This window comes from Tiliqua scincoides, chromosome 11 (assembly GCF_035046505.1).
Source record: "Tiliqua scincoides isolate rTilSci1 chromosome 11, rTilSci1.hap2, whole genome shotgun sequence".
Taxonomy (NCBI): Eukaryota; Metazoa; Chordata; class Lepidosauria; order Squamata; family Scincidae; genus Tiliqua; species Tiliqua scincoides.
The window spans coordinates 9,716,201-9,788,289 of NC_089831.1; the positions used below are offsets into that span (position 1 = coordinate 9,716,201).

At 47.2% G+C, this 72,089-nt stretch overlaps 6 pseudogenes; all 6 read left to right on the forward strand.

The window, feature by feature from the left end:
• Positions 1-2,077: 2,077 nt before the first annotated feature.
• LOC136662805 (5S ribosomal RNA) lies at positions 2,078-2,197 on the forward strand (annotated as a pseudogene).
• A 29-nt stretch (positions 2,198-2,226) lies between these two features.
• On the forward strand, positions 2,227-2,349 carry LOC136662746 (5S ribosomal RNA; annotated as a pseudogene).
• A 45,714-nt stretch (positions 2,350-48,063) lies between these two features.
• LOC136662886 (5S ribosomal RNA) lies at positions 48,064-48,183 on the forward strand (annotated as a pseudogene).
• A 29-nt stretch (positions 48,184-48,212) lies between these two features.
• Positions 48,213-48,335, forward strand: LOC136662590 (5S ribosomal RNA; annotated as a pseudogene).
• Positions 48,336-48,364: 29 nt separating this feature from the next.
• Positions 48,365-48,487, forward strand: LOC136662591 (5S ribosomal RNA; annotated as a pseudogene).
• A 25-nt stretch (positions 48,488-48,512) lies between these two features.
• LOC136662902 (5S ribosomal RNA) lies at positions 48,513-48,638 on the forward strand (annotated as a pseudogene).
• The last annotated feature ends 23,451 nt before the right edge of the window (positions 48,639-72,089 follow it).

Sequence of the window (72,089 nt, forward strand, 5' to 3'; positions counted from 1 at the left end):
CAGCCCAAACACTTCTTAATTGTTCCTGCTATCACATCTAAAAGCAATAGGATCGTGAGCGATGAGTCAGCTCCGCTATGACTTGGAGAGCGTGATGCGCTAACGAAGTTGTGCCTTAATGGAAGTATAAGCTTCCCTGAGCCCAGATTCCACAGGATAAAGCATTTTCAGATGCATCAATGCATTCAGAGGTAGATTACCAAACACAGCATTATTCCCTTCTCTGCGACTGATCGAATGGCAACCACCACACACACACACACACGTTTGAGCCAGCAGCCCTCACGCAGCAGGCAAAAGATGAGAATGACAGGGACTAGCGACATCATATATCATGGCTGGCACTCTTTTACTCTGGTCCAGTGTCATCTGGGAATTGTTTTAAAGCCTTGCAGATACACTGAAACCTCTTTCAGGCGTCATGAAGAACACGACGCCTGCCTAAAAGGTTCAAGCAGACATCTATCACGCTGTCCTTAGTAAGGCAACGAAGCTCCCAGCCAAGGATTTTTCAGCCACTGCTCATCTTTCTCATGCAAAATGCAGACACAGAGAGTTGGGACAAGCCAGTCATGCGTGGGAGCAGACGTACCACTCCTACTCCCTAGATAAGGAAGAAGGGAATGGAGTAGGGGAAGGAAGTGTGGAGAGGCTAGGGTTGATGGGCTAGAGAGGCCTATACGCTAGCCCATGGGTGTCAAATGTGTAGCCAGCAGGCCAAATGCAGCCGTCCTTTCCCCATTCGAATCCAGGGAGTAGCCCAGGCTGGTGCACCTCCAGGCAACTGCGGGTGGCATTTGGCACTGCCTTGGAGAGGCCAGGAAATCTCGGGCTGGCCTTGGAAACACTGGCCCCGTTGCATCAGCAAGAAAGATCAAGGGCACAATCCAAAGGCGCCCATGGGCCAATGCAAATCCCTTGCGCCTCCGTGCGTCGGCACACAGAGGTAACGGCTTGCTCTGAGAGCCTTGCATTGGCTTGGATGTGCTGATGCAAGGCTGTGGGGTAGGCGGGGGGAAGGCGGGGAGGTAGGTGGAAGGTGGGAAATGGGCGGCCCGGGGGGGCGGGCTGGGAGTGGGAGGCGGAGCTGGGATTCGGCAGTTATGCTGATCCCAACCCCTGTTCCCAGGGAGAATGAAGCAGCTTCAAGCTCGAGAGGTGGCTCAAGAGGTGACGCAAGTCAGAGGAGAGCCATAGGAGCCAGCAACCCTTACACAGAAGTAAGGGGAAATGTTTCCCCTTGCCTCTGGCTGAGCCGCTTATGGCCACTATCCAGCGCTGGATACAGCGCAAGCCTCCTGGCTTGCCTGTTCCAGCACAGGATAGGATTGCTCCCTAACTCTGTCTTCTCCCAATATCTGCTTCCCTTGCAAACCATCTCCCGACCTTTCAGCAAGATGTGTGAATTGCCAAAGAAAGGGGGGTTCGTTTCACAGGACCCCCGAAACATTATTTCAGCACAACACTGAACCCTTGTGGGGAGTTAATCAGCAGAAAAGCTGGTGTTGAAAGGCTTGGCTTCTTGTAAGTAGCAAGCTGGGGGAGGGGGAGAAGAGTTAAGAAAAGGCATACTGCCACCAGTATGCCTTTTTCACTGCTATGGAAGCAATGAAAGCTGGAGAAAATGTGCTTAAATTCCCTTGAGACGTGAAATGAATAAAATAAATAAATAAAAATAAAAATTGGGGGGGAAAGATAAAATGGAACATAATATTTGTTTATTTGCCAATAAATGTAAAGCACACCATGGAAGTTAACGGACAACATTATTTAGTTTAAAGGCTTTCAAACTGAAATGTGGGTTCAAAAAAAGGGGCTAGCGGACGTTTCAAAGACTGCTAGGACAGGGGAAGCGTCGGGGTTCAGGGCATTGATCCTACACAATGTGGATGCTACACTCTCACCTTGGATTTTGGAGGAAAAGTGGCTTTTAAAAGGTTCTGGAATGTGACAGCCTCCGTTGAAAGAATGAGAACTTGTTTTAAGAAGGGGGCGATTGTAGGTGATTGTCTGTGGCTTATTCTTGGTGTACAAAATGCCCTCAGTTGATCTGTGGCATCCCCAGATTGGGCAAATAATAAGCAGCAACTGTTACCCTGCACGTGCCAGATCTCGTCTGATCTCGGAAGCTAAGCAGGGTCAGGCCTGGTTAGTACTTGGATGGGAGACCACTTGGGAATACCAGGTGCTATAGGCTTGTACCATAGTCTTTCGAGACTGAAGGTTGCCAACCATCTCCCTATACTGAACACTATCTCCCGATCTCGTCTGATCTCGGAAGCTAAGCAGGGTCAGGCCTGGTTAGTACTTGGATGGGAGACCACTTGGGAATACCAGGTGCTATAGGCTTGTACCATAGTCTTTCGAGACTGAAGGTTGCCAACATTTAAAATATTTTAGGAAACCCTGGAAAGCCACTACCAGTCTGTCTTGATAATACAATGGGCCCCCAGTATCCACAGGGGATGCATTCCAGGACCCCCTGCAGATAACAATATCCACAGATACTGGAATCTGGGGGTGGGGGGTGTGGCACAGCACTGCAGTTACTCATCTGGAGGCCATGTCCGACCCTCAGGAGGTCTCACCAAGCTGCCAACCTCCTCAGAAGGCCGCCCTGACGCAGCCAGAAGCTACTTCTGGTTTCTACCGGTGACTTTGAGTCATGCGCAGGAGTTGCTCGAGGCATGGGGAAGCCACACGCAGCATCCCCAAGCCTCAGAACACTCCAGACATTACCAGAAGTCACCAATGCAAACCAGAAGTGGCCTCCAGTTGTGTCCAAGAGGTTCTCTGAGGCCCTCTGTGGTGTGGATAAAGAGGATCCACTGTACTGACTTAGAAGGACAAATGGATTGATTCAGGATGAGGGTGGGATTTTTTTTTTTTTTAAGTCTACAGTAGCTGGTGCTCTACCCAGAAGGGCTTGCAAACTCCACCTACCTAGCCTGCACTGTTTAATCCAATCAAGATTTCCCAACTCAAGGTTGATTTTTCACGATCATCGTTGCCTTTAGTCATACATTAGTGATCCTGAAACACCCTCCCCCTTCCACCTGCTCTGTTAGCCATTCTGCTGGTGAGTAGAGCAAGATGCTTCTAAACTGATGGTATAACAATTACTGTTAATAGGAACCTCATGTAGCTCTCCATCTAGATCAGTGGTTCTCACACATTTAGCACCAGGACCCACTTTTTAGAATGAAAATCTGTCAGGACCCACCAGAAGTGACATCATCAAGCAGGAGCATTTTTTTTTTAAATCCTAGGCTGCAATCCTACCCACACTTACCTAGAAGTAAGTCCCACTGACTATCAATGTTAAAAGCATAAACATAGTAGCTTGTTAAAAGCACAGGTTTGTAACATTTCCCCAGATGCAGTCACGTACCATGGTAGCATCAAGTCTAATATATTAAAAATAAAATAATGAAATGAATGGGAACCCACCTGAAATTGGCTCGCAACCCACCTAGTGGGTCCCAACCCACAGCTTGAGAAATACTGATCTAGATCAAATTCTCTGTAAGAATCAGTGGCCCTGGATGTGAATAGGCGACTTCCTCAATCATTGAATCCATGCTGTCCACTGACGCCAAAGTGAGCCCTGCTATGGGAATATTGCTGTTCACCTAGGCCAGGGGTGTCCAAAGTTTTTGGCAGGAGGGCCACACTGTCTCTCTGACACTGTGTCGGGGGCCGGGGGGGAAAGAATTAATTTACATTTAAAATTTGAATAAATTTGCATTAGTTTACATAAATAAATATATTAAAGATGAACTTATATGAATGGTCAAACAGTCGCCCTCAAGCTGAGAGCAGTTGCGTCGGGCCAGTATGGGCTCCAACAAATCTCCGGAGGGCCAGAGGCTCATTGGAGACTGGGGGCTCCCTGAGGGCCGCACTGAGAGGCCTTGAGGGCTGCAAGTGGCCCCAGGGCCGGGGTTCGGGCACCCCTTACCTAGGTGAACATGGGTGAATATGCCCCCTGCATATGAGCAGACCTATTGTACATTTTACCTCTTTGCTTAATGGTTTTTGCTTGCTTGCCTGCTTGTTTGTTTTTCTAATCCCCTTGACCAGGGCTGGCATCAGCGGCCAGCCCAGTGGGACACTGGTCAAGGGCTCAGGGCCAGAAGAAGCACAGCTAACCCCTGCAGCAAAGTTGGCGGAAAATGGCAGCTGCCAGAATTGCTTTCAGCTGATGCCACAACCACCTTGTTGATAGACACCCTGGGACACTCTTCAGGAGCCAGATGATGTCTGACCCTTTTACACGACCTCCCCCTCCATCCATATCCTTGCAACTAATGATACAACAGCAAGAGTACTGCATTATTTCAGGGCTGGGACTTGGGCAGCTGCCATAGAACAAGCCAAGAATCAGGATGGAAGAGTCAGGAATAAAGCCATGACTCAGAAGGAAGCCAGGAGTCAAAGTCAAGCTACGTATCCCAGAAGGGCAAGCAGAAAACACCTAACCCAAACACACTAAGTCCTTCATAGCTCTGTCTGCTCAGAGAGATCCAATTGCCAGCCTGGGTAGGTGGGGATGATCCAGAACGTCAGAACCTTCTACTCTTGTGATAGGCCTATAAGTCACCACATGGGGAAGCCACTCACAGACTTCTCGGCCCTAACCAGGCAGCTCCTGACATAATGAACAAAGACAGTAGACGCCATTTGGCTGGTTGCTCCATGCACCACTAAGTAGGGGCCTCCAGTGACTCTTGGCCAAGGATCCACCCGCACTAGACGTGTCCATGACTAACCACTGCTCCACAGCTAATGCATACCTTTGTTTGAGCACAGTTTCCTCATTTTTTTTTAAACCAACCTGCTACATAAGCATGACACATCTTCCCACTGTAGTTCGCAATGAGTCATTCTCCTAAAAGAAATTCGCACAGCCTGTGAACTATCAAAGGCTTAGAACTTGTTCCACAAGGGAGTCCTCCTGCATGACTTCCGATAGAGTAAATGGGAGTTTCACAAGAGGACTTCCTGCTTTTAAGATGTGCCTTCTGCCTTAAGATGGGAAGGTAGCCAGCTACCACTCTCTAAGACAAAGGAAGCTGTCTTCTTCTGAACTGGACCATTGGTCCACCTAGTGCAACATGTCTGCAAGAGGCTCAGAGCAGGCGGGAGGGCTTTTTCAGGTGCGCAAAAATTGCACACCGGAGCTCTGCCTGCTGAGCCAAAGCTCTTACTGTTGTTTGCAGCATCACTACCAGGCAGTAGGTGTCTGAGTGTAGCACATGTACCACCTCACATACCACAGGTGGTACATATACCTGGTGGTACCACTAGGGTTTGTGTCACCCAGTGCTGGAGGCCAGTGTGTTACCCCTATGACGGGCCTTCTCCCATGAAATGGGAGGGGCAATGCCGCACGTGGTGGGCATGGTGATGTACCATTGCCCCAACCTTGCTGATTTTTTGGCTACAACTCTTGACAGAATAGAGTTATTTCAACGCAGTTTGTTTCATTGCATTCTACATGAAATTACACATCAATTGATATATAGCATGGTGCTATTATTTGAAAATACCAAGATTTTAAAATTTTTGGCCAGTAATCGTGTCACCCCCCCCCATGTACATCACCTGGTGCAGCACGCATCCCTGAACCCCATAGTGACAGCACTGTGCACATCATTGTTGGCAACCTTCAGTCTCGAAAGACTGTGGTATCGCGCTCTGAAAGGTGGTTCTGGAACAGCCTCTAGTGTGGCTGAAAAGGCCGATTCAGGAGTGACAATCCCTTCCACACTGGGAGCAAGTGCAGTCTGCCCCTGGTCTGTCTCCCTGGCTATGGGCCTTCCTTCTTTGCCTCTTTGCCTCAGACTGTTGGCCAAGTGTCTCTTCAAACTGGGAAAGGCCATGCTGCACAGCCTGCCTCCTAGCGGGCCGCTCAGAGGCCAGGATTTCCCACCTGTTGAGGTCCACTCCTAAGGCCTTCAGATCCCTCTTGCAGATGTCCTTGTATTGCAGCTGTGGTCTACCTGTAGGGCGCTTTCCTTGCACGAGTTCTCCATAGAGGAGATCCTTTGGGATCCGGCCATCATCCATTCTCACGACATGACCGAGCCAACACAGGCGTCTCTGTTTCAGCAGTGCATACATGCTAGGGATTCCAGCTCGTTCCAGGACTGTGTTGTTTGGAACTTTGTCCTGCCAGGTGATGCCAAGGATGCATCAGAGGCAGCGCATGTGGAAAGCGTTCAGTTTCCTCTCCTGTTGTGAGCGAAGAGTCCATGACTCGCTGCAGTACAGAAGTGTACTCAGGACGCAAGCTCTGTAGACCTGGATCTTGGTATGTTCCGTCAGCTTCTTGTGCACACCACTTATTGAGAAACAGTTATAGCACATTCTCTCTCTCTCTCTCTCTCTCTCTCTCTCTCTCTCTCTCTCTATCCCTTCTTTCCTTCCTTCCTATCCCTCCCTCCCTCCCTCTCGTCCGTCCGTCCTATCTATCTATCTATCTATCTATCTATCTATCTATCTATCTATCTATCTATCTATCTATCTATCTATCTATCTATCTATCTATCGGGGGTTGCTCTCTAGGGTTTCAGGCAGATGGGGATGCCAAGGACTGAACTGAAGACCGCCTGCACACAGAGCCTGTGCTCCCTTATTGAGCTGTAGCCTTTCCACCACCCCTTGAGGCCTTTCTGAAATGGCCATCAGTACTAAATAATCTACTAACCAAATCTGAACATCACCTAACCACATTCACAAAAGGCAGGAGAAGCTGCACTTATTAAATTATATGACAACCCTAAGCACATTAGGTGGATGGAAGTAAGTCCCTATTGATGTCAACAGAATTTATCTCCCAAGTTAAATACATTGTGGATCTCAGCCTTGGACGGTCAGAGCATATGCTCTCTTGTCCTTCCTACATATTAGATGTTAAAAACACTCAGGGAAACAGAGTGCTGGGTTTCCATCCCTGTCTTAATTCACTTTTGTGTGTGTTTTTGAGCACAAGTTCCAACTGAAAGGGCAAGGATGGCAATCAGAGAACCTTCTGAAGGGCTTATTCCTCTTCTGTAGCCCCGGAACAGCAATTTCTTGCATTTGCAACCAATCTCAGTGAATCATGGGCTCTTCTTCTAAGAGACAACCCAAGAGCACACGGTTACTAGACAGGATTCTGGACTAGATGGACTCTCGGCAATGCTATTTGAAGTAAATTCCAGGGTTCCTTCGAAGAAGAGACATTTGAGAATTTTCAGGGGAAACCATATGAGTTTATGTAAGAAAAGGAACATTCTGTTTTGGGGAGTTGCTCTATGCATCCCTAAAGCTATTATAGCTCAGACTTTGTCATCCATGAATTTTGTGTCCACAACACCTGTGCCCCTACTCACATTGTGGCCTAACTTGTACCATCTGAATATATCCAGAGGGTGTTCTGAGGCTTCTGGAAGGCCTTAGAACAGTGGTTTCCAAACTGTGAGTTGGGAACCACTGGTGGGTCGGGACCTGGTTTTTGGTCGTTTGCCAAAAAGTGATGGAAAGATTAATTAATTGCCTCAAGCTCTTGAGGCGATTCAAAAATCAGATACCGTAGTGCTAATTAAGGTACAAAGAGCTCACCTCCTTCAGTTTGCAAGCATGTGCAAATATAGGGAGAGAAATGTTAGAGGGTATTTTTAAACATCTCCTTTTTTAAACATCTGATAAATCTAGGTGGGTCATGATAGACTGTCGTTTTAAAAAGTGGGTCCTGATGCTAAAAAGTTTGGGAACCACTGCCTTAGAACATCACGTCTGGGTTTTTTTGGGGGGGAGGGGGGAATGGAAGTGACATTTTAAGGTCATCTGGAGGACTTAGAAGGCTTTCTGAGGGGCTGAGAGTCTCGTGGATTTCATTATCCGTGGGTTTCGGCATCCGTGGGGTTTCTGGGAATGAACCCCCTCAGGTGTCAAAACACAGCTGAACTGCTTGTTCTATTATGTCACTTGGATTCAAAATAATCAAGACAGGATGAAACCAGTGTGTGCTTATCACAGCACTGTGTAGAAATACAGTACTGGAGGTGATGCAAACAGCTGGAATGAGCACTAGACAAGTTCTCACTGAGCCAAGAACCTGTAGTTGCCAACCACAGATCCTGTTGGATTCAGGGCCAGGGGTGTAGTCAAGGGAAAGTTGGTGGGAAAGTAGAGCTTCTATAACCAAAGCAATGATGTCAGTCATCAGCAAGAGAGTTCAGGTGCTACCTTTGAAACCTTTTTTTGCTACCTTTTTTTTTTTTTCAAAAGCACTCTGGTTAAGAAGAAACATCTGGCTGAACAGGAGGCAAACTGAGACCCTGCCTAGGGTACATATTAAAGTACATGAGGACGTAAGTCTCAGCTTCCAGAACCACCTTTCAGAGCGCGATACCATAGTCTTTCGAGACTGAAGGTTGCCAACATGAAGTCTCAGCTATTGATCTTTCCCAAGGGCCACCTGACAGATATTGCAAAGTTTTCCCTAGGAGTAATTTACCAATTTATCAAATTTACCTAGGAGTGAGTCCTACAGAACGCAGTAGATAAGTAGATAACATGCAGAGATAAGTAGATAACACACAGTAGATAACATACAGAGGCTCGCACTCTAATATCCCTTATATATTTAATTGGGATGTTTTCAAAAACTCAATTGTTCCATTTTTATACATTTTTTAAATGACTTGAAATCAGTTAGCTCATAAGAACATAAGAACAGCCCCACTGGATCAGGCCATAGGCCCATCTAGTCCAGCTTCCTGTATCTCACAGCGGCCCACCAAATGCCCCAGGGAGCACACCAGATAACAAGAGACCTCATTCTGGTGCCCTGCCTTGCATCTGGCATTCTGACATAGCCCATTTCTAAAATCAGGAGGTTGCACATGCATATCGTGGTTTGTAACCCATTATGGAATTTTCCTCCAGAAACAGCTCAGCTGTTCCAGAACAGTAGCTTGCAAACCACTGGTGAGTTGTGACCCAAATTTTGGTGGGTAAGTTGACTGAAATCAATTGGACCGACAGCCCAGTTCTAACCAGTCTCCTGGTGCAGCGGAGCCGAAATGGCTTCCATTGTATCCAGTGCAGAAGGAGAGGCTGCTGTAGGGCTTCCCAAAGGAAGGGGGGTTCATCCCTTCCCCCCAAGGTAAGCTGTGACTGCTGTTATGTTGTACTCTGGCTTGTGCCAGCAAAATCACTCACACAAGTCGGAGCAGCCCCATGTCGAGAAATTGGCCCAGGAAGGGGGGATAGGATATAGTAGTAGCCACTGTTGCCATTCCTGCTCCCCTACCAGGACCAACCTATCCCCTCCCCACCCGCCCTCACCCCGCTCCATTACACCATTCCCAGCCTCTGTTCCATCCTCTCCCCATCCCTGAGGCCTGAGGTTAACCTATCTGCTCCAGTGGACCCTGGTCTCCGACTGGAGCTGGCAGGCCAACGCAGGCCTGTCCGCCAGCATCACAATCCTCCACACTGCCGCAATGTTCCTTACAGCACACTTGTGATGGTGCACACGTGCATTCCGCCAGCGGTAGCCGCACTTAAGATTAGCCTGCTAATTGGTTCAAGTGCCTGTACCATCACATCACCGGTTTGAGGAACGCAGCTTCTGCGTGTGCAGTCCAAGAGGTCAAAATCAAGAGCGGTAAATGTATTTGCTAAAGCAGCAACCCGTTGACCTTAAAACAATGAAATGCTAATTAAAGACAGGAAAGCAGCTGGAGGATGCATAACGAGCTGGAAAACAAATCAATAAGAAGGTATAAAAATCAGACCACGTGACCACATGTACTTATTGCATGTGCTCGGAGCAGGGTGGAAAACTCTCCCCCCCCCATCTTCACCTTGAACAGAACGATGGAGTGATTTGTTGCTTTGATTGTCCATGACAATGTTCCTAAAGGGAGCAGATCCTTTGAAAACCTTCTTCAAAGGTTTTATTTCCATAGCGCACACTAGCTCTGCCGCTAACCAACTTCAGTTGCTCAAGCTATATTTCCCCAGGTGTGCCCAGGGAGTTTGGTGGAGGGTGGTTTATTAACAGGACCATTGAGAATATGAACCCCCTATCAATAGCAAAGTGAGCCTTGTCAATTGTCCAAAAACTGATGGTGTGCCTTGGCAATTTTAGTACCTTGTCAGTGTGCCATGAGACAAAAAAGATTGAAAATCACTGCCTTAGGGGAAAGATACTAATATCTGTTTCACACCAAGAGAAATCCTCCATGGGAAAACACACAACGCAAGTGCCTAGTGAGGTTAAGGGGAAGCACACACCCAAACACACACAGAGGAAAACTGAATTGTTGCGAAACCACTCAGAATGATAGCATGACCTCATTTGAAGGTACAGTGTCAGATTGCTGGTCTGTTTAGTGTAACAGTGATTGTCAAACTTTTAGCACCAGGACCCACTTTTTGACTGAAAATCTGTCAGGACCCACCGGAAGTGATGCCGTGACCAGAAGTGACATCAAGCAGGAAATTTTTTTAACAATCGTAGGCTGCAATCCTATCCACATGCACCCAGGAATAAGTCCTATTGGCTACCATTGTTAAAAGAATATACTGTATATAGTAGCCTGTTAAAAGCACAGATCTGTCACATTTCCCCAAATGCAGCCCCATACCAGGGTAACCTCAAGTCTAATATATTAAAAATAAAATATTGAAATGAATGGGGACCCACTTGAAATTCCCTTGCGACCCACCAAGTGTGTCCTGACCCACAGTTTGAGAAACACTGGTGTAAGGCTATCTAAACTGACCTGTAATCACTCATGAGAGCTAGAGACTTACATCATGAGGCCATGCTTGTGTGAAGATGTTATGTGCTCTGCACGAACAGTTATGTGCTCTCCCACAGAGCTGTGACTCCCTAACTTGGATATCCATGTGTTCCTCCAATTTATGCACAGAATCCTGGACAACAAGTGTAGAACACTCCTACATATGCACAGGTGTATATCTGCAGGGCTTTTACCACACTGTCTTCCACAAGTGGGTCAGAACTCAGAAGTGTGTTGGGATCAGACCACAGATGGGTCATGGCAAAGCTGCTGTCCACATTTGTTCTGAGGCTCAGGCCCATTCAGATTGGATAGGAGCCAAGGGCCCAGATGAAATAAAGCTCTTCCAATTACTTTGGCACTGTAAGGGTTCCTTAGGTCAAGTTCCCAAACCTGCAACAGGCCCTCTTGGTATCTTACTCACCCACCTGCTTTCTTCCTTTTAGGTCATCCCATTTTCTGGTTCTCTCCTTCCACCTTTCAAAGTATGCCCACTCTGTTGCCATGCCAGTCTCTGCCCCTCCTCTCCTTTCAATTGGTCTGGAAGGAGAGTGGGGACCAAATGACACTGTAGCAGCGCATGTCAGTTGGCCACCATGAGGTGGGAACAGAGGAGAAAAACAAGGGACCATGGCATTGTAGCATCTCATTCCTCTAGCACACACTTCATGATGAGATCCTCTGTTGAAATGTAGAGTTTGAGAGCATTCTAACTCTTGACAAGCTGAAGACCAATGAACGTATGTGTACAGCCATGGGGGGGGGGGGGGAAACATACCTAGTCAAAATGTCAAGCATTGGGACATGGCCAGTACTACATTCCCCATTCTCCCCCCGTATTTAGTGAATCACTGAGCTGGGACACCTTGTTGGCTTTTGTCCTCTGTGGCTGTGTTACGCTACATTGGGGACTCTGTGCCTTTGAGAGGTGTGTGTGTGTTTGTCAGAAGACTTACGGGATTTGTTTTTCTTCTTCCTCTTGTCAGAATGATTTTCCAGTCCTTTCAAATTCTGTGATTCTAGACATGAGTCCCTTGACTCATCCATTAATGAATATTAATATCCATTAATATTCCAGTTTCACTCCACAGGAGAACCTTAAACTACTAAAACATCATTACACTCATACCAACATTATAGAGGCAGAATTTCTGTAAAGTTAAGGTACATGAACTTCTTTTTCTGTCCTTTATTTCTACCTTCCTGAATGCTCAAGTTGGGGTCACTTTTCCACAAAATTAAACTACCCCCTCTTCATTGCAAGCAAGTTCAAGATATGACCGTCCGTCCGTCCATGCATCCATCTCTTGCTTTTCTACCTTTATAAGGGGATTGAGCAGATTTACGGAGGAAAAGTCCATTACAGGTTACAAGCCATGGTTGGGTATATGCAACCTCTGGGTTTGAGAGGCCTCTGGCCTTGTGTGCTCCTCTGGCCATCTGGTGAGCCATTGTAAGATGCAGGAAGCTGGACTAAAAGGATCGTTGAACAGATCCAGCAGCACTTATGTTCTTAAGTACCTCCAAAGAGGCCACCAAGGTGGCTTACAATATCTTAAATTTGGAATGCAACATTGTAAGTAGTACTCCTCTCAGGTAAGTGCTGGTCTCTGCAAGACATGAAGCTTCCTCTGCCCTCGGGGCCCCCCCCTCCTTCCCCTTGGAGCATGAAGATCTTAAGTAATCCCCAGTTCAGTCCCCAGTAGGTAGTCCCCAGTGCATACCCCCTGTAGAGTATGTGGATGTTGCTCTTGGGAATGGAACCTACTGACCAGGGTTGGACCACCCATGGGGTGAACTGAGGTGGTTGCTTTAGGCAACAATGGTTGGCAACCTTCAGTCTCGAAAGACTATGGTATAAGCCTACAGCACCTGGTATTCCCAAGCGGTCTCCCATCCAAGTACTAACCAGGCCTGACCCTGCTTAGCTTCCGCGATCAGACAAGATCAGGCATGTGCAGGGTAACAGATGGTTGGGGAACACTCACCTCTCCTGCTCAGTTGCCCCCCATCTTCTCCTCCTCTTCCCATTCACTGTATTGCAAAAGGAATAGGGAGACGGAGTGAAAGAGGAAGTGGTAGAGTTGGAAGTGGAAAGAAGAAGAGGAAGTGGAAAGAAGAGTTGTAGGTTAGACACTCTAGCCCACCACTCTCCTCTCCTCCACATTCTCTTATCCACAACATCCCCCTCTTTCTTTTTCTGAAACAAGGAGGGAAGCAGCAGATCCTGCCACATCTCTAGGTAAGGGAGGCAGCATTTGGCATGCTGCATCAATCCAGAGATTTTGAGCCAACCCTGCCTCTGTCATTTATGATGCTCCTATTTGCTTCCCCTACCCCATACCAGGCAGCTCAGCATTTCTCCTCTGAATGACACTGGTTCTCCAGAATCCCCAGCAGAGATCTTATTATCTCCAGTCTTTTAACTGGAGATAGCAGGGGCTGATCCTCTAACCTTCTGATACTCTACCACTGATCCTTTCCCATATAACCACATGAAACTGCTATGCTGAGAACGCACGGGTACTATGGACCCATCTAACTCCACGTGGACTCCATACAAGGCAATGTCATGCCTAACGATTAAACTGAGTTACTTGAGCAGGCATGGCTGTCCCTATGCTGGCTCAGAGTGTGGCAGACATGCTGTAAGGCACATTTGGCCTACCTGACAGTTGTCTGCGCCAGTGCAAAGGCCCACACCAGCTTGGCAGACCCTCATCTGAACCCTGGCACGGGTAGGTTTGCACCACACAGCCCGGGGGTGTGGGAGGGTGGTAGGAGGGCATTTTAGAGGAGGGGAGAGGTGTTTTGGGCAGGGAGAGGGTAGAACAGGGAGAACACTGGCCAGGGAGGGGTTGGGTTCAGTGGCAATGGCACATGCCCCATCCAAACCCCCTTCTCCAACTGGCAGCCCTATACAGGTGGTGCTTTGGTATCCACAAGAGATCCATTCTCTGACACCTCACAGATACTAAAAACCGTGGATAATTAAATCTGCAGTTTCAGCACCTTTAAACCCTCCAGAGGCGACCAGAGTTCAACTCCAGTCACCTTCGGAGAGTTCCAGTTGGGCCAAGCCTGGCTCAATGTGAGTCCGGGAGACCCACAATGGAGCAGATCAGCGAATGAAAAATCCGTGGATAAAGAGCCTGAACCTGCATAAGCTGGTGTGGATCCAAGAAACCCCATAGGGGTGGCTGGTGCTTCAATTGGGTTAAGGGGAAATATATCCCCTTATCCCAAAGAGACCTCCAGCCTACTCTTCTGCTGTATCAGATGCCCACAGGCTATGTGGCTTGGCTATACCAGCAAACCTTAGGATTGGGCTGTGAGTGTCTGAATCAGGATTCCAAAGTAAGTGTTAAAGGTGCAACTGCTTTTGCTTCAATCAATCAATCAATCAATCAATCAATCAATCAATCAATCAATCAATCAATCAATAAGCCAGCCAGCCAGCCAGCCAGCAAGCAAGCAAGCAAGTGGTTCTCTGTTTGTCTGGTTTTATTTTGCTGGTTTGTCTCCAATGCATTTTTTTGTTTGTTTCCCAGAACTAAAGCGACAAGCATCGTTGTGTCATTTTGGTCACACAGAACCCTGCACAAATGAAGCCATTGTTAATATGATTTACAGGAGAGGGGAAAAGGTGCAGCTCATTAATAAATCCATCCCAGGGGATACAAAAGATGGTCTATGGAAAAAAAAAAAATTCTTTTCATGATATGGCAGAACAAAAGAGAGCCGCACTCATTGGATTCCATCGTCCAGGGCTTGCCTTTCTCAAACCAATAACCCTAACGGTAAACAACTCATTCAAATGCAGAATCCCTTCATTAAAGTGGAGGTGGTGGAAAAAAAAAATGCAGGACAATGCTGAGAAATGTGGTGTGGATAGAAACAGCTATGGAGCAAACCATGAATTTTGCTGTTTAATATTGCATTTCTCCTGCTATCAGGGGATGTAGTGTTAGAGCCATGGCCCTGCAGGTAAGATCAAGGATGGTGGCTCTATGTGATCAGACCCTGATGAAGGAATACACTCCCCCCCCCAAAAAAAAAACAAAAAAAAAACAGTTGTTCTAATCACCTGGAGTACCTGTGGCCTGTCTGAATTGTCCATTGTTGCATAAGAAGAGCCCTGCCTGATCAAGCCAAGGGCACAGCTAGTCCAGCTTCGTTAATTTCACAGCGGCCCACCAGATGCTTCTGGGAGCACTGAAGTCAGCATTATTGATTGATTGCGATACAAGGACATCTGCAAGAGGGATCTGAAGGCCTTAGGAGTGGACCGCAACAGGTGGGAAAGCCTGGCCTCTGAGCGTCCCGCTTGGAGGCAGGCTGTGCAGCATGGCCTTTCCCAGTTTGAAGAGACACTTGGCCAACAGACTGAGGCAAAGAGGCAAAGAAGGAAGGCCCGTAGCCAAGGAGACAGACCAGGGACAGACTGCACTTGCTCCCGGTGTGGAAGGGATTGTCACTCCCGAATCGGCCTTTTCAGCCACACTAGACGCTGTGCCAGAACCACCATTCAGAGCGCGATACCAGAGTCTTTCGAGACTGAAGGTTGCCAACACAGATTGATTGATTGATTGATTGATTGATTTGATTTGATTTGTATTCCGCCTTTCTCCCCGAAGGGCACACAAGGGCACCCAATTTATAATACCTGTATTTGTTGCGACTCCCTTGCAATCTGGCATTCTGAGACAAGTTTCATAGCAGGGGTGGCCACACCACAGCTCAGAAGTCACACGTGGGTCTTTGACATATAACGTGTAACTCACAGAAAGATGTGGGCTGAGCTCCTTTTTGAAGCACAATTAATGTAAAAGGTAAATAAAATAAAAAAAAAACATCTCCAGCTTTCTTACTTAGTGGGTATAAACTGGATTTAAAAAGTTTAATGTTCAGGGTGAGTAAATGCTGAGTGAGTAAGAAGTGGGTGAGTAAGAAATGTGAGTAAGAAGCATTTAAATGCTTCTTCAAGATTGCGGCTCTCAAACATCTCTCTTGCAGATGGCAGACACCTGAAGTTTATCTTATGTGGCTCTTATGTTAAGCCAGTTTGGCCACCCCTGCTATATAGTCATCATGGCTTGTAACCTGTGATGGATGTTGCCTCCATAAATCTGTTCAATCCCTTTTAAAAAACGTCTAGTCCAGGTGCCATCGCCACCTACTCTAGCAAACAGTTCCACAGTGGCTCTCCAAGACCTGTGTCTTGCCACTCCCGTGCATTAGGCATTCAGAGACAGACCCCCTCTAAACCCCAGAGGTTGCATATAGTCATCATACAGGTGTCGCTTTGAGAATAGGAAAGGTGGTATATAAATCTTTTGCAGCACAATCCTAACTTGTGCTGGAACCGGCAGGACAGTGGGCCAGCGCTATATCGGGTACAAGGTTTTGGTGCTTGGTGGCTCAGCCTGGGTCAAAAGGAATCGCTTCCCCTTACCCCGGGGAGAGCCACTGCAGCCCCAATGGAGCTACACAGATTTGCAGCACCTCCGGAAGTAGCGAAAATTTGAGCAGCCCAGGCTTCCCAGGAATGGGGTTAGGATCTGGCATAACCACTGGATCTTGGCCCTGCCTGCCCCCGGGAAAGCCTGCCACCCGCCTTGCCCCGCCTCAGAACGCCTCCCTCCCACCTCCTCCCCTCCTCTTCCCCGCCCTCCCCAGATCCCTGCGCTGGCTGAGCTCGGCCGGTGCAAACTCACGTTCCCTGGCGCCCGTGATGGACCAGGGCCTAACTGTGACGCCCTAACTGCCTCCTGAGTGGCGCAAAAGTGCTTGCACCAGCCTAACGTCATGTTAGGATTGGGTTCTTAAATACATAAATGACATAATTGACTTGTAACCTGTGATGAAGCTTTCCTCCATATTGGAAATGCATTGATGGCACCCAAACCCTGGAAGACCTCCTCCAGCAGTTTCATTCTGATACTCAAATAATTAGGAACGGAACCCTGCAGAGCAACCTAGACCAGTGTTTCTCAAACTGTGGGTCGGGACCCACTAGGTGGGTCATGAGCTGATTTCAGGTGGGTCCCCATTCATTTCAATTTTTAATTTTTAATATATTAGGCTTTATGCTACCATGGCATGTGACTGCATTGGGTAAACATTACAGATCTGCACTTTTAACAAACAAACAAACAAACAAACAAACAAACAAACAAACAAACAAACAAACAAACTACTCTGTATATGCTTTGAACGATGATAGTAAATAGGACTTACTCCTGGGAAAATGTGGGTAGGATTGCAGCCTAGGATTATTAAAAATTTTCCAGCCTGATGATGTCACTTCTGGTCATGACATCACTTCCAGTGGGTCCTGACATATTCTAATTCTAAAGGGGTGCCAGAATCACTGACCTAGACCACAGACCACGTGGCCAAGGAGGAATCTCCCAACACAGCCTTCTGGATCTGCGCCTCCAGGAAGGATACAAGACAAGATTACAAGACAAATCAATGCGCCCAAGCTGCACCATGTTCAACAGCATCAAGAGCTGTTGAGAAGTCCAGCAGAACCAACAGGGATGCACTTCCCAGTCCAGTCCTTTGCACAGACCGCCCTTTAAGATAACCCAACCAGCCTCAGTCTCATACACAAAACACAGCACAACCCTTTGATGTGTGTTAACCGACATAAAGATTGGGCATAAACATTGTACCAGCAAAAAACAGTTGAACAGGAGGTCTGTGGCAGGAGCATCTGGTCTAGAGGGTAGCGACTCCGTTGGCCTGAAGACAACATCCACAGGTCGCCAGTTCGAGGCCGACGGCACCGTGAATAGTGAGACCTTGAAGCAGCTGACAAGCCGAGCCGAGTTATTCCACCTGCTCTTTGGTGTGAGCAAAGAAGCGTCTTGGCTGCCTCCATGTGAGAGATGAAGGAGCTGCTTGTCAGCGTGCGTGGGAGGAAATGGGAGGCCAGAATGTGATACCAGATCTAAAAGATCCATCTGAAATGTTGTGGTTCTTGAAAGATAGAACTTTTCTTTGATTGTAAAAATCCCTACGGGGATTTAGAACTGCCTGCCTATGTAAACCGCCTTGAATAAAGTCTGAGGAGAAATCTGACGACCGAGGAAGGCAGTATATAAATACATGTATTATTATTATTATTATTTTAACAGATGCACTGACTTGCCAGTCTGATCTCGGCCAAGGTCATGAAACGTTATTCAAATTATACTTTGTGTATAAGCGAATTAGGCTGCTGCACGGTACTTGTCCTTGGCCTTATCACACGTTCCCACTATAAGACTTACTAGTGCTTCGATAATATTATGTAAAAAGAGGGAATAAGTGGAGCCTCAGCGGCTCATTTCCGGAAAAGATAAGCATATTGGGTGATCCTTGAGAATCCTTGAGACTGAAGGATCTCTCTCAAAGATTGCCTCTAAGTACCACATTGGGAATTTCCTGCTGGTTATGGCTGCCATATTCTTATTCTGAACAGTTTTTGTGTTGGTGTCTGATAATCATAACTACATGCGGGGCATTTTTTCATCTGGGGAAGAACAGGTGTGAATGCAGCTGCGGCGCAGCCATAAGAACATAAGAACAGCCCCACTGGATCAAACCATAGGCCCATCTAGTCCAACTTCCTGTATCTCACAGCAGCCCACCAAATGCCCCAGGGAGCACAACAGATAACAAGAGACCTCATCCTGGTGCCCTCCCTTGCATCGGGCATTCTGACATAACCCATTTCTAAAATCAGGAGGTTGCGCATACACATCATGGCTTGTACCCCATAATGGATTTTTCCTCCAGAAACTTGCCCAATCCCCTTTTAAAGGTGTCCAGGCTAGACGCCAGCACCTATGGGAAGGGAGCAAATGTTCCCATGCTTCCCCACCATAGGATGCAGTGCACAATCCATTGGCACATTCGCACCTGCACTGGAAAATCGAATAGGATTTGGCCCTAAGTTCCCTGCTACGAGCACTGAATGAGACAGACTGCCAAATAAATGCGCCTAGGTGTTGGCAACCTTCAGTCTCGAAAGACTATGATATCGCGCTCTGAATGGTGGTTCTGGCACAGCGTCTAGTGTGGTTGAAAAGGCCGATTCGGGAGTGACAATCCCTTCCACACTGGGAGCAAGTGCAGACTGTCCCTGGTCTGTCTCCCTGGCTATGGGCCTTCCTTCTTTGCCTCTTTGCCTCAGTCTGTTGGCCAAGTGTCTCTTCAAACTGGAGGAGGCCATGCTGCACAGCCTGCCTCCAAGCGGGATGCTCAGAGGCCAGGGTTTCCCACTTGTTGAGGTCCACTCCTAAGGCCTTCAGATCCCTCTTGCAGATGTCCTTGTATCGCAGCTGTGGTCTACCTGTAGGGCGCTTTCCTTGCACGAATTCTCCATAGGGGAGATCCTTTGGGATCCGGCCATCATCCATTCTCACGACATGACCGAGCCAACGCAGGCGTCTCAGCAGTGCATACATGCCAGGGATTCCAGCATGTTCCAGGACTGTGTTGTTTGGAACCTTGTCCTGCCAGGTGATGCCGAGGATACGTCGGAGGCAGCGCATGTGGAATGCGTTCTCAGGTTGCTAATGGACTTGGGAACATCACAGGCAGTGCTACTTCTGCTTGAGCCCCATGTCGATCCATTACAATGTGATGGAAGGAACTGGCCTTCCTAAGCCCCCGGCAGCAGCATGTGCAACTGCAAAGCCAGCAAAAATTAAAGCTTAACAAAAGACAACATAATTATGCTTTGCCCTTTGGTGCTTTTCCCCCTGCGGATCCCCAAACATTTTGGAGACTTTAATGAACAAAAGCCCCAGACGCTATTGATGTTTCCCCCTGGATGCAACAGCCATTGAAAGTATATATATATAAAAAAACTTCAAAGCCCTGTGAATGAGGGCAGAGGAGAACAGGCTTCCTTTTTGCTTCCGCTGTGCTAAGCTGGAAACGGGAACTTGAGTAAACGTTTTTCTGCGTCCGCATTATCTATCTACATGAAATCCATCTTGTGATTGGGCAGGAGAAGGTACGTTAATGGACACCAGTGAGATACTCTTCTTGTCCTACATATAACAAGGCACCGGTGTGATCTGAATGGTACCCTGGTGTTTGGATTTATATTCTGCTTGGGGGCACTAGTTATTGCGTCGAAGTCACCGAGAGCCAGAATCATGGCAGACATTGTTTATAAATCTTTTCGGAAAATGCTGGCTGCCGCTATGGCAACGGGGAACCCAATATCGAGCTCGGATGCTCAGAGTAATATACAGGGGATTACTTCCGCCCAATTTTGCTGGCGTCTCCGTTGGCTGAAGAGAAAATCAGGGCAATTAAATGGGATGTCACCGACAGGTTTCGTATACCGAAATACCAAGCAACAGAGGTTTGGGACTTGTTTGTGAGGTCTTTTTGCCATAACATAACTGGATATTTGGGGGAAAATACAGAATGATCAGCTCAAACGTCTTCCAGATTCAATTCTTTCCAAACCCCAGGGTGGTCCAAAAATTCATAGTGGGCCATAATGTTGGATTAACAGAGGTCATTTGCATTCATCCTGTGCTTTGCCCTTTAAACAGGTGGTCTATCAGCCCAATCCTATGCATGTCTACTCAGAAGTAAGTCCCATCTGAGTCAAAGGGGCTTACTCCCAGGAAAGTGTGGATAGGATTGGGCTGTGTGTCTCTATGTGTATGGGGAAAGAGCAAATTTGAGGGGCCCCTACCTGAATCATGATTGGGGTGTGAAGGGATTTAATCCTTTGTCTCCACTTCAGTCCCAATCTAGATCTGACCAGCTGCTATTTGGTCCAGGGACTAAAGTACTATCAGGGCCAATGGCAGGTTCTCTCTCGTGGAAATAGCAGTACTCCTGGGGGCCAAATTGAGAACATGATGCAGCCAAACAGCAAAATCCCCCTTGCCCTACACAAGTGGTTCTCACTCATTTAGCACCGGGACCCACTTTTTAGAATGAGAATCTCTCTGGATCCACCGGAAGTGATGTCATGACCAGAAGTGACATCAACAAGCAGGAAAAATTTTTAACAATTCTAGGCTGCAATCCTACCCACACTTAACCAGGAGTAAGTCCCATTTATTATCATTGTTAAAATAATACACATGGTAGCTTGTTAAAAGTACAGGTCTGTAACATTTCCCCAGATGCAGTCACGTACCATGGGAGCATCAAGTCTAATATATTAAAAATAAAATATTGAAATGAATGGGGACCCACCTGAAATTCGCTCGCGACCTACCCAGTGGGTCCCGACCCACAGTTTGAGAAACACTGCCCTACACCATCACTCCAGTTCAGATTGAGGAAGGGTTATGCAACATGTCCCAAACAGTTTGGCCCTAAGACAGGTGGATGGTATGATGCATCCTATTTCAGGGCACAAGGGAGCTGTTGGGATACGGGCATATCTACTGGAGTCTTTGCATTATAAAGGAAGAGTTCACAGTGAACAGGGCTGGTCCAAGACCTCCTAGCACATGAGGTGGCACTGCTCCTTCTCCTCTCACTCCCTGGCTTTGATAAGGAAGAGAAAAAAATGAGTGGAAGAGGAAGTGTGGAGTGGGAGGACCTTAGAGGTGGGCGGTGGGTGACCAATCGATCTGCTTCCTGGGGCAACAGCCTCAAGGGGCCTGAAGAACGTGCTGGTCTTTACAGGGGCAGACAGCCACCACACATTTTCTTTTCGTGCGCGAGTCTGCACACCTCTAAATGGGTAATTCAATTTGCTTTAGCTTCAACGCGGCCCGAAAAGTTGTTTTCTTTAATGGATTATCTTTGACAGTGTGTGCGTAGGTTTCTTTGGGAACATCCTGCAAAATCTCTCTGTGTGTGTGTGTGTGTGTGTGTGTGTGTGTGTGTGTGTGTGTGTGTGTGTGTGTGTGTTTTTCCCCCCCACGGTGAACAATGTACAGGAGTAATTTGAAATCCCTAGTGAGGCTTGCTTGTTGAGTCAAGAACTGAATGTAACAACTGTGAACATGCTCCTGTTGGTAATGACTAAAACACATACCCCAAAACCTACAAAATAAAAACGGAGAGCGCTGTATGAATGTGCCCCCCCACTTATTAATTTTCCAACACAGTACAAAATGAAATGAGGACACTTCTTAACAAGAATTGATCTGTAGTATTTAAATATGACTTTCCTCTGCGTTTATCCAGAATGTCTTGTTTGCAGCTGCCAAGAACATCATGACTAATGGTACAGCAGGCTTAAATTACCAAGAAAACAGAACAACTGGTGTCGACGCAATAATGAAACATTCCCCATACAAGCTCAGAAATCAATTACGCCAGACACTGGGTCCTTCTTTGGACCCCTTTCAAGACTGACTGTTTTATCATAATTTCTCCTTGCATAATAATTCTCCACTGGCTTTGATTAAGCTCTTCAGAGGCTGGGCTCTGAGTAACGAGAGCTTTCCTTCCTTAAAGGAAAAACAAAATGTCAACAACATCAATCACCTTTCGCCTGTTTATCTGGATCAACACCCACGGATTACGTAGTCACTGATCCCACGGCTGGAGGTGCTAGAGATGTAACCAGAAGTGTCCTCCAGTTGCATCCAGGAGGCCTTCCGAGGTGCAGAGAGGTCACAAACAAGTCTCCCCACACCTCAGAAGTCCTCCTGGGGGCTTCTGAAAGGCACGTCTAGTTGGCTGGGAAGCCCCCCATCAAGGATTTCACAATCCACGGGATGCGGTATTCGTGGGGGGATCTGGAAGAAGTTCCCAGGGGATACCAAGCCCACTGTAGCCTCCACCCCCTAGTAGTCTGAGTTGGATTTTTCCTTTGCAGTTACATTTGTAAGAGCAGCTAGTGGAGGTGACAGTCACGACCATGGAGAGGTTTATTTTTTTTTTCCCCATGTTGTTTTGATGTTGAAGTTTTCTCAAATTATCACTTCAAGGGAGCAATTTCCGGCTTCCTTTTCTGGGGTGTGTGTGTGTGTGTGTGTGTACAACAATGGCAGTGTGTAGCCCAATATCTTGAGCTGGCCTTTCAGCAACACACAATTTTTCATGGAAGGTAGAAGCGGGGCTGAGAACAGGCCTGCGCTAAAGCCCTATTCAAGCTTCAAGTCAAAGCACGCCCATTATGAAAGAAGTACCAAAGAGCTGCAGCTAAACCCCGTGCTGAATCTGTCGAAAGGGAGACAAAAGCAGATAGACTCACATCCAGCTCAGGATGCTTCTTTCCTTAAAAGTCGCAGAGAATCAAGGCAGTAACACAATCAAAAAACACAGCAACACAACAACATGCGGTATGGCGGTGATAAAACAATGTACAGCAAGCACAAAGGAAAACAAGTTGCGCAAGTTTCTCAGTTGCGCAAACATTATAGCAGAAAAAGCCTACATAGAAATGCTTTCAGTGTGCTGAAAAGTCAGTAGGGAAGGTGCATCTCATGTGGCAGGGAATTCCACAGGATAGAGGCTGCTGCTAAGAAGGCCCTCTTGTGGCTACCCACCCAACCAAGCTCAGAGGATGTCAGGACCCATCAAAGGTCCTATATGAATGATCTAATCGGATCGGCAGATTTACGAGGAAGAAGGAGGTGATACAGATGCCTCTTCAGCCTAGAAAAGAGGCGCCTGAGGGGGGACATGATTGAGACATACAAAATTATGCATTGGAAAAATAGCATGGATAGAGAGATGCTCTTTACACTCTCACACAACACCAGAACCAGGGGACATCCACTAAAATTGAATGTTGGGAGAGTCAGGACAGACAAAAGAAAATATTTCTTTATTCAGCGTGTGGTTGGTCTATGGGACTCCTTGCCACAGGATGTGGTGATGGGCCTAGATACTTTTAAAAGGGGATTGGACAAATTTCTGGAGGAAAAATCCATTACGAGTTACAAGCCGTGATGTGTATGTGCAACCTCCTGATTTTAGAAATTGGTTATGTTAGAATGCCAGATGGAGGGCACCAGGATGAAGGTCTCTTTTTATCTAGTGTGCTCCCTGGGGCATTTGGTGGGCTGCTGTGAGATACAGGAAGCTGGACTAGATGGGCCTATGGCCTGATCCAGCGGGGCTCTTCTTATGTTCTTAATTTAAACCTTTAGGTTTTAAACCAATACCTTGAATCATGCCTAGAAACAACTTGGCAACCAAGGCAGCTGGAGCCACAGAGATATGAACAGATTACATTACATCATTCCTAGCAACACTCCCACATCTGCTCTCTGTACCAGCTGAAGTTTCTGAATAGGCTTGCAGAGCAGTCCCACAGAGAGCCTGTTACAGCAATCTAATTGGGAAGTCACTGACACATGGGGAACAAGGGCCAGATCTGCTGGAGGCACACCAAGCTGGGCAAAAACATTCCAGGCCACAGGGGCCCCTGGGGTATTCAGGAGCAATGCTGGGCTCAGATGCCCTTCCAAACTGTGTACTTGCTTTAAGGAGAACCCAAATGAGAACAGGCTGACTGACACATGGCTGCCTTATCAGGAGGTCTCTTATTTCTTTCCCCTTCAAGTTAATGTCAGTGGTCAATAAGACTGGGTACTTACAGGATCCAACCAATAGGGCACACCTAAGAACATAAGAACAGCCCCACTGGATCAGGCCATAGACCCATCTAGTCCAGCTTCCTGTATCTCACAGCGGCCCACCAAATGCCCCAGGGAGCACACCAGATAACAAGAGACCTCATCCTGGTGCCCTCCCTTGCATCTGGCATTCTGACATAGCCCATTTCTAAAATCAAGAGGTTGCACATACACATCATGGCTTGTAACCTGTAATGGATTTTTCCTCCAGAAACTTGTCCAGTCCCCTTTTAAAGGCATCCAGGCCAGATGCCGTCACCACATCCTGTGGCAAGGAGTTCCACAGACCAACCACACGCTGAGTAAAGAAATATTTTCTTTTGTCTGTCCTAACTCTCCCAACACTCAATTTGAGTGGATGTCCCCTGGTTCTGGTGTTACTACTGGAGATGCTGCAGTAACTGTTCCCCAATGAGAAAAGTGCCTGGTCACTATGGACAGAAAAGGGGTGGATTTGGAACCAAAAGTAAAATGAGCAAAGGAAAAGAAAGGAAACTAAGCCTCAAAGTGATGTTCAAGGTGGACAATAGATCCAACTCTTTGAGTATTTCCATCTACAGGTGCAATAGACAAAAGTTGCGATATTAAGAACTGTATTCCACTTCAGAGTTGCATTCCACCATCACCCTGGTAGGTACCCCCTTACTAGAAAATGGAAAAGAATTCCAAAGGTAGCATTGCAGGGATCTCTGGGGCAATGCTCCACTTCTTATGGAGGTCATTTTTCCTCGAGCTCTTCTGATCACAAGACAGTTGTGTGCTATCACCAGTGCCTCTTCCACTGGAAAATGAAATTACAGAGCATGCCAGGACGGTGGTGTAGCTAATGATCGTGTAGCCTGGCGCCAAGCTCAAAATGATGCCCTGGAAATGATTCTATACCTGGGCTTTTTAAAAAAAAAAAGAAAATGGGCAGCTCACGGCACTCTTGCTCTGCCACCTCCTCCTCCAAGCTCCCCCCATATTAACACCTTCTTGGTTCCCTGCTGTATTATAACAACACCAAATAAGTTCTCGGAATAATCAGTCACATTGGTCAGTTTTGAGCTAAAGAAATCCAGTTTATGTTACATAATGAAGTTGTGTTTTTATTTTCTGGATATTTGGCTATAACTTTGGACAGAATAGAGATGTTTTGATATGGTTTGTTTCACTGCATTCTGCATTAAATTCGGCGTGGAATGGTATATAGGTTTTCACAATTTTGGCCACTAGTGTCAAGCTCAGGTTGTTGGCCCCCCTAAAGCTTGTTACCCAGTGCAATTGCTACCCTCTGCATCCCCTTAACCACAACACTGTGCCGGGATGCGCAAAAGGGAGTCCCTGAAAGATCTTATTGGGTAGGCAGATTCACGAGGAAGAAGGTGATAGTGCAGGTGCATACCTCTAAGCCAGGGGAGTCAACCACAAAGCCCACAGAAGCTTTTCATCCAGCACTTTGTCTCTGCCACAAACACAATCAGCTTGTCTCAGCGGCTGAGCTGTGCTTAGGTGTCAGTGCTGAAAGCACAGCCTGCATGATAATTGGGCTCTCCCAGTTGGCAACCTTCAGTCTCGAGAGACTCTGGTATCGCGCTCTGAAAGGTGGTTCTGGAACAGCGTCTAGTGTGGCTGAAAAGGTCAATTCGGGAGTGACAATCCCTTCCACACTGGGAGCAAGTGCAGTCTGTCCCTGGTCTGTCTCCCTGGCTATGGGCCTTCCTTCTTTGCCTCTTTGCCTCAGACTGTTGGCCAAGTGTCCCTTCAAACTGGGAAAGGCCATGTTGCACAGCCTGCCTCCAAGCGGACCGCTCAGAGGCCAGGGTTTCCCACTTGTTGAGGTCCACTCCTAAGGCCTTCAGATCCCTCTTGCAGATGTCCTTGTATCGCAGCTGTGGTCTACCTGTAGGGCGCTTTCCTTGCACGAGTTCTCCATAGAGGAGATCCTTTGGGATCCTGCCATCATCCATTCTCACAACATGACCGAGCCAACGCAGGCGTCTCTGTTTCAGCAGTGCATACATGCTAGGGATTCCAGCACGTTCCAGGACTGTGTTGTTTGGAACTTTGTCCTGCCAGGTGTTGCCGAGAATGCGTCAGAGGCAGCGCATGTGGAAAGCATTCAGTTTCCTCTGCTGTTGTGAGCGAAGAGTCCATGACTCGCTGCAGTACAGAAGTGTACTCAGGACGCAAGCTCTGTAGACCTGGATCTTGGTATGTTCCGTCAGCTTCTTGTTGGACCAGACTCTCTTTGTGAGTCTGGAAAACGTGGTAGCTGCTTTACCGATGCGTTTGTTTAGCTCTCCCATACCTTGAAAATAGCGGGCTCAGTCCAGATTCACTTCTCAGTTGGGCCATGAAGCTGAATCCCTTGGAACTATAGTATGCATGGAAAACTGACAATGGAAAGGGTTGGTGTGAACCACATCATGTACATACTAAGCCATCTGCTGTCATATTTGTCGCTACAACCTGCATCAGACACAAACAGGAGACTGAGGTGTGGGGCGCACAAACTTCACTCAGCATTTGCAGAAAAGTGCTCGCAAAATGTCCTCTGCTTAGGACTCAGTTCTCAGAAATGGCTTCCCTCCACACGCCCACTCATAGAAAAATTGGGCTCCTAAAGGCATTGTAGCCATCTCTGTGACTTCGGCTGAACTTGTTCCAGCAGCCGTGATCATAGAAACGGCTGCCAGCTCTCACTTGGGGCATCACCAAAACATTTGCCAGAGCTGGAACTGGAACATCTGACCGTTGATTCTGTTCAATCGATATTCCTCATACCAGCATGTTTTGAACGAAGACACACCTCCTGCCCCACATGGGAAAAGATCAGTCTGTCTTAAGAAAGATCAGGCAATGCCAATTCCAGAGTTTGGGGGCCCAAAGGCAAAATCACTGCAAGGGGTCCAAGAAGGTATGGTCCCTGATTCTTTGGAAAGCGTATGCTCATTCCACCTAACCACTGCACCATGCCCGAGAACACAGTGGTGTCACAAGGGTTTGCATCACCCACTGTGGGAGGCCAGAGCGTCTCCCCCACAATGAACCTCCTCCCATGCAGTGGGCGGGGCAAACTTCGGGGTGGTGGGTGTGGTGATGTACCTTTGCCCCACCCCTGCTGGGTTTTTTTTTTTGCTATAACTTTTGATAGAATAGGAATATTTCATTGCGGTTTGTTTCACTGCACTGTGCACGAAATTATGCAAAGATTGATTGCTTATGGACCAGGGTATGCTTATGGATTGCTTATACTGCTCTGGACCAGGGTATCTTAGAGATCGCCTGCTCCCGTACAATCCGGCTCGCCCTCTCAGGTCATCAGAGAAGGCCTTTTTACAAGTGCCGCCGCCTAGGGAGGTACGTGGGGCGGCTGCAAGAAATAGGGCCTTCTCAGTAGTGGCACCAACGCTATGGAACTCCCTTCCCCTTGACTTAAGAATGGCTCCCTCTCTTGAGACCTTTCGGCGAGGCCTGAAGACCCTTCTGTTTAAACAGGCCTTCTGAGTTCTTGGCCTTTTAACATCTTTTTAACATCTTTTAATATTTTTTACAGGCCTGATTCTTTTATGACTTGCTGCTGCTCTATGCTCTTTTTACCTATTTTTTTTTACTCTGACTGCTGTTTTTAGTATGTGTTAATATGTTTTTTAAAATTGTTTTTAATATGTTGTAAGCTGCCTTGAGTCCCTTCGGGGAGAAAGGCGGGGTAGAAATAAAGTTATTATTATTATTATTATTATTATTATTATTATTATTATTATTATTATTATTATGGGCTCCTGCTTATGGTCTTCCTTCAGGGGCAACTGGACTTGATGATTTGATCCAGCTGGGCTCTTTGTAAGTGCGGATCACACGGTTTCAATGTGTGGATGCTCTTCTGGTGCCATGTGGTTTTGATGTGCTATGGCAGCACTAACAGGCCAATCTTAACCAACTCTCAAGTGCCAATGCAACCATGCCAATGAGGCACACAACACATTTGGGGCGGGGAGTCACGGAGGCCTCCTCGAGGTAAGGGAATGTTTCTTCCCTTATCTTGGGCCTGCATTATGGTTGCATCAGTGCTAAAAACTTGGTTAGGATTGGGCTGTAAGTGGCTCTTTTCATCCATGTTTCCCCCCCCCCCCCGGGAGTTTACACAGGTTCCCGACTCCCTACTCCCTCCCCCCATTACAAATATTTTTACCTGGTTCAAAGGTAAAACTAGATTTGCATGTGAGGTCAGACGGAGCCCTGCATAAATCCACAAGATAAAGGGCACAGATTTCCCATGGGTGAACAATCCATGTTCTGAATGGTGTCTGACTGCATTTTCAAGTGGGGAAGAGACACACACACACAAAATTTCAAGGGAATAAAATTCCCACAACATTGGTGAACATTTGTTCAGGATCTTTGGGCACAATCCTAACCGGGTCTACTCAGAAGTAAGTCCTATTTTACCAAGTGGGGCTTACTCTCAGGAAAGCGTGGTTAGGATTGCAGCCTTAGATATACTGTTTTCAACATTATCCTAGCTTAAGAGCGATGCACAACTACAAATGCCGCTGCACAAACTCACGGCAACTTCAAGAACGTTCGAGAAAATACTGCAGTCAAGCTTCTTCTTTTCTTCCCCTCCACCCCAATACCGAAAAAAGAACCCTGATCATTTTTTTTCCCCAGGGATTTATAAATACCCTATCTTAAAATAGCTCTGCTCATCTTCTGAAGATGCTGTGCTATTCTCATCAGAATCACAGCACAATCACTTTGGTTGCTAATGCACAACCAGGCACATGAGAAATGGTTGGGAACCTGGAATCTTGCATTTATGGTTCTTTAGCAGAGTCCATGAAGTTTTAGTTTTTTTGTTCCCACCCCCCCCCCAAGTTATGCATTTTTTGCTCTCTATCTGGTATAAAAAGTGCCAGCATCTCATATGTGCCAACCTCTCATATCATATGTGTGTGTGCATGTAATAAACATGCACTTTTGCAGGTGATCCAAATGTCTTCCTCTTGAACATCTTGTTTGGAAATCATGTTTTCTCAGCATTGAGTGGCAGTCTTGGCAGGCCTTGCTAAAACAATCCATGAGCTGCTGGAGATCTTTGGCAGAGTGGGTAGTGACAGCTGCATCGTCGGCAAAGAGGAAGTCACGCAGACATTTCAGCTGGACTTTGGATTTTGCTCTCAGTCTGGAGAGGTTGAAGAGCTTTCCGTCTGATCTGGTCCGGAGATAGATGCCTTCTGTTGCAGTTCCAAAGGCCTGCTTCAGCAGGACAGCGAAGAAGATCCCAAACAAGGTTGGTGCAAGAACACAGCCCTGCTTCACTCCACTTCGGATGTCAAAAGGGTCTGATGTGGAGCCATCGAAGACAACAGTGCCCTTCATGTCCTTGTGGAAAGATCTGATGATCTGATGATCATGATGATCTGATGATCTGATGTCCTTGTGGAAAGATCTGATGATGAACCAGGTCATGGTTCAGGATGTGGACTCACCTCCCTGCATTACAATCTCTGAGCATGAACTGGAGGTTGTCCATGACTTTGTGTACCTTGGCTCAACGATCTCCGACACTCATTCTCTCGATACCGAGCTAAACAAGCGCATCGGTAAAGCAGCTACCACGTTTTCCAGACTCACAAAGAGAGTCTGGTCCAACAAGAAGCTGACGGAACATACCAAGATCCAGGTCTACAGAGCTTGCATCCTGAGTACACTTCTGTACTGCAGCGAGTCATGGACTCTTCGCTCACAACAGGAGAGGAAACTGAGCGCTTTCCACATGCGCTGCCTCCGACGCATCCTCGGCATCACCTGGCAGGACAAAGTTCCAAACAACACAGTCCTGGAACGTGCTGGAATCCCTAGCATGTATTCACTGCTGAAACAGAGACGCCTGCGTTGGCTTGGTCATGTCGTGAGAATGGATGATGGCCGGATCCCAAAGGATCTCCTCTATGGAGAACTCGTGCAAGGAAAGCGCCCTACAGGTAGACCACAGCTGTGATACAAGGACATCTGCAAGAGGGATCTGAAGGCCTTAGGGATGGACCTCAACAAGTGGGAAACCCTGGCCTCTGAGCGGCCCGCTTGGAGGCAGGCTGTGCAGCATGGCCTTTCCCAGTTTGAAGAGACACTTTGCCAACAGTCTGAGGCTAAGAGGCAAAGAAGGAAGGCCCATAGCCAGGGAGACAGACCAGGGACAGACTGCACTTGCTCCCGGTGTGGAAGGGATTGTCACTCCCGGATTGGCCTTTTCAGCCACACTAGACGCTGTGCCAGAACCACCTTTCAGAGCGCGATACCATAGTCTTTCGAGACTGAAGGTTGCCAATACACGAGTGGCAGTATTTTGATATGGGCAGGAGATCTGATCTAGAGGGTACAGCCTCCGTTTGCCTGAAGATAACAGCTGAAGGTCGCCAGTTCAAGGCCACCAGCACCGTGAACGGGGGGACCTTGAAGCAGCTGACAAGCCCAGCCGAGTTTTTCCATCTGCTCTTTGGCCGCCCTTCAGGTGAGATATGAAGGATTGTCAGCTTGCGTGGGAGGAAATTGGAAGCCAGAAAGTGATACCAGATCATAAAAGTATCCATCTGAAATGCTGTAGTTCTTGAAAGACAGAACCTTCGTCAATTGTAAAAATCCCTATAGGGATTTAGTATAGCCTGCCTGTGTAAACCACCTTGAAATAAAGTCTGAGGAGAAATCTGAAGACCATGAAAGGCGGTATATAAATGTTGTTGGCATCCTTCAGTCTCGGAAGACTATGGTGTCATGCTCTGAATGGTGGTTCTGGAACAGTGTCCTCTCCAGTGCGCGAAGCCTGGGTAAAGTAGGTATGGAGGATAGGCTGTCACCCATGCAGCAAATCCCCCTCTCCACGTCGCTGAAATGGTCCAATGGAAAGGCAGAGGCCAATACGGTTGGTTCCAGCGGCGTCGCAGGAGTTGCCAGAATGTGACTGTGTTCAGCCATGAACTGCCTCAGGGACTCCGGCTCTGGATTTTGCCTCGAGGTTGAGTCCTGAAGCCTTTTCCATAACTGGAATTATACCATAACATACCTGTATTATTATTATTATTATTATTATTATTATTATTATTATTATTATTATTATTATTATTATTATTATTTTGCCATGGGAAGAAGAGGATCCTCTTTCCATTTGAAAATATATTGCAAAACAGTGTTGTGGCTTGAAGAAAAAAAAGAAAAAGAAAAAGAAAGAAAATGTTTATGTCCATCTTTAGGATCAACTATAGAACTCTCAAGCGCCAGACATGCTCAATGAAAGCTAATGCAGTATAGAGACTGTGTACACAGTCTTAGGGATGTCTCCTCGGAAGTATGCCCTGTTGACTTACATGCGTGTATCAGATTGCATAGTGCTTCTGAGTCTTCCATTCAAAGGGGCTTGAGATTGAGGTATGAATTGGCAAGTGCTCAATCAATCACGCCACTGACATGAGCCCACTAGCCTTCAGCAAGGCATTCCTTCTCTCAGCCCTCAAGTCTTCCATCTGCACTTTGTGGAAAGGCCGCTGGCAGGAGGTCTGGGAGACTTGGCACAGGTGATGGAATTGGGCAGAGGGGCGGAATGGGGAGGAGATGGGGCAGGGTGGGCAGATTTGAACCAGGGAGGGTTTGGCAGTGACCACACCCACCAAATTCAAACCACCTCCCCGAGTCTGATCCATCTGCACGGATCAAGTGGACTTGCACCAGTGATATCTCTGTAATTGATTTCTGAGCTGGACCCCACAGCAGCTGCTAGGGCTTACCCAGGGGCAAGGAAACAATGTTCCCTTACCCCAGGGCAAGGGGACAAATGTCCTCTTACCCCGAGAAGACCTCCAGCAGATGAAACACTTGCATCACTGCATGGAGGTTTAGGTAGAATTGGTCTGTAACTAACTAACGAGCTGACTGACTGACTCTCACTCACTGATCAGTTTTTTTATGGAGGTCATAGTAAGCATCTATTGGCTATATGTAGGCAACCTTCAGTCTCAAAAGACTCTGGTATCGCGCTCTGAATGATGGTTCTGGAACAGCGTCTAGTGTGGCTGAAAAGGCCATTTGGGAGTGACAATCCCTTCCACACTGGGGAGCAAGTGCAGTCTGTCCCTGTTCTGTCTCCCTGGCTATGGCCTTCCTTCTTGGCCTCTTGGCCTCACTCTGTTTGGCCAAGTGTCTCTTCAAAATGGGGAGGCCCATGCTGCACAGCCTGCCTCCAAGCGGGCCGTTCAGAGGCCAGGGTTTCCCCCCCCGTTTGAGGTCTAAGGCCTTCAGATCCCTCTTGCAGATGTCCTTGTATCGCAGCTGTTGTCTACCTGTAAGGCGCTTTCCTTGGACGAGTTCTCCATATAGGAGATCCTTTGGGATCCGGCCATCATCCATTCTCACAACATGACCGAGCCAACGCAGGCGTCTCTGTTTCAGCAGTGCATACATGCTAGGATTCCAGTTCATTCCAGGACTGTGTTGTTTCGAACTTTGTCCTGTCAGGTGATGCCGAGGATGCGCCAGAGGCAGCACATGTGGAAAGTGTTCAGTTTCTCTCCTGTTGCGAAGAGTCCATGACTCGCTGCAGTACAGAATTGTACTCAGGGCGCAAAGCTCTATAGACCTGGATTCCGTCAGCTTCTTGTTGGACCAGACTCTCTTTGTGAGTCTGGAAAAAGTGGTAGCTGCTTTACCTATGTGTTTGTTTAGCTCGGTATCGAGAGAAAGAGTGTCGGAGATCGTTGAGCCAAGGTACACAAAGTCATGGACCTGTACCAGCACTAGTAATGGGCAAACACTCCTCCTACTGTGTCCACAGTATTTTTTTTTCTTTATTTTTATATTATTCTTACAGTATGATAGTGCTCTCCTCCTAAAGAATTCTGGAATTGCTGTTTAATAAGGCTGCTGAGAATGCCCTCTGAAGATTCTTACCTCTCCAGTTTCATAGAGGTATGTTTCTCAAGGCTCACCCCAGAAAGGAAAGGACTGTGGGATTGGTTTAAGACTGCAATGTAGTCTGACACATACAGAAACACACACACACCCTGCATATATACAGTATTTATCTTCAACGGAGTACTGGGACCCATGAAAGGGTCAAACACTGATCTCATGTGGTTTATCACCATAGCACCTGTATCACTGTCTTTGCTGGCTTGTTTCTGTTGTTCTCTTAAGTCAGTGACCTGATGCAGAGGGTAGGTTTCCCATGCCTTTCATAGTTGTGTAAAAAGGGAATGTATGTAGTTGTAGCACCTCCCGACCCTCCTTGACAAGCTGCAACTACTAGAACGACCAGGGACCATGTCATCTGGTCAGAGGGCACTTCGGAAGCTGCCTTCCACTGTCAGATTTTTGGACCATCAAGCTCAGAACTGAGGATAATTACTCGAATTAGCTCTCCAGGGTTTCAGGTGTTTTATTTGTTTGATTGTGCTGTTTTTCTTTTCTCTCCTCAGCTTTTCTTGAAGTTGCCAGGGATGGAACCTGACACCTTTTATATGCAGAACAGGTGCTCTACCATAAACTCTGCCCCCTCTCACTCATCATCCTAGAGAGGGATATGCGTTGAAGATGGATATATGTTGTTCTAACATTTTCATATACCTCTAGTGTTTTTAATGGTATTGACAATGCCATTATTTGCCTTTTGTGTGATTGGCCCTATAATGGCGTAACTGATTTGATTGTTTTATCTGTCCACTTTTCATCTCATTGTTTGTGTGAGCTATTTTATGTGTCTTTTAGTGGGTTTTTCATTGATGGCTATCTCAGGGGTGTCTTCCCATAAAGTCAGGCATAAAACACCTTAAATAAAGGCATTGGGGGGGACTTACTTCATGTTATAGTATAGCTGAATCACAAAATGCCAGGCTACTAACTACACCTGCAAATTGTGACTTTATCATATGAGACTGCAATCCTTTACACACGTGAGTAAGCCCCAGGATGGGCACTCGGGTTGACTCAAATTGAGTAAAGTGAAGCGGCTGCTCTTGATGACTCGGGCTGACTCAAGTTGTGGATGTCACTGACCCCGACTCAACTCGTAACTCAGGGCCAGTGACTCAAAAAAGAATCAGGACTCTAAATGATTCCAGTCCTGACTCTCTTTAATGTGTGTTTGTTCTTGCTTACTTACACACCCATCACCACGTTCTTTTTTCTGTGCATCTTTGCTCAAGGACTTGCATCTCATGACTCAAAATGACTCAGACTTGTGACTCGAAGCACTTGAAATTTTTTTTTCAAATCAAGTTGTGACAGGCCCACACATGACTCATGAGTCGAGCTGAATTGTGGGGTTGGTGATTTTGCAACTCGACTTGCAACTTGAGCTAAGTGAACTGGGCACATCTGTGGTAAGCCCTATTGTACACAGAGGAAATCTGTAAGAATTCTGCTTAGATCCTCCAAGGGAGGAAAGACATGAAGGTGCTCAGGTCAGCTACTATAGAGATCAGCAAAGCCTGAGAAGACTGTTGATGTAGCCTTTTCCAAAAACTGCTTAAACTTCTGTGCCCTAAGGGGGAGGAGAGATGCTTAGGGCAGAGGGGGCTTATAAAGCAATATATAATGCTTATATAATGCTTATAATGCAAAACAATATATCCACCCTTCCCAGGCCACAGAACTCCATGCTTAGGAGTTAGGAGATGCTTAGGGCAGAGGGGCTTATAATGCAATATATAATACTTATGTAATGCTTATAATGCAAAACAATATATCCACTTTCCCAGGCCACAGAACTCCATTCCCCTTATTGTTCAAACAGGGAGCCTTGTCAATTTCACTCACTCCTTTACTCTTATATACAATACAAGTGAAACTGACAAAGCACACTTGGGAATACTCCCTGATGCCTAATTGCTCAGATAAAAGTGGTCTCCTCCACAGAAAGGCATATATTCCCCATTCATACCCCCGTCCAATGAAGACTGGCCATCTCAAGGGATATCTAGAAGGATCATATCAAGGAAACCAACCAACAAACTTATGTCCAAAATGTTTTGGACATTCTTTGCAGGATCATCTTGCTAACCCATGCATTGGTTCTGAAGGAACACCATGCAGGCAAAAAAAAAAAAAAAAAATCACATAAGGACACAATCCAGAGCCACCTATGGGCCGGCACAAGCCTCTGGGGTGGGCGGGGAGGAGGCGGGGAGGAGGCAGGAGGAAGATGTTCCTGGGTGGGAGGAGGGCAGGCAGTGGGCTGCCATAGGGGTGGTAGGAGCAGGAAGCAGGGCTGAGATTCAGCACTTATGCTGGATTCACAACCCTGTTTCTAGCGAGAACAGAGCAGCTTCAAGCCGCTCTGCTCTCCTCTGACTTGGGCCACCTCAAGAGGTGGCACAAGTCTGAGGAGACCATAGGGGAAAGGCGCCTTTCCCACGGGTAAGGGGAAAAGTTTCCCCTTGCCTCTGGCTGAGCTACTTTTGGCCCCTATCCTGCGCTGGATACAGCACAAGCCTCTTGGGTTGCCTGTTCCAGTGCAGGGTAGAATTGTGTCCTAAGAGTGAGATGTCCAAAAAACCTGTATGTATTGAAAAAACAACAAAGAACAGTCCTAAGTCATCTTGTGTTAAAAACATTTTTGCTTAGCGGATAATAGGAAACAAAGATACATATCCTTTAAAACCATCTTGTTGTTTCTGCCTTCTAGGAAATGTATGGGCTACCAACCTTGATCTAACACACGGTGGCAGCTGGCAGGTAGGAAAGTGGAGTCTCGTGAATTCTATTGTTATTAACTGCAAAAATGGCAATACCTTAAACCATCTCATATTAGCAGTGTTGACAGAGTGATGGAATCCTGACAACACCTTGCCAGCGGGCTAAAGGGTATCACAGCCGAGCAGGTGATTAGTTTTAAAACTTTTAATGGATCCCAGTCCACCGCAGCCTGATGATGTGAACGGTACAGTCACCCCAGGGAAATATGAAACTATTTTATATCTCATTTGTAGGAATGAAGACCCAGGAGGTACTCCCTTTTGTTAGAAGACATAAGCTCTCCCTGAATGAGCTGCTTTAGTATTCGTTGTACCAGCGAATACTGGTACAACGAATGCATCCTGTGTTATATATATATATTGTCCTGAACTGGGTTCCTTAAGCACTCTGGTCAAGAGATAGGGTTGGGAGGAAGAGGAAAGGAATTTAATAGGAAATATTCCATTCTGTTGTGTACATAATGCATCAGTCAGGTGTGGAGAAAGCAAGGGCAAGTGACATACAATAATATGCCATGTAAAGAGATGGGGCCAGGAGAGGATCATGGAAAACTAATTAGGCAAGAAAAGTCACATATGTAGGAAAGAATGATCCCCAAAGCCGACGTCCTTCCTAAATAGCCAATGAATTCAAGTAGCCGTAGAAATCAGAAATTGTTTCAATCTATTCTCACCTGGAAATCAATGGGCAGCAGAATTGGAGTGAAATACATTGTTGTTGTTAACACCTTTGGCAGTGTCCATTTTTTTGGGCCGTTTTTGGGCATAACGGAAACCTGGTGAATGCGGAGAATCAGTAGGATACCGCAATCCCGGGCTATAAACTCTACAGGAGGGACAGGCAGGGCGTGTTGGAGGTGGGTGGCCCTATTATGTTAAGGAAGGGATAGAATCCAGCAAAGTAGAGATTGAGGAGTGGGTCTGACTCCACTGTAGAATCTCTGTGGGTTAAATTACCAGGCTTGTGCAGCGATGTAATACTGGGGGCGTGCTATCGTCCTCCAGACCAGAAATCGGATGGGGACTTGAAATGAGGAAAACAGATCAGGGAGGTGACAAGGAGGGACACGGTTGTAATCAGGGGGACTTCAATTATCCTCATATTGACTGGGTCAATTTGTGTTCTGGTCACGATAAGGAAACCGGATTTCTTGACGTGCTAAATGACTGGCTTAGAGCAGCTAGTCACGGAGCCCACCAGAGGACAGGTGACTCTGGATTTAATATTGTGCGGTATGCAGGACCTGGTTAGAGATGTAAACGTTACTGAGCCATTGGGGAACAGGGATCATGCTGCGATTCGTTTTGACGTGCAAGTTGGGGAAGAATACCAGGCAAATCTCTAACAAAAACCCTTAACTTCCGACAGGCAGACTTCCCCCAAATGAGGAGGCTTGAAGGAGGAGGTTAGAAGGAGTTGAAAGGGAGGGTAAAAAGAGTCCAATCTCTCCAAAGTGCATGGAGGCTGCTAAATTAACAGTAATAGAGGCCCAGCAGAGGTGTATACCGCAAAGAAAGAAGGGTTCCACTAAACCAGGAGGGTGCCCGCATGGCTAATCAGTCAAGTTAGAGAGGCTGTGAAGGGCAAGGAAGCTTCCTTCCATAATGGAAGTCTTGCCCTAATGAGGAGAATAAAAAGGAACATAAACTGTGGCAAAAGAAATGTAAGAAGGTGATACTGGAGGCCAAGTGAGGACTATGAGGAACGCATGGCCAGCAACATTAAGGGGAATAATAAAGCTTCTTCAAATATGTTAGAAGCAGGAAACCCGCCAGAGAAGCGGTTGGCCCTCTGGATGGTGAGGAGGGAAAAGGGGAGATAAAAGGAGACTTAGAGATGGCAGAGAAATTAAATGAGTTCTTGCATCTGTCTTCACGGCAGAAGACCTCGGGCAGATACCGCTGCCTCGAACGGTCCCTCCTAACCGAGGAGTTAAGTCAGATAGAGGTTAAAAGAGAAGATGTTTCAGACCTCATTGATAAATTAAAGATCAATAAGTCACCGGGCCCTGATGGCATCCACCCAAGGGTTATTAAGGAATTGAAGAATGAAGTTGCAGATCTCTTGACTAAGGTATGCAACTTGTCCCTCAAAATGGCCATGGTGCCAGAAGATTGGAGGATAGCAAATGTCACGCCTATCTTTAAAAAGGGAAAGAGGGGGGACCCGGGAAACTATAGGCCGGTCAGCCCAACATCCATACCGGGTAAGATGTGGAATGCCTCATCAAAGATAGGATCTCAAAACACATAGACGAACAGGCCTTGCTGAGGGAGAGTCAGCATGGCTTCTGTAAGGGTAAGTCTTGCCTCACCAACCTTATAGAATTCTTTGAAAAGGTCAACAGGCATGTGGATGCGGGAGAACCCGTGGACATTATATATCTGGACTTTCAGAAGGCGTTTGACACGGTCCCTCACCAAAGGCTACTGAAAAAACTCCACAGTCAGGGAATTAGAGGACAGGTCCTCTCGTGGATTGAGAACTGGTTGGAGGCCAGGAAGCAGAGAGTGGGAGTCAATGGGCAATTTTCACAATGGAGAGAGGTGAAAAGCGGTGTGCCCCAAGGATCTGTCCTGGGACCGGTGCTTTTCAACCTCTTCATAAATGACCTGGAGACAGGGTTGAGGCGGGTTAGGCGGGTTAGGACAAATAAAAGAAAATATTTCTTTACTCAGTGTGTGGTCGGTCTGTGGAACTCCTTGCCACAGGATGTGGTGCTGGCGTCTAGCCTAGACGCCTTTAAAAGGGGATTGGACAAGTTTCTGGAGGAAAAATCCATTATGGGGTACAAGCCATGATGTGTATGCGCAACCTCCTGATTTTAGGAATGGGCTATGTCAGAATGCCAGATGCAAGGGAGGGCACCAGGATGAGGTCTCTTGTTATCTGGGGTGCTCCCTGGGGCATTTGGTGGGCCGCTGTGAGATACAGGAAGCTGGACTAGATGGGCCTATGGCCTGATCCAGTGGGGCTGTTCTTATGTTCTTAACTACAATTCCCAGGAAGCCTTGCAGGTCTCTTGTTATCGGGTGTGCTCCGTGGGGCATTTGGTGGGCCGCTGTGAGATACAGGAAGCTGGACTAGATGGGCCTATGGCCTGATCCAGTGGGGCTGTTCTTATGTTCTTAACTACAATTCCCAGGAAGCCTTGCAGGTCTCTTGTTATCTGGTGTGCTCCCTGGGGCATTTGGTGGGCTGCTGTGAGATACAGGAAGCTGGACTAGATGGGCCTATTGCCTGATCCAGTGGGGCTGTTCTTATGTTCTTTCTTATGTCAACGTAGGCATCCCTCTTACCAGTGGTATATCTAGAGAAAATGGCACCCAAGGCAAGCACTGACATTGTGCCCCTATCCAAACAAAGGGAGATCATGGGGTAGGAAGCCAGCCCTGTCCATCCACAAGTGAATTTATTCAGCGTTGCAATGCCTCTGTTTCAGGTATAGGGAAATACCTTGAATTTTTTTTTTTTTCCTGCAGGCATTTACCACTTTTTGGAGGTCCTCTGAAACTGGTGCAAAAACACACCATTGGCAGGGGTGCGGAAATGCACCATTGATAGAATATGGGTAAGTTCATACCCAGCGTCGTCCCCCTTCAAGTGGCACCCAGGAGATATGCCCCCACTTGCCACACCCTAGTTACACCACTGCCTCTGACTGTGATTTCTTTAACACAGAACGGGGGGCTGGGTGATGGTGAATCACCATGCCCACCACCTGGGATGGGAGGAGGATGCATGGGAGGAAGTCCATCATGGGGGTGGCGTGCTGGCCTCCCACACTGAGTGGTGCAAACCCTAATGATGCTACTGCTTATTCCACAGTTATGTTGACTATCCAGTCTCCCCTGGGAAACAAAAAAAATCCATGCAAAAAATAAAATATAAGAACATAAGTACAGCCCCACTGGATCAGGCCATAGGCCCATCTAGTCCAGCTTCTTGTATCTCACAGTGGCTCACCAAATGCCCCAGGGAGCACACCAGATAACAAGAGACCTGCAAGGCTTCCTGGGAATTGTAGTTAAGAACATAAGAACAGCCCCACTGGATCAGGCCATAGGCCCATCTAGTCCAGTTTCCTGTATCTCACAGCGGCCCACCAAATGCCCCAGGGAGCACATCAGATAAGAAGACCTGCAAGGCTTCCTGGGAATTGTAGTTAAGAACATAAGAACAGCCCCACTGGATCAGGCCATAGGCCCATCTAGTCCAGCTTCCTGTATCTCACAGTGGCCCACCAAATGCCCCAGGGAGCACACCAGATAACAAGAGACCTGCAAGGCCTCCTGGGAATTGTAGTTAAGAACATAAGAACAGCCCCACTGGATCAGGCCATAGGCCCATCTAGTCCAGCTTCCTGTATCTCACAGCGGCCCACCAAATGCCCCAGGGAGCACATCAGATAAGAAGACCTGCAAGGCTTCCTGGGAATTGTAGTTAAGAACATAAGAACAGCCCCACTGGATCAGGCCATAGGCCCATCTAGTCCAGCTTCCTGTATCTCACAGCAGCCCACCAAATGCCCCAGGGAGCACACCAGAGAACAAGAGACCTGCATCCTGGTGCCCTCTCTTGCTTCTGGTATTCTGACATAGCCCATTTCTAAAATCAGGAGGTTGCACATTCACATCATGGCTTGTAACTCATAATGGATTTTTCCTCCAGAAACTTATCCAATCCCCTTTTAAAGGCATCCAGGCCAGACACCATCACCACATCCTGTGGCAAGGAGTTCCACAGACCAACCACACGCTGAGTAAAGAAATAATCACCAATAATCTCATCAAAGAAATAAAATTATTTCACTGACCCTCACCTGCCCTCAGCACTAACTTCCCCACACCAAATTTGATTGGCTGTGATACGTGTCTGGTGACTCCAGACGTATCAACCTGATGTCATTCTTCTCACTATGTGAAGCCTGGTTGGATGGGATCACTGAAGTTACTAATTCAGGAAGGAGGAGAAGGATGACATGAGTCAATGTTGCTAACTAACAAGCAGATGAACGTAGTTTTGGATTTAAAAAATGGTGCAAATTTGCTCACAATCTAAGTGTTTTTGGAGCAAAATCTCAGGCATGTCATATCAGTCAATTACAATAAAACTAAACCCTGGCAGATACTTAGTGCACCTCAACTGGAAAAATATGGGCAGTCTAGCAGCCCAATCCTGAACTTCTCAGCGCCCAGGGCTGCAGGGGCACCAAAATGGCAACCGCTGCATCTCATGGGTCTGAGAAGTCGCGCTGGAGCTACTCAAGAGTAAGGGAGCTTATGCTTATGCTCCCTTACCCCATGTAGCAACCAGGAAGTCCTCATCGGTCCCTCGGATCTGTGCCCACTATTGAATGGGCACAGGAAACCTGTGTCGGGTTTGCCGGGTCAGGAGGAGGGATAGGATATAGCAGCAGGGCCTGCGGCCATCTCTGCCCCCCCCTCCAGCCCCACTCTCTCCCCCTGCCCCAGAACACCTCCCGTCCCACCCCAACTTATCTCTCAACTACCTGGTGTTCGCCTGGAGTGCCAAGCAGCATCCGACTGGCCTCTGACCAGCAATAGCCCAGTGTGGGCTCGTGTTGAGCCAGCTGCAGTGCTGGCCCCCTCTAAAAAGCTGGCATAGGCACGTGCAGCCCTATGTCGGCAGATTGAGCCCAGGAGGGGAATATGATTCAGTGGCAGCCTTCGCTACCATCCCTGCCTCCTCCCAGGTTGGCAACCTTCAGTCTCGAAAGACTATGGTATAAGCCTACAGCACCTGGTATTTCCAGGCGGTCTCCCAGCCAAGTACTAACCAGGCCTGACCCTGCTTAGCTTCCAAGATCAGGCATGTGTAGGTTAAGAGTTGCTGCCAGTGCTCCTCCCAGGACTGGTCAGCCAAACCCCCACCCCACCGCCACTCCCTTGCATTCAGGAGGGGGCCAGAAAGTCACCTTTTTTTTTTCTCTCTCTGATTAATCTAGGTGGGGATTTTTTTTTTTTCCACCAACCTCATATTGTCCCCAAGGTGTGTCTTTTTAGCCAGGGTTATCATGACTGGCAGGTATAGTGTGGGACAGGGAACAGGCTCAGGGATTCTTGCCATACCTCTCATTTTATTTAATGCATATGTAGAATAGGCTGCATCTTTGTGACGTTTCCCAATAGGATGTACATCCTATAAAAATATCTGTGCCTCGTAAAGACAAATAATGACAGGATTCTGATTTCTGAGCCACTCTGAGATGCCCTTTGATTTCACAGGCTGTTTTAATCCATTCATGCTACACGGCACCAATGTCACTATAACCATCTCTCACTATCTTGTAGCTTTCTAGAACTCAATGTAATTTTAATTGTGTTGTTCCTTCCGTGGCACCAGCTTCTCCTTTCTCTAATCTTCCAAGTCTCCCCTGCCTCCTCTGTAATGTCACTATTAAATCTCATGATAATCTACCCATCCATTCAGTTATGTCGTTCTCTGTTCCTTAATTAATATCCTGCCCTCTTATTTCTGTACCTTTCCTCTTATCCCCTGGGGGCTGGGGATAAGAATAGGCCCTCAGTTTGGCTGTACTTGTCGTAAGAGGCGACTAAACAGCCACCGGGTAGATGGGACTTGTCAGCCTGGGAAGGCAGCTCATCTAAGAGAAAGAAAACTCTGATCCCAAACCACCACTGCCTTGTGGCTACATCCAGTTATGGAAAAAGTTTCAGGAGTCAACCTCGAGGCAAAATCCGGAGCCGGAGTCCCTGAGGCAGTTCATGGCTGAACACAGTCACGTTCTGGCAACTCCTGCGATGCCGCTGGAACCAACTATATTGGCCTTTGCCTTTCCATTGGACCATTTCAGCGACGTGGAGAGGGGGGATTTGCTGCATGGGAAACAGTCTATCCTCCATACCTACTTTACCCAGGCTTTGCGCACTGGAGGACACTCTGTTCCAGAACCACCATTCAGAGCGTGACACCATAGTCTTCCGAGACTGAAGGATGCCTATATTCCTCTTAAATTGTCTTCCTTTCGTCAATGAGGCAGGAAGGGAGTGTCCCAATTTCTACTCAAACCATTCCGTTTCTTCCCAGTGGTGTCGCTAGGGGGGTGCAGGCCACACCAAGTGACGTGCATGGGGGGGGGGAATGATGCCACTGCTGGCCAAAATTTTTAAAATCTTGGTATTTTCAAATAATGCCACTGTGTTATATAGCATTTGATGCATTATTTCATGCAAAAAGCAATGAAAGAAGCTGTGCTGAAATATCTCTGTTCTATCAAAAGTTATAGCCAAAACACAAGCCGGGGTGGGGTAATGTATCACCACACCCACCATCTGTGATGGGAGGAGGATGCAAAGGAGGAGATCCTTCATGGTCCACCCCTTCCTGTGCCTTTTCATCTCCTGCTCGACCCCTGTCTACCCAGGCACCAACAGACCTTCTCTAGACCTTCTAGGGTAACCCTGACCTTCAGGTCGTGGCATTTTTGTTCCTTGATGCTTCTTTCGAGCCTCTCATTTACCTTTTCTAATTCCACACCTACCCTCCTGATCTGTTGTTGGCATCCTTCAGTCTCGGAAGACTATGGTATCTGAATGGTGGTTCTGGAACAGAGTGTCCTCTCCAGTGCACAAAGCCTGGGTAAGGTAGATATGGAGGATAGGCTGTTTCCCATGCAGCAAATCCCCCCTCTCCACGTCGCTGAAATGGTCCAATGGAAAGGCAAAGGCCAATATAGTTGGTTCCAGCGGCATCGCAGGAGTTGCCAGAACGTGACTGTGTTCAGCCATGAACTGCCTCAGGGACTCCGGCTCCGGATTTTGCCTCGAGGTTGACTCCTGAAACTTTTTCCATAACTGGATGTAGCCACAAGGCAGTGGAGGTTTGGGATCAGAGTTTTCCTTCTCTCAGATGAGCTGCCTTCCCAGGCTGACGAGTCCCATCTACCCGGTGGCTGTTTAGTCGCCTCTTACGACAAGTACAGCCAAACAGAGGGCCTGTTCTTATCCCCAGCCCCCAGGGGGCTCGTGATCTACTGCTTTAGATTCTCTCAACAGCAACTGCACGTGTAGCACAGTCTACTCAACCATTCCAGGCTCTCATGGCATTCTCCCATTTGTTTATTTTGGATTTCCTGGGTCCAATGAAACTAATTTCCAAGTAAGAACATGGCATTTTTCTTCCAATCTCTTCCCCCCCCCCTTTTCTCAGCTTGCTTGTCTCTCTCTAACAATTTCTCCTGCAATTATTTCTCTCTCTCTCCCTTTCCCAATAAACCCTTCAATTATCTTTCTCCGTCATTGCTACTTTTCTCAAATGAAGCCAATTTTCTTGCAAAAACCTACGGAAAAATCTCCAAAACAAGCACATGAACTGAAACCCTCTTTATCTGCAACAGAATCCACTTTTTATTTTATTTTATTTTATTGGTCCCACAATTTCATGTAATTGAATATTTTGGTCTGATTTTTCTCTTAGGGCGCAATCCTAACCCCTTACGCCAGCACTGACATAAGGGCAATGCAGCTCTGAGGTAAGGGAGCAAAGATTCCCTTGCTTTGAGGAGGCCTCCATGACACCCAACTGCAGGATGCAGCGCATGCCCCATTGGCACCGCTATGCCAGTACTGGAAAGCACTGACGTAAGGGGTTAGGATTGTGTCCTAAGTCTCTCAATTAATTAACTTCTATTTCAGCCATTTTCAACTACTTTGCCATGCCACACCGGTGTGCTGTGAACACACGGTCTGCAGATGTGCCCCAGAAGTTTGGGGAAATGTCATTTATTAGTAGGACTATTGGGGGATGCGAGCCCCCCAACAATAGCAAAGTGTGCCTTGTCATTTGTCAAAAAACGGATGGTGTGCCTGGACGCCTTTAAAAGGGGATTGGATAAGTTTCTGGAGGAAAAATCCATTACAGGGTACAAGCCATGATGTGTATGCACAACCTCCTGATTTTAGAAATGGGCTATGTCAGAATGCCAGATGCAAGGGAGGGCACCAGGATGAGGTCTCTTGTTATCTGGTGTGCTCCCTGAGGCATTTGGTGGGCCGCTATGAGATACAGGAAGCTGGACTAGATGGGTCTATGGCCTGATCCAGTGGGGCTGTTCTTACGTTCTTAACTACAATTCCCAGGAGGCCTTGCAGGTCTCTTGTTATCTGGTGTGCTCCCTGGGGCATTTGGTGGGCCGCTATGAGATGCAGGAAGCTGGACTAGATGGGCCTTTGGCCTGATCCAGCGGGGCTGTTCTTATGTTCTTATGACAATTTTACTACCTTTTCAGTGTGCCATGAGACGAAAAGGATTGAAAGTCACCATTTCCATTCAGTCCTCCTTCAGTATATCTTCCCCTCTTTCTTCTCAGCAACAGTTTTGAGTACCTTCCCAAAGAAGTTCTCAAAGATAATGACCAAAACAGATTTGTCTTAAGATGAAAATCCAAGTCTATGGGGAGGAACCAAGAACTTCTCTCAACTGCCGGGTCCTGCCAACCCAGTGTCTCCGATCTCAGTAGCTCTCTTTCCTGCAGCCTGTATGTAGGCAGGGTTGCTGGAGGAATCTGAGAAACCAATCTTCTGCCGTGACCCCTTCCCTTCCACCTGTTCAGTGAGTCATTTCATTGCTCCAGTTTTGTTTCAGCTCTGATCACTGTTGTTCTTCCCCCTTCATGACTTTGGACTTTTTATTCATTTCATTAATGCATTTTTACTTGTACTGACATTAGATGCCTCAGGGGGGAAAAATGGTTTGCAAGTGGGATATTGATATTTTGATTATTTTATTGATTCCTTCATTTACTGTATTTTTCGCTCCATAAGACGCACCTGACCATAAGACGCACCTAGTTTTTAGAGGAGGAAAACAGGAAAAAAAATATTCTGAACCAAATAGTGTAATAAAATATTTAATAAACTATAACAGAACAATATTTGAACCATGTAAAGTGAACAGCAGTCAACAGTGGCATTAAGAACCATTACCACTGTCATTAACAAATGGAGAGACTTAAAGGTTTGAGTACTCTAGTTTTCTGGAAACCCCAAGAACTCATCATCGCTAGAGTCAGAATTTATGAAGCTCACAAAAGCAGGTGTGCACAAATAAGGGATCACATTATCTTTCTGCTACAATGATGTTCTGCCAAATTCCAATCCACTGGGCCTCGTGCCCGCTTAAGGCTGATCAGTCCCCCTTGTGCAACTCACCAGTGCAGCAAGCAAAAGTGAGTCCAGTTCAAGTCCACATATGCCAAGTAAATCAGTCCCATCAACCAGAGTTGCCAAATCAGAGTCCAGAGCCAATAAGCCAAATTACAGTCCAAGGTCAGATTCCAGGTAGGTCAGTCAAATCCGTCAGGGTATCCAAGTCCAGTCACAATCCACAGTCAGATTCCAAATTCAATAATCCCAGTCAGTCTCCTCTCCTACCTCCAACCTGCACTCCTTCAAGACCCACAAACCCTTTCTGCCTCAGGTACTCCTTATATCCCTGAGGGCCCTATTGCCTTCCAGTGGCTGCAGCTGTGCAGCACACTCTGCTGGATGCCCAGGCCTTACCCTTAAAGGGGCCACTGCTGACACCACATCTACCTCCTCACCAGTTCTTCCGTGATTCCAATACAAATGAACAAGTGGAAAGTCCAACCACAACTTGAATTCTCAAGACACAACAAACCTCTGGATTTATGGTGAGAACCGAGCCTTACCTGGGGCTTGTGCAATAAGCAAACACTGGCATTCTGACCAAGGAGACAGTTTTTTCTTTGTGATGGGGGGGGGCTTACATTCAGATGCTAGATGAGGTGAGTGAAAGCGCCCCTCCCCTGCTGTGTGAGTGTGTGTGGGGGGGCAGAGCATCTGTGTGTGTAAGAGAAGGGGGCAGCCTGTGTGTGAGAGAGAGGGGGGAAGTGTTTGTGTTGCAGAGAAGTTGTGATGCTCCAGGCTTGGGGTGGGGGGAAAGAGAGGCTGTGATGCTCCAGGCTTGGGGGGGGGGAAAGCAAGAGTCTGTGATGCTCCAGGCTGGGGGGGAAAGAGAGGCTGTGATGCTCCAGGCTTGGGGAGGGGAAGAGTCTGTGATGCTGCAGGCTTGGGGGGGGAAGCAAGAGTCTGTGATGCTCCAGGCTGGGGGGGGGGCGAGAGAGAGGCTGTGATGCTCCAGGCTTGGGGGGGGAGAGAGAGAGGCTGTGATGCTCCAGGCTTGGGGGGGAGAGAAGCTGTGATGCTCCAGGCTTGGGGGGAGAGAGGATGTGATGCTCCAGGCTTGGGGGGGGAGAGAGAGGCTTTCCTGGGAGTAAGCCCCCCTGACTCTAATGGAACTTACTTCAGAGTAGGCATGCACAGGATTGGGCAGCGAGACTGCCACCCCACCCACGCTTTCCTGGGAGTGAGCCCCAGTGACTCTGAGACTTACTTCTGAGTAGACACCCGGGCTTGGGCAGCGAGACTGCTGCCCCACCCACACAGAGCAGAGCAGAGCGAGCGGGTAGGGGGCGGGGCGGGGGCGGAGAAGTGTTTTTTTTTGTTTGTTTATTTGTTTTTGCAGTATTCGCTCCATAAGATACACACACTTTTCCCCCCACTTTTTTTTTGGGGGGGGAGTGCATCTTATGGAGCGAAAAATACAGTAGATCTGGAAAACAGTGCAACCAGAAAGGGTTTAATAGATCGATCCTATCCAGGATTGGGCTGTCGGGAGGGGGGGGAGTGATTTACAGTGGTGGAAGAGAGACATCCACTGGGATAAAATGGCCGCTGACGGAATGCGCAGAGACCATTTTGAAAGTGCTGCTGCAAGAGGACGGAACACCTCCATATTTTTAGTGTGTTTTTTAATTTATGTATATTTTTGTAAATCCGCTATGGGTGTCCTTGGGGGGAACACACGGGGTATACATCAAACAAATAAAAGAGATGCTTGCCAAACTTTAACTTTCCATGGGTGCCAGCCCATTCATACAGCTACCTGATGTGGGATGCAGCACCTGTTACCCTGCGGATGCCTGATCTCGTCTGATCTCTGAAGCTAAGCAGGCTCAGGCCTGGTTAGTACTTGGATGGGAGACCGCTTGGGAATACCAGGTGCTGTAGGCTTGTACCATAGTCTTTCGAGACTGAAGGTTGCCAACCATCTCCCTATACTGAACACTATCTCCCGATCTCGTCTGATCTCGGAAGCTAAGCAGGGTCAGGCCTGGTTAGTACTTGGATGGGAGACCGCTTGGGAATACCAGGTGCTGTAGGCTTATACCATAGTCTTTCGAGACTGAAGGTTGCCAACCATCTCCCTATACTGAACACTATCTCCCGATCTCGTCTGATCTCGGAAGCTAAGCAGGGTCAGGCCTGGTTAGTACTTGGATGGGAGACCGCTTGGGAATACCAGGTGCTGTAGGCTTGTACCATAGTCTTTCCAGACTGAAGGTTGCAACCATCTCCCTATACTGAACACTATCTCCCGATCTTGTCTGATCTCGGAAGCTAAGCAGGGTCAGGCCTGGTTAGTACTTGGATGGGAGACCGCCTGGGAATACCAGGTGCTGTAGGCTTATACCATAGTCTTTCGAGACTGAAGGTTGCCAACCATCTCCCTATACTGAACACTATCTCCCGATCTTGTCTGATCTCGGAAGCTAAGCAGGGTCAGGCCTGGTTAGTGCTTGGATGGGAGACCATCTGGGAATACCGGGTGCTGTAGGCTTATACCATAGTCTTTCGAGACTGAAGGTTGCCAACCCAACAGCAGGATGCCAAGAGGCTGAGAAGGTCAGTGCCTATCACCACGAGTCTGCCACCATCTCCCTCCAATCTGCCGCCAATGCAAGCCACTTCCCACTCTTCCAAATTACTTTCCGCTCACAAGAGTAACAAGCAGATTACACCCCTCTTCCACGCTGCCATGAAACTCAGAAGTGCAGGACTTCCAATTGCATTTACAGGGATAGCACATGAGCCCTTGCGGACTCTATAAATGAAACAGGAAGTCCCACACTTGTGGAGCTTTGCTCCACCAGATTCAAAACCTCCGTGTTGGGCTTGCCGCCCGACACAGAGCCTTTTACCCATTGCGGGGCTACTGCGCTTACCTGGGGGAAGGAGACAAAAGTCCCCTTCTCCCAAGGTGCCACTGGGGCGCGCAGGATGTAGCGGCAATCATTTTCGGTGCTGCCGCAGCCACTCCCCAGGCAGTTCAGTATTGGGCTCTGAGGTTGCTATCCTATCCACGCTTTCCTGGGTCAGAGACCCATTGATTATAATGGGACTTCCTTCTGAGTAGACGTGCATAGGATCGGACTCTGAGATGCTCCTGCATCCTTACATTCACCTCTACAAATCCTCAAAACAAGCTATTCTTGTACCGAAGCAGTAGTTCCAGCGTATTACATCTGAAGGTTTTAGCCAACAAAATTAAATTCTGCTCTGAGCTTCCACGGCCCAAACGGAGATCAGGCTCCGACACTTTTTCCCCACCCCTCTAAAAGGTGTAAAAGTTTCATTAGTTCACAAAGCAAACGCCGAGTCGTCATTATTGCAAGGAAAATGTAATATTGCACAAAATTACCAGAGTCATGCCTTTTTATTAACTTTGCTTGATAAAAAGTGAGGAGGATCATGTTAAAACTATTACATTAATATTCCCCGGAGAGTTGTGTGATCATTTCAGCCTCTCTCTCTCTCTCCCTCTTTGCCCTGCGAGTCAATATGGGAGGATTTTTGGCAATCAGTGAGTGCAATTATCTTTCTTCCCCAGATTTGAATGGGTGACTGTAGTTTCCACTAATAGAACTGCAAATGAAAAGTATCTCTCTCTCTCTCCCCGCCACCCCCTTCGGTCACTGCTCAAAGTTAGCAGCTAGATATTAAGGCAGGTGGCTTTGATGCTCAAGGCAGGAGACAGAGAGAGGGTAAAGAGGACACACAGACATATCTATATCTATATCTTTCCCCTGGGGGCTGGGGATAAGAATAGGCCCTCAGTTTGGCTGTACTTGTCGTAAGAGGCGACTAAACAGCCACCGGGTAGATGGGACTCGTCAGCCTGGGAAGGCAGCTCATCTGAGAGAAGGAAAACTGATCCCAAACCTCCACTGCCTTGTGGCTACATCCAGGTATGGAAAAGGCTTCAGGAGTCAACCTCGAGGCTAAATCCGGAGCCGGAGTCCCTGAGGCAGTTCATGGCTGAACACAGTCACGTTCTGGCAACTCCTGCGACGCGGCTGGAACCAACCGTATTGGCCTCTGCCTTTCCATTGGACCATTTCAGCGACGTGGAGAGGGGGGATTTGCTGCATGGGTAACAGCCTATCCTCCATAACTACTTTACCCAGGCTTCGCGCACTGGAGAGGACACTCAGTTCCAGAACCACCATTCAGAGCGTGACACCATAGTCTTTCGAGACTGAAGGATGCCAACAACTGCATCTATATCTATATCTATATCTATCTATCTATCTATCTATCTATCTATCTATCTATCTATCTATATATGTATGTGTGTGTGTTTGTGTGTGTGTGTGTGTGTGTGTGTGTGTGTGTGTGTGTGTGTGTGTATGTCTTTTTGATGGGCAGGCAATTCATATATATATCCACCTCTAGAGCTATACATCAGTGGACTGGGTATCTGATGGCATTGTCTACATTTGAACAGACACTGTTTCACTGACTACAGAAGCCTGGCCTTGGAAGGCTTACACAGTCCTGGTAGCATGATTTGGTTTCTTTCTACTGATAAGTAAATAGTGATCTTTTCGGTTCCTTTCCAGATTCCCTTCTCAGGCTGTTGCATTCCCTCTTCTTCCCCCTATTTGAATCTGTCTATTTCACTGTTGAAAAGTAACAATCAAGTAAGAACCGGAAATGATCATTTTTTATTTTTATTTTTGGAAGTATAGTTATCAGCTAGTATGGCCATCAGAAATCCCACTGCCAGTTTTCCTATGAACATCCTGGTAGGCGGATTCAAGCATCTGGTTTGTTTGCTGTGCCCATCTTTCTGTCTCCTTTGATGCCCGCTGTGGTATACTGCACCAGGATGCTTCCGTGCTCTCTGTGAAAGGAGAACGGTCTTGTTTGTAGTCTATAAATCAACAAGAGCATTTTTTTCCCCCTGTGAGCTGATGTACACACACATCAGCCGGCTGTATACAGCTGAGAGCCGGAGATCAAAAGAAAGGGCATTTTGATGGGCAGGAAATTCATTTGTAAACCCTGCCATTTTCCTGGATTTGAAGTTGGGGCCAGGGTGGTGGTGGTGGGGGGGAGTAGATCAGACAGGTCCAGCCTATGAAGAGGAAAGGTTGTGCCACAATCAGCCTGCAGAGGACCTGCTTTCTGTCATTTCTACAGACATGCAGCAACCAATAAATGAGAATGAGAATAAATGAGAATGGCTCCCTTTGCCAAGACTGTATGTTAAAACAGACAGAAACTTTATTGATTTGCTCTATAAACTACTTGGAACATTTTTTTGTCAAAAAGTGGAATATAAATATTCTTAAAAAAAAAAAAAAAAACAGTAACACAAGCTTTCTTTCTTTCTTTCTTTTTTTAAGTTACCAAGGATGTTTGAATGAATTTAGGATATTTTTGGGGTGCTGAATCCAAAAATGGCATCCGTTTTGTCCGATTGGCTCTAGTTTTGGGGGTATGGCATAGCACCTCATATGAGCATTCAAACTGCTTCCTCGCAAGGAATAATCCAATGCCACGGCTTCCTCACAAGGAAGATGCTTGAATCGGCACAGAAGGTGGCTATATGCCATACCCCCAATACTAGAGTCGATTTGACAAAATTGATGCCGTTTTTGGATTCGGCACCCCAAATATAACCAAGAAGAGATGTAACGTTTAAGGGAGTAAAATGTGTGCGGGCCTGTGATAGGCTGGCATGAGAGGTTTTCGTATTAATATATGAAAAGCAATGGCGATTGCACTAGAATTCCACAGCCAATAGCCTGAGCCTATCCCCTGCTGGCATGCAGGAGTCAGAACCACTAAAGGAGTATCTACTGTATCCGGCATGCTAGCAGGGGACAAGTCCAGCTAGGGGAAATAAGAAGTTTACTCATCTTCTTGGCCACTGCATGTTCCTCTTATGGGACTCCTCAGAGCTCTGCCAGTTTCAATGAGTCTTTTGTGGGCAGGCCCAGGATGAGGGCATAGGATTCCACTACCCCCGTCCCATCACTGTTCTGCCCTCAAACTTCCCTCTCCGCCAGCAGAGCACTTTTGGCAGCAGATCTGTAGGGTGCTGTTGGCATTGTGTGACCTTCTGGGCCTTGCGCCAGCAGTACCGCTCTAAAGACTGGTGAAGAGCCTGCCATGATGTACTGCAAAGTCCACCAGTATACCACATGGATAAGATCGGGCCATAAGAAACTCCAGTTCCACAATCAGCCTACATTACTAGCCTAAGTAGACAAAGATATGAGATTTGCTGACAGCAGGTGACTTAGGGAATTCAGTGAGAGCAAAGGCATCCTTGGGAGCCATGCGTATCAATCTCTTCATCTCTGTGTGCATACATGCACATGTGTGTATATGCCAGTAGATGGGTGGGAAGCCGGTTTCACATGGTTACCCATTCATTTCAATGTGTATTTTATTTTTTATTATTTGACTTGATGCGACTGCATTTGGGGAAATGTTAGAAACCTGTACTTTTAACAGGCTACTCTACATGCTTTTAGCAATGACAGTCAATGGGACTTACTTCTAGATAAATGTGGATAGGATTGCAGCCTTTGAGATGTTTGGAGAACTTTTAAAACAGATCATCAGCTTCTTGGGAGGGCTAAGAGAGTTCTTTGTTTTAAATAAATTTTTTAAACTTAAACGTTTTGTAGACTTTTAATTTTCTTAATTGATCAATTTGATTTTGTCTTGTTGGGGAGTTGTTAAAAATGTCCCTGCTTGATCAGGTCACTTCTGGGCATGGCATCACTTCCAGGTTAATAACCTCACTTCTGGTGGGTCCTGACAGATTGTCATTCTAAAAAGTGGGACCCGGTGCTAAAAAGTTTGAGAACCACTCTAGGAGGATTTCCTACTATAGACAAGGTCTTGGACTAGATGACTTTGTGGGTCCCTTCCAACTCTATGATTCTATGGAAAGGAAACATTAATAATCAAGGTTCTGTTCATTTTTTTTTTTTTTTTGGACCTACTGTCATTAAGCTAAGGAAAAACCCATCCTCTCCCACCACATTCAAATCACCAGTCCATCAGTGCACCTTTGCTTGGCTTCCAATCCCTGGTTTCATTATCCTGACCTTTACAGTAGAAAGTGTGCCTTTGTTAGCTAAACCACAAACTTTCAGAAATCAGCATTCCATTATTATTTCAGTGGCGAGCCTGCAAATCAAAAGCACATCACTACAGGCTACTGAACAGCCTTGAAGAATCATACATATTTTAAGTCATAACACAGAATGGAATTATATTGCACTGGAGACACACATCAAAGCTCATGGAGCAATAGAAGCAGGTAAACGGCGAGTTCCTGCTCAACCTCTCCCATAAACAACTCGAAAAAGTAGATCTCAAGTAAATGTTTGATGCAGAAGCTCAAGCAGCAGTGAAAAGTAAGCATGGAAGGGTGGTTAGGTGCATAGCTACTGGCCTGGTACCTTCCACAGGTCTAGACCTGGAAGGGGACACACAAAGATTCTGATCATGCAAAGCAGATTCTTCAATACTGCCTCATGGTTGGTGCTCACCTCTGTCCAGCTGGTCCTTCCTTTCCCCCCCACTATCTGGGGTCGAAAAGAGGTGAACGGAACACAAGAGGAAGTGTGGAGGAATGACACTCGTCACTTTAGCTCATCACACTCATTTTCTCCACACCTCTTCCAACTCTATTGCCATCAAAGGCAGTTGCCTTTGAGAGGAAGGGGAAAGTCAGCAAAGCAGGAATCATCATAGCCACTGCCATGTCCTCTTCTGATGGGCAGGTGGCATTCAGATGCCCAGATTAAAACAAGCAAATAAATAAACTATCCTCTGCCCTGGGAGATCACATCAGGTCCCTCCATAATGATATTCAAATGCCAAGGAAAACTATTTTTGCTTTACCACATCTATAGACCGGGTAGTGCTTAAATTATGTCCTCCTAACTTTGTAAATTTGATTCTTTTTAGGTTGTTCTTCATTTGCTGTGGTCTCTCTCTCTCTCTCTCTCTCTCTCTCTCTCTCTCTCTCTCTCTCACACACACACACACACACACACACACACACACACACACACTCACTCACTCACTCACTCACTCACTCTCACTCTCTGTGTATTTAAAAACCATTAAATGGTTGTTTTGAAATGCTGATATTCACTGCCTTCAGCAGTGAAAAGATGGGATATTTCTAAAGAAATAAATGCTCCCAAGAACACAAAGAAACATCTAGTATTCCATCTGCGCATAGAGGCACATTGTTAATGCATAATGGGGGAGGAGGAGATTAGAGATGTAGCAAGCATTCTATCAGAGGAGCTCGAAATATTGAACAACCCCAGTCAAATGTACGCAAGCTGAATGAAGATGGGCGTGGATGTGTCTCCAACACACTGAACAAATCAACTGCTCATAAATGCTCTATCTCATGCCTGCAAGAGGGAACGCCCTGATGGCATGCAAGGCCGTGAATGTTCTGAGGATGTCCACTCAGAATGCGCTCGGCTCAATTTCTTGTCATCCTGGAGTCCGTCCCTTGAAAGAAAGTGTGATGGCAATGAAAAGGACCTGAGGAGAGCTAAACCCTGCCGCAAAACCGTGCTCATGAATCACTCTGGACCAGGGGTGCCCAAACCCCAGCCCGGGGGCCACTTGCGGCCCTCAGAGGCTCCCAATCCGGCCCGCGGGGAGCCCCCAGTCTCCAGTGAGCCTCTAGCCCTCCAGAGACTTGCTGGAGTCCATGCTGGCCCAACACTACTACTCTCAGCATGAGGATGACTGTTCAACTTCTCACCTGAGCTTTGGGATGAGGGCTCCCTCCACTACTTGCTGTTTCACATCTGTGATGCAGCAGTGGCAGTGAAGGAAAGGCTGGCCTTGCTTTGTGCACAGCCTTTTATAGGACTTGAGCTACTGCAAGACCTTCATTCATTTGTACAAGTTCCATCTCTAATATATTCATTTATGTAAATTTATTCAAATTTTAAATGTAAATTAACTTTTCCCCCCGGCCCCCGACACAGTGTCAGAGAGATGATGTGGCCCTCCTGCCAAAATGTCTGGACACCCCTGCTCTGGACAATGACGGCAGGATTTCTAAAGCATCCCTTCTGCTCCGGAAGCGAGAACAGGTGATTCCGAGTCCAAAATCTAGGAGAGGAGCTCAAATGAGAAGGATTTTCAGAAGCATCCTAATAGGTTTGGAAGACAGTCTCAAAATAGCTAGAGCAGGGGTTCCCAAACTTTTTAGCACCAGGACCCACTTTTGAAAATGACACTCAGTTGGGACCCACCTAGCTTTACAAGACTGTAAATAAAGGAGATATAGAAAGAATTATTTATTTGTTTGTTTGTTTGTTTATGTAATAATGACCAGAAAAAAAGACCCTCAAACATTTGTCTCCCTATATTTACACATGCTTGCAACTGCAGGCACTCAGCTCTTTGCAGGACAGTTAGAGTAGCTATCTTTCAAACTGTGGGAGCTCAGCTCTTTGCAGGGCAATTAGAGCAGCTATCTTTCAAACTGCGGGGGCTCAGCTCTTTGCAGGGCAATTAGAGCAGCTATCTTTCAAACTGCGGGGGCTCAGCTCTTTGCAGGGCAGTGGATTTTAGCCTCAAGGGTTGAGGGCCCAATCCAGGTGAATGCTTGCCGGCTCACCACCTGTGCACATTGTTGCAAATGTGCCGTAAGGCATGGCTGTGACCATTGCTGCTGGTTGAAGGCCGTTGAACTGCCATCAGGTGCTCTGTGCAAAGAGCTGGAAGGCGGAGAGGTAAATGGGGAGTGGCGGGGAGGTGTCCTGGGGCGGGGAGAGGTGGGGAGAAGGCATGACGGGGGAACGAGCAGGGTGGAAGTGGGGTGGAACCCTCAGTCCTGCATCGGGACTCATGGTCCAACACGAGGAGCCTTTACACTGCACCGGCTAAACAGCCGGCCAAAGTATCCCCATTGTGGGGCTACTTTTCTTACCTGGGGGAAGGGGACATATGCCCCCTTCCCCCAAGGACCCTCTGCCGGCTGCCTGGCATGCTCAGGATGCTGCAGCAACCCCACAAGCCAGGCAGCTCAGGATTGGGCTGCAAGGCAATTAGTTATCAGATCCTTCCACCATCTGTATTTTCATGGGAGGCTCTGCGAGACCCACTAGGTCAAGTCAACCTTTATTAGGCATAAACATTTGGTAGGTGAAGATTCTGTACAGAAACCGTAGAGATAATATAAACCTAAGCAGTACACACGAGACCCACTAGAAATTGGGTCATGACTCACTGAATGGGTCCTGACCCACCGTTTGAGAAACACTGCACTGAATCATTTCAAAATCAACATTTTCTGCTGCCCTCACTCCCCCGGAGGTAGGTTTGCAAATAATTCCGACAGTGCGAAACCTTGGCAGGGCTTCCTTTTAATCTGATCCGAGCGAGCATCACTTTAATCAACATCCAGCCTCGGGGACGATGTAAATGCACAAAATCTGCCAGCCTGCCAATCAACCAAGTTGACTGTGCCAGCAAAGAAGGTAACTGGCCCGCTGCTCCGAAATTACAACTGCCGCTCATGAATAAGGAAAGAGTTTGTCAGCCTCTCCTGTTTCCGCAGATGCCCTTTGGTGCGCCTTTTCAGCATGTGATATTAAAATACGGGACTGGGAGAAATGCCGAAAGGGTTAATGAGACACTGAAAGACAAAGCCTTTCCACAAATAGCATTTCCCATTCTGGCCTTTGCTATCCACTGGCATTATTATCATGACATCTTCACACAGCCCGCCAGATGTTGATGGCTGGATTTGACCTGTTGAATATCACCTATGGAGGTGGTTGAGGGAGCGGCAGGAAACAGGTCCTGCTCGATGGTGGCGCCAAACCAGTTGAATTTCCTGCCTCTTGATTTATAAACTGCTCGCTCCTTACAGATATTCCAGTGGCACCTGAAGAGGCGCGTGTGCGTGCGTGCGTGCGTGCGTGTGTGTGTGAGAGAGAGAGAGAGAGAGCGTGTGTTTTAAAAGAGACTTTGGAATTCTTGGCCATTTAAACAAGGATATCCGGTTGGCCATTCTCTAATAAAGTGTTGCTGCTGCCTTTTTTTATTGTACAGATTGGCCCTCATCATTCATGGGTTTGTGACCCACAGATTTGACTCATCGTGGATTGCAGACCCATGATGGAGGCTTCAGAAGACCTCCCGGATGTGACCGTTTTAGCAAAAAGCTGGAAGTGCCTTTCAGAAGATTCTGGCAGGTCTCCTGAAACATGGGGAGGCCACATGTGACCTCCCCATACTTCAGAAGGCCTACCAGAACCTTCTGAGACAAACTGGAAGTGCCTCCAGTTGCCTCGGAACACCTCTGGACACAACCAGAAAGTACTTCTGATTGCATCTAGAGGGGAAGTCTTCCAATGGATTTGATTGTCTGCTGATTCCGTTATCCATGGGTTTCAGTTTCTGCAGGGGGTCTGGCAATGGATCCCCTGCAGATACCAAGTTCCACTGTACTTTTGTTTTTATTTAACCAATTTTTACTTGGCCCACAAGTGTATACATTTGGTCCCTGTTGCGTATACACAACATTGGGTCGAAATGGCTTAATAGTTTTAATGTCCTGAGTTTCTAGGCTATATTTTAATTTTTTCCCCCAATGATTTGTGTTCCTTTGTTGATCTGTTGTGAGCCACTTTGGGACTTCTCAGGGGGAGAAAGGCAGGATAGAAATGTGGTAAATGAAATAGAATGTATGTACTTCGACCCAAAGATCCATTTAAATCTGCTCTAATCTATCTATCAGCTTCAGCACATGTGGGGTAACCCATGGCTCAATGGTTTTCCACTCAGCCCGTGTTCCTTAAAAAATAACCCAAACCCAACCCTTTGAAATATCTGATCAAAAGAAATAAGTACTGTCGTTATCACCACCCTTTCCATCAGAAGAAGAAATATATAGGAAGCCTGCAATTAAAATCCTATTAAGATTCAAAAAATTAAAAAGTGTTTTAAAGCAGCACAGTAATTTAAAGAGAGACCACATTCATCAGATCTCTTTTAGACTTAGAGGACAATCCTATGCATGTTTACTCAGAAGTAAGTCATACTGAGTTCAAAGAGACTTACTCCCAGGAAAGTGTGTATAGGATCTCAGCCTTTTTGGCTTGCTGCTGCCACCACCATATTATTTTAGATGTTTGCATTCGGTTTTAAGCAATTACAGGCAGCCCTCATTCTCCTTAGTTTGGTAACCACAGATTTGAATACCTGGGGGTTCCTAACCCGTGGAGTGGGCCGCCTGCTGCCCTCCAAACATGACCAGAGCTGTGCTCCCGTCATGCTGGGGGGGGGGGGCCTTCAAAGGGTCAAAAAGCCTGACCTGGTTTTTGGCTGAAAAACAGAAGTTGTGCTTTTCGGCTCTCAGACGTTTTCAGAAGGACCTTCAAACACAACTGGAGCACAGCTCTGGTTGCATTCGGAGGGCAACAAGGTTCCTTACCCACAGATTTGAACATCTGTGGGTTTCGGTATCCACGGGGGTCCAGGAACGAATCCCTCAAGGATACCAAGAGCTACTGGTTGGTAACCTTCAGTCTCGAAAGACTACGGTATAAGCCTACAGCACCTGCTATTCCCAGGTGGTCTCCCATCCAAGTACTAACCAGGCCTGACCCTGCTTAGCTTCCAAGATCAGACGAGATCAGGCACCCTGTATTGTATATTCTAGTTCGTATGTCAGCCACTTTGGGAATCCACATAAGTGGAAGAAATTTGGGGTAGACAAACACAAAATAAATCAGAGTTTATATTTGCAAACCGTCTTTCCATATTAATATTTGCATTCTGTGTCTTCCCAGTTCTCCAGCATGGTTCTTTCCCTGCACTGCATCCAGAAGGCATCGAGTCACCTTCAGAACCTGGCTAAAATGTTGGAGGGTGCAAATTAAAATGAGTGATGAGAGGCTGAGGTAACACCACTGACACAGGCGTCCTTCAAATGTCACTCAGCAATCAAGGCCGATTAAATTAACAGCGGTGCTTGATTTCTGATTATCTTCCAGAAAATAATTTCTGGTGCCCCTTGACTTGAAAATCAACTCGTGGGGTGGGGTGGGGGCGCGGAGAGGTATCAAGGCAGAGGTAATAATAGTTCAGGTGCTGTTTTAATTTCTGGCGGATGCCTGAACAATAATTAGAGTTTAGTGAAGGAGTGGCATATTATTGGCTGGATTTATGGTCAAACAGATGGCCAGGGGTTACTGTGGGGAGATTCCAACATTTGACTGTAATGAGGAGGAAATTTAAGATTTCCCTCTGCGACCTCTCTCAGGGGAGTGAAATCACTATGCTAAATTCAGAATGATTGGCACGGTGCTAGAAGACTTTGTGACACTCTCCGGCAGCGATTAATTACCCGTGTGACCTTCCATATTTACAATTTCCCTTGTTTTCTTAAGTAATTTGGCACAGGGGTCAGGGGTGGCTGTCTTTGGAGATGATTTGGCTTACAAAGGGAAATGGCGCTACAGTATGAGCTTGGATGGGGTCCAGACTTTTCCCTCCCCACACACAAAAAAAAGATGTTTGACACTGGAAACACACTGCCCCACACAACTGCAGGTTAGAAACAGCCAAGAGAAGATGGGCAGCCTAATCTTGAGCATGGCACACGGGGCTGTTGCAGCATCCTGCCGCTGGGGGGAAGGGGACATTCATCCTCTTCCCCCTGGGTAAGGGAAGTAGCCCCGCAATGGGGCTACTTGATTCTGTGGCAGCTCTTTAGCGGGTGCAGAATCAAGGAGTCCCGTGCGTGGCCCGACACAGGGCTCTGGATCCAGTAGAGCTGAGCAGTTCCTTCCCGCTCCCTCTTCCGTCATGCCTTCCCCCACCCTCTGTGCGCACTGGAACGCCTCCCCCCGCGCCGTCTTACCTCTTTGCCACACAGCATTTGCACGGGTGGCAGACGGTAGGCCCAGCACTGGATCTGCATTAAGCAGGCGGTAAGACGGTGTGCCCAGGTCTGGACTGGGCCCCGATAGAGCTAGCGGGAATGTACATTACAATACTATGACTATCACAGATGAGAAAATGGGATGAAGCAATGTGAGATGAAGGCACCAGAATACCCAATCTGAAAAATCAGATGGGAAGCAAGAGGAGGCATGCCCCACACAACACAGGAAGCATTTTTGCAGAAGACTCCTGAGCAAATCAGTGATGAGACTGCCCTGTTCAGACACTTTGACTCAGAGCCTACTCAGAATTAGACTCACGTCTACTCAGAATTAAGTCCCATTCTAGTCAGTTGTTTTCTTGTGTGCTCCCTGAGGCATTTGGTGGATCACTGTGAGATACACGAAGCTGGACTAGATGGGCATTTGGCCTGATCCAGCGGGGCTGTTCTTATGTTCTTAACTACAATTCCCAGGAGGCCTTGCAGGTCTTCTTGTTATCTGGTGTACTCCCTGGGGCATTTGGTGGGCCGCTGTGAGATACACGAAGCTGGACTAGATGGGCATTTGGCCTGATCCAGCGGGGCTGTTCTTATGTTTTTATGGGGCTTACTCCCAGGAAAGTGTGAATAGGATTGTAGACTCAGTCCTGACCTCATGCAAACCCACGCTTGAAGAAATTAAGGTATAGTTTGACCTGTCACCTGAATTAACAAACCATGGTTTGTAACTGGTCGGCAAACCAGAATCAGAAACAGTGGCTGGAATGGTTTGTAAAACCATGCTTTGGGCTAACTCTGATTTGGCATGATACTTTCATCTAGGTTTAACTCTGGTTTGGCATGATGAATTGAGAAGCCGTAGTTCTCACGGTAGCTCATCCTCCAGAGGCTGCAGCACCATTGAGACAGGAACAAACTTACAAGCTTGCATGCTGAGAGGACAGAAAATGAAGCAAAGCAAACCACCCCAAATCGTGGCTTCGTTGCTGCGTCTTTGGGAGCTCCAACATGGTCTGGGTTTGAAACCATGTTTAACACCAACCACAGTTTGATGTGATGAAAGTCAACCTTTAATTCAGCCTAAAGAATTAAAGTCAACCTTGCCGCAACTACACTTTGTAGATGGGACTGACTTCACTGACATACCTGGGGGTGGGGCAAATGGGTGACATACCCAGGGATGGTGCTATGATCCACTTTCACCCTGCAGCCCGCTTCCCCCCCCCCAAAGCAAAACCAACCAGTGATGCTACTGGCCTGTTTTGATTTGAAAATAAGCAAATTCATGCTGCTCTGACTGCCTCCCATCCTTCCCCTTTAAGAGGTGGCAACCCTCAGATTGGCACAGAATTGTACCAATAACAGCTGCGAGGTCACAGTCGCTGGTTGTGTGGTTCTGGACCATGCTGATCTGAGAGCATCCCTCCCTTAAAAAGGGTGGAAGGGGGATGACGCTCAGAGCAGTGTGATAATACTAGAAGTTATTGTGATGACGTGATGATGTCACCGCAATTACTTCTGGTCAGGGGGCAGCATTTTTATTCACTGCCCCGGGGCGGAGGGGTAGCCAGTACCTCCAGTGCTGACTTCTTGCCCTCATCAGGAAATTATGGCTTATGGTTGGCAACCTTCAGTCTCGAAAGGCTATGGTAGAAGCCTACAGCACCTGGTATTCCCAGGCGGTCTCCCATCCAAGTACTAACCAGGCCTGACCCCGCTTAGCTTCCGAGATCAGACGAGATCAGGCATCTGCAGGTTTAACAGTTATGGCTTAAATCTGCAGGTCATCCTTTCAGGGCACAATCCTAACTGGGTCTACCCAGAGGTAAGTCCTATTTTGTTCAATGGGGCTTATTCTCAGGAAAGTGTGGTTAGGATTGCAGCCTCAGTTTGTTTCAAATGAAGTGCAATTTTTTTTTTCCGCTAAGGTAAACATGATGAGTGCTGTTCCAACACTCATAGTCTCCAGGCAATGTGTATGTTCTCAGCGGCCAAGAGATATGGTTCAGGAATGTTGCTGCATCCTTGGACAGAAGCAGGACAACCTGCAAGTCAAGTTATGGTAGAGTGAAGGGTGGTAGAGCACATGCTTTGCATGTAAATGGCCACAAGCTCGATCCCTGGCATCTCCATATAGGGCAAGGAAAGACTCCTGTCTCAATCCCTGGACAGCCACTGTAAATGAGTGAACTAGATGCTTGGGTCATCTACAAATTCCAAGGATCGAAGCCCAAGGCCTGGACTTGAGTGGAATATCTATCCAAGCATGCACTAAAATATCAAGCCCATATTTTGAATTTAACTTATGAACATAAGAAGACACCTGATGGATTAGGTCAAGGACCCATCTAGTCCAGCTTCCTGTATCTCCCAGTGACCCATCAGAGGCCTCTGGGAGCATACAAGACAACACGATACCTGCATCCTGTTCCATTCCCTTGCATCTGGAATTCAGAGATAGGCACTTTCTAAAACCTAAAGGTTGCATATAGTCATCATGGCTTGTAACCTGTGATGAACTTTTTCCTCAATCTATCCACTCCCATTTTAAAGGCATCTAAGCCAAGGCACCATCACCACATCCTGTGGCAAGGAGTTCCACAGTTAATTACCCTTCTGCAGTTTAATTATGCAACTTTTCATAATTACAATTTGTGGCACACTTGCCAAACAAATAGGACAGGCTGCTAACTCATTTGTCGTGCCACATTTAAATACTGCTTGTTGACTTTCAAATTTAAATGTCTTGTCGCAAGCGGCTGACCAGCTGCGATGCTGCAATCTTTTGGAGTCACTCTGTTTTCTGGTCCTAGGCAGAACAACCAAGAACTAGCATAGCAAAAGCAAACAACAACAACAAAAAGCATTCATGGCATCAGTTATGAGTTGAAAATGTCATTCAGTTCTCAGTGCTGTCTTGCCACAAGGTCACTAAAATGCGACTCGAGAACTGCTGACGCTGCAATCCTACACCAAAGCAGATGGAAGCATTCCCAAGAATGCATCTTCTTAATAAATGGATGGCTTTTAAATGTTTAATTAAAAGGTTACCTTTTTAAATTGCTTTGGTGTGCTTTGTTGCCATTGGGTCAGTTGCACAGTGCAGAGTGCATTTTGAAGGTTGATATGCAGGCTTGCAGCTCAGAAGACATTCAATAGCACATGCTCATTAAATAAGAACAGCCCCACTGGATCAGGCCATAGGCCATCTGGTCCAGCTTCCTGTATCTCACAGCGGCCCACCAAATGCCCCAGGGAGCACACCAGATAACAAGAGACCTCATCCTGGTGCCCTCCCTTGCGCTGGCATTCTGACATAGCCCATTTCTAAAACCAGGAGGTTGCACATACACATCATGGCTTGTAACCCCTTTTAAAGACAACCAGGTCAGATGCCATCACCACATCCTGCGGCAAGGAGTTCCACAGACTGACCACATGCTAAGTAAAGAAATATTTTCTTTTGTCCGTCCTAACCCTCCCAACACTCAATTTGAGTGGATGTCCCCTGGTTCTGGTGTTATGTGAGAGTGTAAAGAGCATCTCTCTATCCACTTTATCCTTCCCATGCATAATTTTGTATGTCTCAATCATGTTCCCCCTCAGGTGTCTCTTTTCTAGGCTGAAGAGGCCCAAACACAGTAGCCTTTCCTCATAAGGAAGGTGCCCCAGCCCCGTAATCATCTTAGTCACTCTCTGTTGCACCTTTTCCATTTCCACTATATCCTTTTTGAGATGTGGCGACCAGAACTGGACACAATACTCCAGGTGTGGCCTTACCATAGATTTGTACAACGGCATTATAATATTAGCCGTTTTGTTCTCAATACCTTTCCTAATGATCCCAAGCATAGAATTGGCCTTCTTCACTGCCGCTGCACATTGGGTCGACACTTTCATCAACCTGTCCACCACCACCCCAAGATCTCTCTCCTGAGCTGTCACAGACAGCTCAGAACCCATTAGCCTATATGCAAAGTTTTTATTTTTTTGCCCCAATGTGCATGACTTATATTGAAATGCATCTGCCATTTTGCTGCCCATTCTGCCAGTCTGGAGAGATCCTTCTGGAGCTCCTCACAATCACTTCTGGTCTTCACCACTCAGAAAAGTTTGGTGTCGTCTGCAAACTTAGCCACCTCACTGCTCAACCCTGTCTCCAGGTCATTTATGAAGAGGTTGAAAAGCACCGGTCCCAGGACAGATCCTTGGGGCACACTGCTTTTCACCTCTCTCCATTGTGAAAATTGCCCATTGACACCCACAATGATAGGAAACCATGGGGGGGGAGAGAGAGAGAGAAAGAGAGAGAGAGAGAGTTCCTTACTGGTCAGGGCCTGCTGTAGGATCATTAGCCATCCTGGCATAGAGGAGTTATGCTATCTAGAATTAGGAAGGTGCATCTCTCCAAGAGACTGTAATATGGACATCAGAGTACAGATTGCTCTGAGGGAAGAGCTCCAAGGGAAGAGCATCTACATTTCAAAAAGATGGGTAGCAGGGCTTCAGAGGTTTATGTTTGGAGTGACGAAGTTTTGTGCGCACTTTGCTCCCTAATCACTGCATATGCTGAGCTGACCCTAAGAAACCTAAGTGCAGGAGGTTCCAAGGAGCTCCCATTGGATTCTGGGAAGAAACTAAAAGAGAAAAATATAACATTCAAAAGACAACTTTGGAGAGGAAGAATGGATAATTGAGTATGGTTAGATAATCATCCTCTGATTGGTCATTATGCTGCTGCCTGAATGACTTACCCCGGGCACCTCCGGAGGTCTCTTCTAGGTCGTACTGGGTCGCTGACCCACTCTATTAGCCTCCGAAGTCCTCAGAATGGCCCACTGAAGCATCAGAAGCTACTTCTGGCCAAACCGGAAAACCAGAAAGAGCTTTTGGGTGCTTCTGCAGGCCATTTTGAGGCCTGAGGTGGCCAACAGAGTGGGTCACCAGCCAAGCACCAACCCAGAAGAGGGCTCAGGAGGTGCCCAGTAAGTCATTCTGGCCAACAGTGTTCCCTCTTCCAGCCAACCCCCTCTTCCAGAACGGCTCCAGTTTGGAGCCAGACACCGCCAAGGGCATGTGGACCCACCTCTCGGCCCATGAGTTAATGACCCACCATGACTCGCGACCCACGTTTTGGGAAACCCTGATGATAACAATGGAATAGTAAAGAATTGGATGATTTAAAGAACACATCAAGATCTCCTGGAAAAGTTCACTTTGGGGCAGAGAGAGCAGCTGGTCCCAGATCCATGTTTTCTCATTTTCATAGTCCCCCTCTCAGGAATCGCACTGATTGGAAAAGCAAGGACAGGACGCATCAACTGGCAGCTGTCAGTCAGCTGCTCTGTGCCTCACTGATGGCCCAGAACTGTTAATCCCTCTGTCCCTCACCTGACCTCCCTCCAACTCTAATTGCCTGGAATTTCGGCATGGAAGAAAGAGCTCCAGGCAATTAAAGGGAAAGAAAAGATGGGGGAGAAAAGCCAAATGAAGCCACCAGCCATCTAAAGTGGCTTTGCTTCTATTCTGGGGGGCTTCAGAGGGACCTTGCTTCATTCAGAGGGATCTCTCTGCATCGGCTTTGCAGAGAGTGGTTTGTTTAGGAGTGTGACTCTCCACGGATCAAACGCACACTCCTAAAATCCACTGCTACAGCAGCAAGCTAGGGATCAGCCTGACACTGAGCTCAGCTCTTCTGCTCAGTCCAAGCGAACGTTTGCAAACGTTTGAGCCTTTCGGAACCATCAGTTCAGCCCCTTACGAACAGATCCAAAAGATGGAACCTTTGCAAGCATCAGCGAATGACTAGGTTTGAATTAAAAAAAAAAAAAATCCAGAAGATGTTCCTTAATGCGAGTTAATCTATGGGAAATATACTGAGATGACTCTGGGAAATGGTGGATATGATTAGCCACCAGAGTTTAGAGGAGGGACTTACCGAAATGCTTCTATCTTTTAGGGCAGGGGTGCCCAAACCCTGGCCCTGGGGCCACATGCGGCCCTCGAGGCCTCTCATTGCAGCCCTCAGGGAGTCCCCAGTCTCCAATGAGCCTCTGGCCCTCTGGAGATATGTTGGAGCCCACACTGGCCCAACGCAACTGCTCTCAGAGTGAGGGCGACTGATTGACTTCTTGTGTGAGCTGTGGGATGAGGGCTTCCTCCACTGCTTGCTGTTTCATGTCTGTGATGCAGTAGTGGCAGCAAAGGAAAGGCCAGCCTTGCTTTGTACAAGGCCTTTTATAAGTCTTGAGCTATTGCAAGACCTTCATTCATTCATATAAGTTCATCTTTAATATATTCATTTATGTAAACTTATGTAAATTTATTCAAATTTTAAATGTAAATTAATTCTTTTTTTCCCCAGCCCCTGACACAGAGTCAGAGAGATGATGTGGCCCTCCTGCCAAAAACTTTGGACACCCCTGTTTTAGGGGTTGAACTAGATGACCTTGTAGTTTATGAATTCTATGATTTTCTGTCACTACCAGTGCTAGGTTAATATGACTCCTTGGGCAAAGTCAAGCGCCGGGCACTTTACCTCTGTTCGCCCAATGGCATATTGGGTGTTGCCACGAATACAGAGGGCTAAGGGCTCAGCCTGACTAGGTGGGGCCTTGGATGGGAATGGGCTCTTGGTCAGCATCTGACCTGACCACCCTCTGATGTCACCATTAAGCAACACCTAAGGCCCAAAGACATAACTAGAGGGCTATGTGGGGTCCTGAGACATTTCCGTCACATGAGGACTGGTTGGCAACCTTCAGTCTCAAAAGACTATGGTATAAGCCTACAGCACCCGGTATTTCCAGGCGGTCTCCCATCCAAGTACTAACCAGGCCTGACCCTGCTTAGCTTCCGAGATCAGACGAGATTGGGCATGTGCAAGGTAACAGTTGCCCTCATGTGCACATTATATACCGAACGTTTTGCAGCTAATTCCAAAGTTTTATTTATTTATTTATGTACATTTTTATACCGCCTTTCCTCCAAAGAGCTCAGGGCAGTGTACGCAGCTGCTCCCCTCCTTTTGTCCTCACAAGAGCCCTGTGAAGTAGGTGAGAGGGAGAGAAAGTGACTGACTCAAGGTCACCCAGGAAGCTTCAAGAGAAAGTGACTGACTCAAGGCCACGCAGGAAACTTCATGGTTGAGGGAGGTTCGAACCTGGATCTCCCCCCCCCCAAACCACCCTGGCTCTCCTCTGATTGCAGCATTAATTTAAAAAGGTAAAGTTAAAAGTTCCCCCAGGCGTTAAGCCTAGTTGTGCCTGACTCTAGGGGGCGGTGCTCATCTGCATTTCTAAGCTGAAGAGCCGTTGTTGTCTGTAGACAGTTTCCACAGTGGTCATGTGGCCGGCATGACTAGACACCTAAGCTTCTTGCTAGGTTGGCAGGCTCTGGAACAATCAACGGGAGCTCACCCCATTGTGCGGATTTGAACTGCCAACCTTGCAGTCAACAGATCTGTCGGTTCAGTGGTTTAACCCACCGCACCACTTCATTCCTGTGTAACATTAATACTGAAGCACAAACAGAATGCCGAGCACCAATCTGGCAATTCCATCTTAACTCGGGAGCCGCAAGGAAAATCACAAATGACTAATGAAGTTCTTCTCCAAAACAGTGTCTCGTTAACAGCACGTCCTCACTTAAGAGGGCAAATTTACCATAAACAATTGCGTCTCCTCCGCGCTGTCCTCGGCAGCAATTGAGCATGCCATGCCAGAATTTACCCCCTGCTGTCCGACAAGGCATCAGGACTGAACGGTCTAGAATGTTAATTAAACACACCACGGAACCTTCCTTCTCAAATGAATCCACGGGCTCTAAAATGGGCTGGTGCGTTGAGATGGATGGTGTCCAGTTTTTGAATACATTTGGTCCCTGTTGTACGCAACGTTGGGCAGAAACGGGTTTTAAAAATGTGCGGGTTCCTCCCATGGAAGAATATCTTAGTATTTGCTAAGTGTGCCAAACAAATTTCCAAATAGCAGGTACACACACACACACACACACACACACACACACACACACACACACACACAAATTCAGTGCAAAGGTTTAAATAGAACTAAGAGGGCAGAGAAAAACAAAGGAGAGATAACAGGTGTAGCATAACCAGTTGGCATCCTGTTATCAAATGGCAAGACTGAGGGTACAATCCTAACTAATCTTCCAGTGCTGATGCTGCTATGTCAATGGGGGGGGGGCGGTAATCTGTGTTGGGGGACAGTCATGGAGACCTCTGCAAGGTACCGGTGCAAATGTTCCCTTACCTTGGGGTTGAAGCACAGCTGCATTGGTGCTGGAAAGTTGGATAGGATTGGGCCCTGGGTGCGTCGATTCAATGGCAGAACTGGGTGTGTTGATTTGAAAAGCAATTTACAGCCCTATAAGGTCGCCAGCATTCCAAAATGGAAGGTTACCAGCAACATCAACTAAGGATTGCGATACAAGGATCAAACAGATACAAGGACTGCGATACAAGGACATCTGCAAGAGGGATCTGAAGGCCTTAGGAGTGGACCTCAACAAGTGGGAAACCCTGGCCTCTGAGCGGCCCGCTTGGAGGCAGGCTGTGCAGCATGGCCTTTCCCAGTTTGAAGAGACACTTGGCCAACAGTCTGAGGCTAAGAGGCAAAGAAGGAAGGCCCATAGCCAGGGAGACAGACCAGGGACAGATTGCACTTGCTCCCGGTGTGGAAGGGATTGTCACTCCTGAATCAGCCTTTTCAGCCACACTAGACGCTGTGCCAGAACCACCTTTCAGAGCACGATACCAGAGTCTTTCGAGACTGAAGTTTGCCAACATGGACAACTAAGGATATAAACATTAAACAGACAACTGACATCTGCTTAAGACATCCTGTCACATATTACCAGGAACAGTTCAGCTAACAGAGCCCCCTGGGAGATCTCCACCCTGTTTCAATTCCCAAACTCTCCCTGTAAAAGATAGGGGCAAGTGCCCCAAACACTGCAAAAGAAAACTAGGCCAGTATCACTCTGCTATGGGATTGCCCACAGAGTGGAGAACAGGACGACAAGGACGACAGATGAACAGGCTAAACTGTAGATCAGATTCTGATCGGTTTTTTAAAGTCCAAGCGGGAGCGTTGCAGAGCTGTTTGAGATTCAGCATCAAATTTGGCTGCCAGATTCATTTCACCTTCAACCAGCAACTTAATCCGGTTGAAAACAGACCAGCAGGGCAAAATGCACCTGACAACTGTGTATTGGATTATTTTCCACACAGGCAGTGCTGTGATTCATAAATTCAAATTTGATCCAGCAGCAGCCATACACTGGGGCAATTTCTTCGGTACCCAACATGCAATTCTCAAGCGTTACCTTAATTATTCTTGCGCAGGTAGGAGCTCCGGTCTATCGAAATGTGATCTAGCAGTAGTTGTGTGCAGCAATTCGCCACACTTAAGTCAGCATAAAATTTAAGATGATCAATAGCTAGGTATTCTATTCAGGTTGCAATCCGAACCAACTTTAGCACTGACATAAGGGCAATGCAACTCTGAAGTAAGGGAGCAAACACTGCCCTACCTTGAGGAGGCCTCCATGATAGCCCCCCAACTGCAGGATGCAGCACATGCCCCATTGGCAAAGCTATGCCAGTGCTGGAAAGTTGGTTAGGATTGCGCCCTAAGGGATGCAGTCAATAATGGGATGCTGAATACATCCACTTGGTCAAACCTGGCTCCCCAGTTTTCTGAGTACAGATCTGTACTGTTACATAAATGATTGACGTATTTGGCAAGACCCAGTGGATTTGCTCGGAGAGTGCAGGTCACACTAGGTGTCATGCATGGGGGGAAGTGACACCACTACTGGCCAAAATCTTGGTATTTTTTGAATAATACCATCATGTTATATATCATTTGATGAGTACTTTAAGACAGAATGCAGTGAAACAAACCACATTGAAATATCTCTCTTCTATCAAAAGTTATAGTCAAAAACCAATGGGGGCGGGACATTGATTCACCAGCATGTCCATCACCCAGGGCATGGCCCCACCCACTGAACAGGTCCATCATAGGGGTGACGTGCTGGTCCCCTGCACCAGGTGATGCAAACCCCAGTGATGCCACTGGTAAGACCATAAGCCATGACTCTGCTGCGATCCTATATATCCTTACCTAGGAGTAAGCCCCACTGAATATGATGAAACATTTTTCTAAGTAAACTTGCTTAGGATTGCATTGCAGTGCCATTAAAAATTTGCACATTCTTCAATACTAGTCTTATACATCCTACAACAATTGCATCTTCAATTTTCTCACCTGGGCAGCCCAAAACCTGCTGTTGCTGGAGGTGATGTGCTCCCTGGGGCATTTGGTGGGCCGCTGTGAGATACAGGAAGCTGGACTAGATGGGCCTATGGCCTGATCCAGTGGGCCTGTTCTTATGTTCTTAACTACAATTCCCAGGAAGCCTTGCAGGTCTCTTGTTATCTGGTGTGCTCCCTGGGGCATTTGGTGGGCCGCTGTGAGATACAGGAAGCTGGACTAGATGGGCCTATGGCCTGATCCAGTGGGGCTGTTCTTATGTTCTTAACTACAATTCCCAGGAAGCCTTGCAGGTCTCTTGTTATCTGGTGTGCTCCCTGGGGCATTTGGTGGGCCTCTGTGAGATACAGGAAGCTGGACTAGATGGGCCTATGGCCTGATCCAGCAGGGCTGTTCTTATGTTCTTAACTACAATTCCCAGGAAGCCTTGCAGGTCTCTTGTTATCTGGTGTGCTCCCTGGGGCATTTGGTGGGCCGCTGTGAGATACAGGAAGCTGGACTAGATGGGCCTATGGCCTGATCCAGTGGGCCTGTTCTTATGTTCTTAACTGCAATTCCCAGAAAGCCTTGCAGGTCTCTTGTTATCTGGTGTGCTCCCTGGGGCATTTGGTGGGCTGCTGTGAGATACAGGAAGCTGGACTAGATGGGCCTATGGCCTGATCCAGTGGGCCTGTTCTTATGTTCTTAACTGCAATTCCCAGAAAGCCTTGCAGGTCTCTTGTTATCTGGTGTGCTCCCTGGGGCATTTGGTGGGCCGCTGTGAGATACAGGAAGCTGGACTAGATGGGTCTATGGCCTGATCCAGTGGGGCAGTCCTTATGTTCTTAAGGCCACACTCTCTTACCTTGTGGTGCCCCAACCACTGTGTGCCCTGCCTCTCCTCCCCTTCATGCTCCCTGCATTAGAATAGAGAAGGATTCTCTAGAATAGAGAAGGCACAGAACAGGAAGTGTGGGGGAGAGAAGAGTGATGGGCTAGAGCAGCGCCACTCAAGGTCGTGGTCCACAAGCCATTGGTTGCCAGTCCCTAGTGAATTTCCAAGAAAGAAGCAATAGAGATAATATGGTACAGATATAACATGGTACCCGTCCTTGGCACATTGGAAATCATTTGAGATCATTTGAATCAACAGAGCTAGAGAACCAGGGACCTACTAACCAGTGGCATAGCTAGGCATCTGCCACCCAGGGCTTATAAGTTTCTAACACACTCATACTTCCATACATGCCCCCCACCCCACCAATGGCTTCCCGGAGGCCTTAGAAAGGCACCAACTGGATTTCCAAAGGTTTCCAAAAGGCACACCTGACACCTCCTCAAGCCATGGTGCCCACGGCAATGAACCCTCCTTAGCTATGCCACTAATCTCCTCTCATCTCTTCCTCTTCCTTTACTAATCTAGGGAGCAGGATAAGGAGGAGCAATGGCGGTGGGTGAACCCCCACTACCAATTCATCCCCAAGGCACTCATCTCAGTTGACCTAATTTATGGACCGACTGTGTTTGGCTTATCCGTAAGCAAAAGGGGCAACTCTCAATCATCTCTGCACTTCTGTTAACAAGTAACAATTTGATCCTTTCCTAAAAATAAA